Genomic DNA, 72,089 nt, shown 5'->3' with positions numbered 1-72,089 from the left:
ATTCATTTTTTGCTTATCTATATGCAGTTTACTGAATAGCTATGTACATTTTGGCTAAAGTTTTGCTTTTTTGTTGCTTGATTTTTGGCGAAGTTTTTTCCTTTGAAGAGAGGACAGTACAGTGTAGGGCTGGGGGACTTAGGGAGGTAGGTGGCCAGAGTGCTGAGTTTAATCTCTGCTCACCATGTATCATCTGTGTATCTTTGAACACAAATTAAACCATTCATTTCTCACTCTGAAAAGCAATGAGAATCATAAGACTCATGATGATCTCATGTTTTAGGGTGACTTGAATAAGATGATGGTCTTGATCCCTGTCTCCTGTACAATGTCACAAACTTCTGTCCATAGTTCATCAGGCACTCTGTCTATCAGATCTAGTCCCTTAAATCTATTTCTCAGTTCCATTGTATAACCATAAGGGATTTAATTTAGGTCATACCTGAATGGTCTAGTGGTTTTCCCTACTTTCTTCAATTTAAGTCTGAATTTGGCAATAAGGGGCTCATGATCAGAGCCAGTCAGGCCCAGTCTTGTTTCTGTTAACTGTATAGGGCTTCCCCCATTTTTGGCTGCAAAGAATATAATCAATCTGATTTCGATGTTGACCATCTGGTGATATCCATGTGTAGAGTCTTCTCTTGTGTTGTTGGAACAGGGTGTTTGCTATGACCAGTACATTCTCTTAGCAAAACTCTATTACCCTTTGCCCTGTTTCATTCTGCACTCCAAGGCCAAATTTGCCTGTTACTCCAGGTGTTTCCTGACTTCATACTTTTGCATTCCAGTCCCCTATAATGAAAAGGACTAACTAAAAGGGTGTTAGTTCTAAAAGGTCTTGAGGGTCTTCATAGAACCATTCAACTTCAGCTTCTTCAGCATTACTGGTTGGGGCATAGACTTGGGTTACTGTGATATTGAATGGTTTGCCTTGGAAACGAACAGATCATTCTGTCATTTTTGAGATTGCATCCAAGTACTGCTTTTCAGACTCTTGTTGACCATGATGGCTACTCCATTTCTTCTAAGGGATTCTTGCCCACAGTAGTAGATATCATGGTCATCTGAGTTAAATTCACCCAGTCCAGTCCATTTTAGTTCGCTGAATCCTAGAATGTCAATGTTCACTCTTGCCATCTCCTGTTTGACCACTTCCAATTTGCCTTGATTCATGGACCTAACATTCCAGGTTCCTTGCAATACTGCTCTTTACAGCATCGGACCTTGCTTCTATCACCAGTCACAGCCACAACTGGGTATTGTTTTTGCTTTGGTCCATCCCTTCATTCTGGAGTTATTTCTCCACTGATCTTCAGTAGCATGTTGGGCACCTACTGACCTGGGGTGTTCCTCTTTCAGTATCCTATCATTTTGCCTTTTCATACTGTTCATGGGGTTCTCCAGGCGAGAATACTGGTTTGCCATTCCCTTCTCCAGTGGACCACATTCTGTCAGACCTCTCCACCATGACCCATCCATCTTAGGTGGCCCCACAGGGTATGGTTTAGTTTCACTGAGTTATATAAGGCTGTGATCTGTGTGATCAGATTGGCTATTTCTCTGTGATTATGGTTTCAGTGTGTCTGCCCTCTGATGCCCTCTCACAACACCTGCCATCTTACTTGGACTTCTCTTACCTTGAACATGGAGTATCTCTTCACAGCTGCTCCTTGCCTTGGACAGAGGTATCTCCTCTTGGCCACCCCTCCTGACACTGAACATGGAGTAAATCCTCTGGGGCCCCTGCACCCATGCAGCCGTTGCTCCTTGGATGTGGGGTTCGTAACATTGTACAGGAGACAGGGATCAAGACCATCCCCATGGAAAAGTAATGCAAAAAAGTAAAATGGATGTCTGAGGAAGGCTTACAAATAGCTGTGAAAAGAAGAGAAGCAAAAAGCAAAGGAGAAAAGGAAAGATAGCCCCATTTGAATGCAGAGTTCCAAAAGAATAGCAAGGAGAGATAAGAAAGTCTTCCTTAGTGATCAGTGCAAAGAAAGAGAGGAAAACAACAGAATGGGAAAGACTAGCGATCTCTTCAAGAAAATAGAGACACCAAGAGAATATTTCATGCAAAGATGGGCTTGATAAAGGACAGAAATGGTATGGACCTAACAGAAGCAGAAGATATTAAGAAGAGGTGGCAAGAATACACAGAAGAACTATACAAAAAGATCTTCACAACCCAGATAATCACCATGGTGTGATCACTCACCTAGAGCCAGACATCCTGGAATGTGAAGTCAAGTGGGCCTTAGAAAGCATCACGAAAGCAAAGCTAATGGAAGTGATGGAATTCCAGTTGAGCTATCGCAAATCCTGAAAGATGATGCTGTGAAAGTGCTGCACTCAATATGTCAGCAAATTTGGAAACCTCAGCAGTGGTCGCAGGACTGGAAAAGATCAGTTTTCATTCCAATCACAAAGAAAGGCAATCCCAAAGAATGCTAAAACTACCACACAATTGCACTCATCTCATGCGCTAGTAAAGTAATGCTCAAATTTCTCCAAGCCAGGCTTCAGCAATACGTGAACCATGAACTTCCAGATGTTCAAGCTGGTTTTAGAAAAGGCAGAGGATCCAGAGATCAAATTGCCAACATCCTCTGGATCATGGAAAAAGCAAGAGAGTTCCAGAAAAACATCTATTTCTGCTTTATTGACTATGCCAAAGGCTTTGACTGTGTGGATCACAATAAACTGTGGAAAATTCTAAAAGAGATGGGAATACAGACCACCTGATCTGCCTCTTCAGAAACCTATATGCAGATCAGGAAGCAACAGTTAGAACTTGTAATGGAACAACAGACTGGTTCCAAATAGGAAAAGGAGTAAGTCAAGGCTGTATATTTTCACCCTGCTTATTTAACTTCTATGCAGAGTATATCATGAGAAACGCTGGGCTGGAAGAAGCACAAGCTGGAATCAAGATTGCAGGGAGAAATATCAATAACCTCAGATATGCAGATGACACCAGCCTTAAGGCAGGAAGTGAAGAGGAACTAAAAGCCTCTTGATGAAAGTGAAAGAGGAGAGCGAAAAAGTTGGGTTATTGCTATGTCACTTCAGTCGTGTCCGACTCTGTGCGACCCCACAAACGGCAGCCCACCAGGCTCCCCCTTCCCTGGGATTCTCCAAGCAAGAACACTGGAGTGGGCTGCCATTTCCTTCTCCAACGTATGAAAGTGAAAAGTGAAAGTGAAGTCGCTCAGTGCTGTCCGACTCTTGTCAACCCCATGGACTGCAGCCTACCAGGCTCCTCCGTCCATGGGATTTTCCAGGCAAGAGTACTGCAGTGGGGTGCCATTGCCTTCTCCTGGGTTAAAGCTCCACATTCAGAAAACTAAGCTCATGGCATCTGGTCCCAACACTTCATGGGAAATAGATGGGGAAACAGTGGAAACAGTGTCAGACTTTATTTTTTTGAGCTCCAAAATCACTGCAGATGGTGACTGCAGCCATGAAATTAAAAGATGCTTACTCCTTGGAAGGAAAGTTATGACCAACCTAGATAGCATATTGAAAAGCAGAGACATTACTTTGCCAATAACGGTCCAACTAGTCAAGGCTATGATTTTTCCAGTGGTCATGTATGGATGTGAGAGTTGGACTGTGAAGAAGGCTGAGCGCCAAAGAATTGATGCTTTTGAACTGTGGTGTTGGAGAAGACTCTTGAGAGTCCCTTGGACTGCAAGGAGATCCAACCAGTCCATTCTAAAGGAGATCAGTCTGGTGTTCTTTGGAAGGACTGATGCTGAAGCTGCAACTCCAATATTTTGGCCACCTCATGTGAAGAGTTGACTCATTGGAAAAGACCTTGATTGTCGGAGGGATTGGAGGCCGGAGGAGAAGGGGACGTTAGAGGATGAGATGGCTGGATGGCATCACCGACTTGATGAACATGAGTTTGGGTAAACTCAGGGAGTTGGTGATGGACAGGGAGGCCTGGCGTGCTGTGGTTCATGGTGTTGCAGAGTCAGACACAACTGAGCAACTGAACTGAACTCAACTGAATAAGATGATAATACACTTAGACCTGTGCCTCGCAACTAGTTCTTAAACCATGCAAACTGTTATATGAATACCTAGTAAATAGTCTTGATAAAACTTCATTTCAAATGACTACATATGTACTACTATGGTATATAATGGCATCATATGAATCCTCTATATAATGTTTAGGGATTTCCTTACATTTAATTTTGTCCCTTCAAATTTTTTTACGTAAGGGTATATGTTATGTGAGGTCAAATTCTTGAAGTGTAAATAATGGAATATAAGCAATGAAACTATGAAATTCTTATTTTAAAGAGCTGTTTATGAAAAAGTTAGAGACCTTTTACGTGCTGGCTAGCATTTTGTGAGAGTCTCTGCCTCACTGTACTCTTTCCCATGCTGTCTTATATAAACTCCCTTTTAAATTTATTAAGCACATAAACAAAAAGTAACAGGTGTTTTCACTTATAATATTTATTTTGTTTTATTCTAATGATTTTTCTGTAGCCCTATATAGACAAAGGTCCTAGAAAATTTGGCAGTTATTTATGTGGCAACATTTATTTTTAGTTTATTACATATGCAGTAGGATATGTTGGATAAAGTGTTACAACATTTACAAAATGTCATAGATTCATTTTTTCCTTTGTACTTTATAAGTGGTAGTACCCTTACAATTTCCATTTTTAATTCAGATAATATTGCCATAAATCTTTAGATTTGCTTAATAAACTTTAATCTCTCTGTTATTATTTAAATACATTATGGGTAGTGAAACTTTAAGTTAGTTGTTTTCTAATAACTGATTTTCCTGTTAGCATTCCTAATAACCTTTACTTATTTATGTTTATTATTATCATTTACAATTGCTTGACTATATATTTTCTTCTTGTAAGTATAGTGGTAGAGGGTGTCTCTAGTACTGGTCTAGTACTACCCATTCCTCAGAGCAAATCGTCTTAAAAGACGTCACTGTACCTATACCTCTGGTCCTTTTCTCCCGTTCATGATTCATGTCACTGTAATCAGGCTCCCCTCCACAGCCAACAGCACCTCCCCTCCCTACCGCATTGTAGTTGTGCATGTCGACAGTGACAGAGGTATATGTCTCATCTGTTCTGACAAAGAAATAATAGTTTATATATGTCATAAAATTGTAAAATGTGAATTTTAGAATCATTACCTGTGATTACCACTGAGCCTCAAAGGGCTTAGAGATTAAAACCTATATTCCATAGGAGATACAATAGATCTTTATAGTCCACATATCTCAGAAAAATTTAAATAATTGTAAATATTTCCAGAATTGCTAACTAGACAGGATTTAACTATCATTAAGGTTTTCAGTCTCCAGTCCTAAGTGTGTGTATGTGTGTGTGTCCCTGTATGACTTTCTGTCTTGAATTGCACCTTCTTCTTTACTTGCATAAATAATCCTCATTCCCCAAAACTCTTCTTTTTATCTTTAAATACTAATTAGGGAGACATGAAATTTAAAACTTGAGGCAATATGTGCTTCATTTTTAATTTAAAACCCCATCTTTTAATAGCTTAAAAATGCAAAATGAGAATAAAATTGTTCAGTCACTACAGAAAACAGATGGACAGTTTTTAATCAAATTAAACGCATACCTACCACACAACATAGTAAGTTTACTACAAGGGACTTACCCAAGTGAATAACAATTTATAGTCACTCAAAAACCTATACATGAATATTTATAATGGCTTTTTCCACTAACAACAATAATGAGAAACAACGCAAATATCCTTCAACTGGTGAAAGGATAAAGAAACTATGATACAGCCACACAACTGGATGTTACTCGGCAAAAAATGGGAACAGACTATTAATAGATGGCAGAATTTGAATGAATCTAAAACATATTATGCCAAGTGAAAGGAGCTACACTCAAAGTATCTGATACCATTCATATGACCTGAAGGGAAAAAATAGGAGCGGCTGTAAACAGATCAGAGAGTTCTCAAGGGTTTGGGTGAGCATGGGATGATTATCAAAATGCACCAGAGAATTTGCAGGGTTGAGGCAACTTTTATATCTTGGTTTTGGTGGTGGTTATATTCTGCTATGGGCTTCTCTGATGGCTCAGCAGGTAAAGAAACCACCTGCCCTGCAGAAGACTCAAGAGATGTGGGATTGACTCCTGTGTCACGATGACCCCTGCAGGAGCGCATGCCAACTCACTCGAGTATTCTTTGCTGGAGAATCCCATGGACAGAGGAGCCTGGTGAGGTACAGTCCAAAGGGTCTTTAAGAGTTGGACAAGACTGAGAGACTAACACTTTCACTTTCCGTTTCAACATATGCTATTATATACATTTGTCAGAAATTGCAGAACTGTATACAAAAAGAGGCAGATTTTATTGGGTGAAAATTTGTGCCTTAATAAAAATTTTAAAAGTAGGAAATAATTGAATAAAATTTTTAATATTCTGCTTGTACAGCCTTCTTTAAGTACCAATAGAAAAAAGTCCCATCATCTTGATTTCTTTCTGTGAATTAAAAATTTTTTATTTATATCCTATCTGCTTTGAAAAGGGATTTAATGTTCAGTCAGTTCAGTTCAGTCCAGTCACTCAGTCGTGTCTGACTCTTTGCGACCGCATGGACTGCAGCACACCAGGCTTCCCCGTTCATCACCAACTCCTGGAGCTTGCTCAAACTCGCATCCATTGAGTTGGTGATGTCATCCAACCATCTCATCCTCTGTCGTCCCCTTCTCCTCCCACCTTAAATCTTTCCCAGAATCAGGATCTTTTCCAATGAGTCAGTTCTTTGCATCAGGTGGCCAAAGTATTGGAGTTTCAGCTTCAGCATCAGTCCTTCCAATGAATATTCAGGACTGATTTCTTTAGGATGGACTGATTGGATATCCTTGCTTTCCAAGGGGCTCTCAAGAGTCTTCTCCAACAACACAGTTCAAAAGCATCAATTCTTCAGTTCTCAGCTTTCTTTATAGTCCAACTCTCACATCCATACATGATTACTGGTAAAACCACAGCTTTGACTAGATAGAGTTTTGTTGGCAAAGTAATGTCTCTGCTTTTTAATATGCTGTCTACATTGGTTATAACTTTTCTTCCAAGGAGTAAGCATCTTTTAATTTCATGGCTGCAGTCACCATCTGCAGTGATTTTGGAGCACCCCGAAATAAAGTCTGTCACTGTTTCCATTGTTTTCCCATCTATTTGTCATGAAGTGATGGGACTGGTTGTGTCCAACTCTTTGTGACCCCATGGACTATACAATCGATGGAATTCTCCAGGCCAGAATACTGGAGTGGGTAGCCTTTCCCTTCTCCAGGGAATCTTCCCAACCCAGGGATTGAACCCAGGTGTCCCACATTTCAGGGAAATTCTTCACCAGCTGAGCCACAAGGGAAGCCCAAGAATATTAGAGTGGGTTGCCTATCCCTTCTCCAGTGGATCTCCTCGACCCAGCAATTGAACCGAGGTTCCTGAGTTGCAGGCGGATTCTTTACCAACTGAACTATCAGGGAAGCCCTTACGATACAGTGGAAGTGATTATACAACACAACACTGGAGAGGTGGCTGAGAAAAGATACCCCATATCCAAAGGCAAAGGAGGAGCCCCAGCAAGATGGTAAGAGGGGCAAAAACACATTTAGAATCAAACCCCATACCTGCCAGAGATGCTCAGAGGGCTCAAACAAACCTTGCGCACACCAGGACCCAGAGATACCCCAGAGACTGAGCCAGAACTGTGTTGGAATGTCTCCTGTGGAGGTACACATCAGTTGTGGCCTGCCACAGGGGCAGGGGCTCTGGGTGCCACAGACCTGGGTATGACATAAGCACTCTTGGAGGAGGTCACCATTAAAACCAGCATAGAGGCACCAGAACTTACACAGGACTGGGGAAACAGACTTTTGGAGGGAACAAACAGAACCTTATGGGCACCAGGACCCAGGAGAAAGGAGCAGTGACCACACAAGAGACTGACCCAGACTTGCCCACGAGTGCCCAGGAGTCTCTAGTGGAGGCATGGGTCAGCAGTGGCCTGCTGCAGGGTTGGGGGCACTTAGTGTAGCAGGGCGTGATGGGACCTTTTGAAGGAGGTCACCATTATCTTCACTGCCTCCACCGCAGTTTGGCCCCAGGTAAATAACTGGGAGGGAAAACAACCTCACCCATCAATAGAAAATTGGATTAAAGATTTACTGAACCTGGCCCTGCCCATCAGAATAAGACCCAGTTTCCCCCTCAGAACAGTGGAGGAGCTACTACACATTTAAGGTCAGGAGGGGTGGCAGTGAGGAGATACCCCTTGTCCAAGGTAAGGAGCAGCGGCTGCGCTTTGCTGGAGCAGCCGTGAAGAGATACCACACATCGAAGGTAAGAGAAACCCAAGTAAGATGGTAGGTGTTGTGAGAGGGCATCAGAGGGCAGACACACTGAAACCATAATCACAGAAAACTAGTCAATCTAATCACAGGGACCACAGCCTTGTCTAACTCAATGAAACTAAGCCATACCCTATGGGGCCACCCAAGATGGGCGGGTCATGTTGGAGAGGTCTGACAGAATGTGGTCCACTGGAGAAGGGAATGGCAAACCACTTCAGTATTCTTGCCTTGAGAACCCCATGAACAGTATGAAAAGGCAAAATGATAGGATACTGAAAGAGGAACTCCCCAGGTCAGTAGGTGCCCAATATGCTACTGGAGATCAGTGGAGAAATAACTCCAGAAAGAATGAAGGGATGGAGCCAAAGCAAAAACAATACCCAGTTGTGGATGTGACTCGTGATGGAAGCAAGGTCCAATGCTATAAAGAGCAATATTGTAAGGAACCTGGAATGTTAGGTCCATGGATCAAGGCAAATTGAAAGTGGTCAAACAGGAGATGGCAAGGGTGAACATCGACATTCTAGGAATCAGGGAACTAAAAGGGACTGGACTGGGTGAATTTAACTCAAATGACCATGATATCTACTACCGTGGGCAGGAATCCCTCAGAAGAAATGGAGTAGCCATCACGGTCAACAAAAGAGTCCAAAAAGCAGTACTTGGTTGCAATATCAAAAACAACAGAATGATCTCTGTTCCTCTCCAAGGCAAACCAATCAATATCACAGTAATCCAAGTCTATGCCCCAACCAGTAACGCTGAAGAAGCTGAAGTTGAACGATTCTACGAAGACCTACAAGGCCTTCTAGAACTAACAACCCAAAAAGATGTCCTTTTCATTATAGTGGACTGGAATGTAAAAGTAGGAAGGTAAGAAATGCCTGGAGTAAGAGGCAAATTTGGCCTTGGAGTACAGAAAGAAGCAGGGCAAAGGCTAATAGAGTTTTGCCAGGAGGATACACGGGTCATAGCAAGCACTGTCTCCCAACAACACAAGAGAAGTCTCTACATGTGGACATCACCAGGTGGTCAAAAACAAAATCAGATTGATTATATTCTTTGCAGCCAAAGATGAAGAAGCTCTATCCAGTCAGCAAAAGCAAGACCAGGAGCTGGTGGTGGCTCCAATCATGAACTTCTTATTGCCATATTCAGACTTAAATTGAAGAAAGTAGGGAAAACTGCTAGACCATTCAGGTATGACCTAAATCAAATCCCTATGATTATACAATGGAAGTGGCAAATAGATTCAAGGGATTAGATCTGATAGACAGTGTCTGAGGAACTATGGATGGAGGCTCATAACATTGCACAGGAGGCAGGGATCAAGATCATCCCCCAAAAAAAGAAGTGCAAAAAGGTGAAATGGTTTCCTGTGGAGGACTTTACAAATAGCTGTGAAAAGAAGAAAAGAGAAAGGCCAAGGAGAAAAGGAAAGATATACCCATTTGAAGGCAGAGTTCCAAAGAATAGCAAGGAGAGATACGAAAGTCTTCCTCAGTGATAAATGCAAAGAAATAGAGCGAAACAATAGAATGGGAAAGACTAGAGATCTCTTCAAGGAAATCAGAGATACTGAAGGAGGAAACAGACAGAACAAGTTCCATCTTTAAAGCAGGCCTCCATCTTGAGCCGGACTGCGGAATTTGAGCTATATGCCCTGTATCTTTGGAAACGGCATACACTGGAAAATCAGAGCCCCAGATGGAAGAGCCCCAGGGCTGGTACTTAGACTTTCTGTCGCCTAAAAAAATACCCTAATTATCTGTGTAACTGAATAGAATCATAAATTCTATTATGCTTATTGGGGTATGACCACAGGCCTATTGATAATTGCCCACTGTTAACTACCTGGCTTAAGGTATACGAATCACAGGTTAACTTTGATTGTATCTTTCTTTTCTTTTGTTCCGACTAGTTTCAGAGAATGTGGGGAGGTGAGTTTGAGCACGTACACTTAGGGTACGTAAGGTTTTCACAAAAACTGGTCACGGTCCTTAGCTAAGAGGAGACTGCCTTGGGCCTGTCAGTGTAATAAACTGCACTCTGCTATCTGCATTGTCCTTCTAAGCGAGTTTGTTTCCCAGAACGCATAAATACAACAATACCAAGAGAACATTTCATGCAAACATGGGCACAATAAAGGACAGAAACGGTATGGACCTAACAGAAGCAGAAGATATTAAAAACAGGTGGCAAGAATACACAGAAGAAATATATATAAAAGTTCTTCATGACCCAGATAAGCACAATGGTGTGATCACTCACCTAGAGCCAGACATCCTAGAACACTAAGTCAAGTGGGCCTTAGGAAGCATCACTGCAAACAAAGCTAGAGGGGGTGATGGAATTCCAGTTGATCTGTTTCAAATCCTAAAAGATGATGCTGTGAAAATGCTGCACTCAATATACCAGCAAATGTGGAATACTCAGCAGTGGCCATAAGACTGGAAAAGGTCAGTTTTCAAAGGCAATGCCAAAGAATGCTCAAACTACTGCACAATTGCACTCATCTCACAAGCTAGCAAAGTAATGCTCAAAACTCTCCAAGCCAGGCTTCAACAGTACATGAACTCTGAATTTCCAGATGTTCAATCTGGTTTTAGAAAAGGCAGAGGAACCAGAGATCAAATTGCCAGCATCTGCTGGATCATCGAAAAAGCAAGGGAGTTCCAGAAAAGTATCTACTTCTGCTATATTGACTGTGCAAAAGCCTTTGACTGTGTGGATCACAAAAAACTGGAAAATTCTAAAAGAGATGGGAATACCAGACCACCTGACCTGCCTCCTGCGAAATCTGTATGCAGGTCAGGAAGCAACAGATAGAACTGGACATGGAACAACAGATTGGTTCCAAATTAGGAAAGGAGTAAGTCAAGGCTGTATATTGTCACCCTACTTATTTAACTACTATGCAGAGTACATCATTAGAAAGGCTGGGCTGGAGGAAGCACAAGCTGGAATCAAGATTGCCGGGAGAAATATCAATAACCTCGGATATGCAGATGACATCACCCTTATGGCAGAAAGTGAAGAGGAACTAAAGAGCCTCTTGATGAAAGTGGAAGAGGAGAGTGGGGAAGTTTGCTTAAAACTTAGCATTCAGAAAACTAAGACTGTGGCATCTGGTCCCATCACTTCATGGCAAATAGATGGGGAAACTGTGGAAACAGTGAGAGACTTTATTTCTTGTGCTCCACAATCACTGCAGATGGTGACTGCAGCCATAAAATTAAAAGATGCTTACTCCTTGGCAGAAAAGTTATGACCAACCTAGACAACATATTAAAAAGCAGAGTCATTACTTTGCCAGGAAACATCTGTCTAGTCAAATCTATGGTTTTTCCAGTAGTCATGTATGGATGTGAGAACTGGATTATAAAGAAAGCTGAGAACTGAATAATTGATGCTTTTGAACTGTGGTGTTGGAGAAGACTCTTGAGTCCCTTGGAAAGCAAGGAGATCCAATCAGTCCATCCTAAAGAAATCAGTCCTGAATATTCATTGGAAGGACTGATGCTAAAGCTGAAACTCCAATACTTTGGCCACCTGATGCAAAGAATTGACTCATTGAAAAGACCCTGATGCTGGGAAAGATTTAAGGTGGGAGGAGAAGGGGACGACACAGATGGGATGAGATGGTTGGATGGCATCATTGACTCAATGGACTTGAGTAAACTCCGGGGGAGTTGGTGATGGACAAGGATGTGTTGTAGCCACACGTTCTGGGAAACAAACTCATTCAGAAGGACAATGCAGATAGTGGAGTGCAGTTTATTACACTGGCGGGCCCAAGGCAGAGTCTCCTCTTAGCCAAGGACTCTGACCAGTTTTTGTGAAAACTTTATATACCCTAAGTGTACGTGCTCAAACCCACCTCCCCAAATTCCTTGAAACTAGTCTGGACAAGGTAAAAGAGAGATACAATCAACGTTAACCCATGATTCATGTGTCACAAGACTAGATAAACAGCGGATATTTATCAATAGGCCTGTGGTCATATCCCGGTAAACATAATGGAATTTACCATTTTGTTCTGTTACAGAGATAATTAGCATATTCTTTTAGGCAATGGAGAGTCCAAGTACAAGTCCTGAGGCTCTTTTATCTGGGAGTCTGGTTTTCCATTGGTATGCCATTTCTGTAGACACTGGGCACAAAGTTCAGATCCATTGGGAGGGTGACCATGCATGTAGCCTAATGTTCACAGCCTGGCCTAAGATGGAGTCCAGCTCTGTCTGTTTCCTCCTTCGCCTGTATCAATTTATATTCCCACCAACAGTGCAAGAGGGTTACTCTTTCTCCACATCCTCTCTAGCATTTATTGTTTGTAGATTTTTTTCATGATTACCATTCTGACTGGTGTGAGTTGATAACCTCATTGTAGTTTTGGTTTGCATTTCTCTCGTGATGTTGAGCATTTTTTCCCCCATGTATTTATTGGCCATCTGTGAGTCTTCTTTGGAGAAATGTCTGTTTAGGTCATCTGCCCACTTTTTGAGTGGGTTGTTTGTTTTTCTGATATTGAGCTGCCTGAACTGATCATCTGTTTTGGAGGTTAATCTTTTGTCAGGAGGCCAGGGGAGTGGAGAAGGGAAGCAAAATGCTACAGGTGCCCCAAAACCCACCTTGAATTTGTGGCAGAGGACTGATGACCATGAAAGTGACCTTTGCTCCCTGCTCAATTCAGTCACTAATTTGGAACTGCGCCATCAGTGCCTCCCTTAGGTGACAGAGAAACCCAGGGCCTCCAGGCTCATTTAATGAGAGAAGAGTGCAGGGATACAGGACCAGGAAGCAGGCCCAAAGGAATTTATTCCCACCCTGTGTCCTGGACCAACGTCTCTAAGGGAGGCCATTTCAGCTGAGAGGCTAAATCCGTCTGAACACAGGGGTAGAATAGAGTAGAGAAGCGGGGTCATGGGTGAGGAAACCAAGCAGCCTCTCCCAGGAGAGGCCTTAGCTTAGCATTGGCTCCAGAGACAGTGAGGTCAGTCATTGCAGTGTCTGCTTTGAGCAGCCATTCTGATTAATATCTACTTCCCAATGCTTTCATTTTTCTCCTATTCCCCAGCAAGAGTAAATGAAAGTCTGAGCATTGGTACCCATCAACCCAGTCAGACAAGTGGTCCAGAGCTAGACGGGCCTCTACTTGGGGAACTGCGTGACAGAAGCAACTTCTTATAATTCTCCACGGGCGTGAGAACAGGAAAGCTATCTTCTTGTTTCATAGAAACTATCCAAGGACTGTATTGATGTTCTTTCTGCATTTACTGCATTTCCAGAGAAGACCTCTGGAAGAACTAAAGGAACAGAATAAGCCTGACACATTCCTTGGTCAGATACCTCAGACTTCTAACTCAACTTAGCAAAAAACTAACTGAATATTGCTAGAAAGTGCATTTCCCCATTTCTTCTGGAACTTCCTTGACTCAGACTATCTCCAGGATAGACCGTGTGGTCAGGAAGCTGGCTTCCCACAGTAAGTGTATTGTCTCACTTTCAGGAAAGTGTGCAGCTTCTAGGAATGCTGAGTTGAGAAATGGAGCCCAGTGCACACATATGAACTTCAGCTACTCTGACTTCCACGCTCTATGGTGCTTTGGTCTGTACCCCATCCCAAACTCCTATATTCTTGGTCTTCTAAACATGAGGAGGAATCAGTGAATCTGACAGTCTGCTGTAAGATTCTAAGTTATATCCAAGACCAGGGTATCTGCTTCCTGGTGGAAGCTTTAGGACCTGTTTTTAAACTCCATAGACTTTGCAGACCTTTGATAAAAGTGTTGGCACCTACATTACAATAAATGCCTCCAAAGGAATATTTAAGAGTAGATGAAAGATCTGTGATATGCTGTAATACCTTTTATCATCAAAATTCTGTGGACCTTGTAGAGGTTGATAGAAATTAGTGAAATGTCAAAATATAGGACACAATAGAGGAAAGTGATTTTTAGAAATATGCTTCACTGTGTTCAAAACTGGATTTATCTACCCAGTTCCCATGCTAAGTGACACAGATTTCTGTCATTCTCAGGTGGCTGTCTCTCTATTTTCTCCCTGAAATTGGGTACAACACTCCAAGAGCCATTCCCAGATCAAGAGCTCTTCCTCTCATTCTATGTGGCCATTCAATCCAGTGTGGATACCCTAGCCTTGTCAAAGGGAGAATGGGGATCTGAGTTTAAGCAAAAGTGAGAAGGTAGGATTAATAACACAAGTTATATGGAGAAGTATATTGAGGTGTGTTATTAAAATCACATTTCTGTGCCTGTTTCAGAAAATCAATCAAAAAAGACTTATGCAGATCACTGACAGGGTATGTAAATTATTGATTAAACATTCTTCTTAAAACATAGGTACCAGAAAAAATCAGGAGCATGTATAGTAGAATATCTCTTTATTGTTGTGAAAGAGATGATTTGACTTTCTAGGGAGATACATGTTCACGTTTGATGCCCTGAATAATCCTCATGTAGTAATCTCTTAATGTTTAGCTCTTTAGTGATGTTTATTTTCCAATTAGATAAGTTCTTATACTAATGTTTGTTCTCCAATTAGATGGGTTCTTTGTTTATCAAGATACAATTTAAAAAGTCAGAAACAGAGATTAAGAGAAAAAATCAGCTACCAGTGGGAAAGGCATCATCTCACTGGATTCATGTTGGCCATCCTATGGGAACTCTGATGGTATAAAACTATGAGACCATCATAACAAAAATTCACCAAGGATCCATTTGTTTCCAGGCAACTAAAGAAACAACATAAGAATGGAGCTTTGGAACTCCACCCTGGGAAGTGGCTTCATATTGTTGGGGATTCTGAATGACAGTGGGTCTCCTGAGCTGCTCTGTGCCACAATCTCAGTCCTGTACACGCTGGCCCTCACCAGCAATGGTCTGCTGCTTCTGGTCATCACAATGGATGCCTGGCTCCACGTGCCCATGTACCTCCTGCTCAGGCAGCTCTCTCTCATGGACCTCCTCTTCACATCTGTTGTCACTCCCAAGGCCATTATGGATTTTCTGCTCAGTGAAAACACCATCTCCTTTGGGGGCTGTGCCTTTCAGGTGTTCCTAGTACTGACCCTGGGTGGTGCAGAGGACCTCCTACTGGCCTTCATGGCCTATGACAGGTATGTGGCCATTTGTCATCCTCTGAACTACATGGTCCTCATGAGGCCGAGGGTCTGCTGGCTAATGGTGGCCACATCCTGGATTTTGGCATCCCTTAGTGCCATTGTGTATACTGTGTACACCATGAACTATCCCTTTTGCAAAGCCCGTGAGATCAGCCACCTGCTCTGTGAGATTCCACCTCTGTTGAAGTTGGCCTGTGCAGATACTTCCAGATATGAACTCATGGTGTATGTGATGGGTGTGACCTTCTTGATTCCTCCTTTTGTTGCTATTCTTGCCTCCTACACACTAATCCTACTTACTGTGCTCCACATGCCCTCAAATGAAGGGAGGCAGAAAGCTCTGGTCACCTGCTCTTCCCACCTGACTGTGGTCGGGATGTTCTATGGAGCGGCCACATTCATGTATGTTCTGCCCAGTTCCCTCCACAACCCCAAGCAGGACAACATCATCTCTGCCTTCTACACGATTGTCACCCCAGCCCTGAACCCCCTCATCTACAGCCTGAGGAATAAAGAGGTTATGGGGGCCTTGAGAAGGGTCCTACAAAAATACATGCTGCGGACACACTCCTGACACAGTTACAAAATAGACATGGTAGGGGACTAAGTTTCAGTCAATATCATGTATCAGTGATCAATAGCAGTAGATTTAGTCTGAGCAAACTCCAATAGCCTCTTAAAATCAGAGGAAGACTTCTCTTGTTTGAACAAGATTCTTAGACTGTTGCAGGAATACGGATCCTCAGAAGATATACTGGACTTCTTGTCTGTTATGTAGCTGTTGTTCAAATAATTATTTGGAAAGAAGAATCCGTTTGTGTCTATGCATCTACTTCAGTTTCAAAGGACAGTTTTTGTTGAGATAATGGAAAAATCCAAATGGGAAAATTTAATAGTGACTTAATTTAAAATTAAAAGATAGAAACCAATAAAACTGAATGTAGAATTCCTCAATTTGAAATTAGGGTTAGAAATACAGCCATAGATACATCTATTGTTATATTGCTTGAATTTTTTAAATAGGTAGTTTATTATAGATACAGAAAATTTTCAAAACATCAAGACAATTGTGAAGTGAGTATAAGTATATCTCTGTGTCCACATGAAAGGAGGGATATATATATATATATATAATATATATATATAAATTCTCTCTATATATATATTATATATATATAATTTTATAGCTACCTTAAATATGCCTTATTTCTGTGATTTGATTTATCAGTGTGGGAATATTTTGGACAAACCTGGTAACTTCAGTCTATTCAGTTAAGAGGTGACAAAGTACTCCTGTTCACATCATTGGAATTATTTTTGCGGATAGGGCTTTGTAAAGATTCAGAAATATATTTTTTTACAGAACTATCTTAAATTACTTAATCTATTAAGATCAACCATAATGCAAAGGCAAAAGCTAATCTATGAAACTATAATCCAAGTTCATTATAAAAACAGAAAATTTAGAAAGAAGCAAAAATCACCTATAAAGTTTCAGTTCAATTCAGTCACTCAGTCATGTCTGACGCTTTGCGACCCCATGAACTACACCACACCAGGCCTCCCTGTCCATCACCAACTCCTGGAGTGTACTCAAACTCATGTCCATTAAGTCAGTGATGTCATCCAACCATCTCATCCTCTGTCATCCCCTTCTCCTCCTGCTGTCAATGTTTCCCAGCATCATGGGTCTTTTCAAATGAGTCAGTTCATCAGGTGGCTAAGGTATTGGAGCTTCAGCTTCAGCATCAGTCCTTCCAGTGAACATTCAGGACTGATTTCCTTTAGGATGGACTGGTTGGATCCCTTGAAGTCCAAGGGACTCTTAAGTTTGGCATTCACTTTTTTGGGTTATTCATACATGCAATTTACTGAATAGTTCTGTACATATTGGTTAAGGTCTTGCTTTATTGTCATTTAAAATTTGGTGAAGCTTCTTCCTTGTGAAGAGGGAACACTATAGTGTAGGGGTGGAGAGAAGAGGAGGAGGGAGGGAGGGGGTCAGAGTGCCGAGTGTAATATCTGCTGTCACTTTATCATCTGCGAACATTAAATTGAACCATTTGTGTCTCAGTTTGCTCATCTGAAAAGTGATGATAGTAATAGGATTTATGATAACCTCATGATGTTTTGCAGGGACTTGAATAAGATAATTACACACTTAGACCAGAGCCTGGCAAATAGTGCTTAATATATGCCAGCTGTTATATAAATAACTAGTAAATAGTCTTGATAAATGATCAATATACAAGACTATGTAGTATCATCATTTGAATCCTATATAATGTATTTAGGGATTTGCTTACACTAAATTTTGTTCCCCCAAATATTCTTACAATGAATGTATGATTTTATGGTAGATCAAATTTCTAGAAGGGAAATTACTGGATATAGGCAAAAAAAAAAATTTTAATTCTTGTTACAAAGAGCCAGAGCTGACTGCTTATGAGAAAGTTAGAAACTGTTTGCATACTGGCTAGCATTATGTGGGAGTGCCTGCCTCACTGTACTCTTTCTAGGGCTGTCTCATCATATGAACTCTTTGCTCATTTATTAAACATATCAATGAAAATGTAACAAATGTTTTCATTTATATTACTTCCTTGGTTTTATTTTAACTCTTTATTTTAGCTCTTTATAGACAAAGCTCCCCAACAATTTGACAGTTATTCATGTTCCAACATTTATTTTTAGTTTATTACCTAGATATGTAGTGGAATATGTTGGATAAAGGAGTGCTACAATATTTATGTCATTTCATATATTCATATTTTACTTTGTATTTTTAAGGCGATTGTGCCATTACAATTCCCATTTTTTGTTCAGACAAATTGCATATTTCTCTTAGATCTCTTTAATAATCTCACAAGTGACTTTAGCTTTAATTTCTCTGCAATTAATTTTTGTGGTACATTGTGGATGGTGAAACTTTAAGTTAATAAGTTTCTAAATAGCTGATTTGACTTTTAGCTTCCTTAATAACTCTCTCCTATCATGTATCTTCTCATTATTATTTACAATCCCTTGACTATAAACTGTCTTCTTAGAAGTAGAGCAGTAGGGAGTATTTCTGGGTATATTCTCTAGTTTCTGTGTTTTGTAAGGGGTATCCTTTCCCATATTTCCTCATATGTCTTAAAGTTTTATCATCTGTTTATTCCTCCTGATGAACTTTTGAGTCATCTGCTAAATGTCTAAAAAATCCTATTAGTATATTAATTGCAATTGTATGTAACTCATGCACTGATTTGGAAATAATGTCTTTTTGCAATACTCAGTCTTAAATTCCAGGGACATAGTATCCTATTGCCATACCCTAATAAATCTGTTATTCTTTTAAAAAATGCCCTGACTCTTAGCTTATGACTTTGCATCACTGAGAAAAGAGAAGGTGTCATATAGGACTCCCTCATCTTCCAATACCACATTTACCAGCCCATCTGCACATAGTGTTTTTTCTTTCAAAAGAGTCCATCATATTCTCTAGGTCCATCCACGTTGTTATATAAATGGTAGAATTGCTGGGGTTTTTCTTCTTTTTTAAATTTTTTTTAAATTTTACTTTACAATACTGTATGGGTTTTGCCATACATTGACAGAATTGCTGTTTTTATGACTAATATCCCATTGTCAAATAAAAAAGAGACCATCAGCGGCCAGATCCTCCATTAGTACTCTTCAGCCAGGCTCTCTCACTTTTCAAAGATATTGGTCTTGTAATTTCCTGCTTCCCTCTGTATCATCTCTCTCCTTACAAGAACATTTACTACAGGTTAGTCACATGCTCCAGTATCTCCCATCTTAAAGAAGCTCCCCCTTGCATTTCTCACAGCATTTCTCAGAGCAAATAGTCTTGAAAGACTTAACTGTACCTATAGCTTCTGATCCTTTTCTACCATTCATGATTCATGCCACCATAATCAGGCTGCCCTCACTCAATCCCTCAGCACTAGAGTAGTGCTTGTCAAACAATGACAGAGGTGTATGACTCATCTGTCTGACAAAGAAATGAGTTTATATATTTTATAAAATGTGAATTTTAATACCAAACTAACAATTACCAATGAGCCTAAAAGGGCATAGAGATTAACAGCTACATTCCATAGAAGATATAATAAATCTTTATAATCTACATATCTCAGAAAGACTTTAAACAAAGAGGAGCCTGGTGGGCTGCAGTCCATGGGGTGTCTAGGAGTTGGACACAACTGAGCAACTTCACTTTCACTTTTCACTTTCATGCATTGGAGAAGGAAATGGCAACCCACTTCCTTTCTTGCCTGGAGGATCCCAGGGACGGGGGAGCCAGATGGGCTGCTGTCTATGGGGTTGCAGAGTCGGACACGACTGAAGCGACTTAGCAGCAGCAGCAAGAATATTTCCAGTATTGCTAAATAGTCAGGATTTAACTCATTAATTTTCAGTTCCCAACTCTGTATGTGTGTGTATGTGTGTGTGTCCCCAAATGACTTTCTGTCTTGAATTGCACATCCCTGTTTACTTGCTTAAATGACCCTGCTCATTACCCCCAAACTCTTCTGTTTTCTTTAAATGCTAATACCAGGATGATTGCTTTACAATGTTGTGTTGATTTCTGCCGTATATCAGCATGAGTCAGCCATAGATTGCAGCCTTCCCCCTTGCCACCTGCCACCCCATCCCATCCCTCCATGTTGTCACAGAACACTGGACTGAACTCCCTGTCTCATACAGCAAATTCCCACTGGCTGTCTGTTTTACCTGTGGTTATGTATGTTTCAATACTACTCTCTCAACTCGTCCTACCCTCTCCTTCCCCCGCTGTGCTCTATGTCTATATCTCTATTACTGCCCTACAAATATGAATAGGTTCATCAGTACCATTTTTCTAGATACCATATATATGTGTTCACACACAACATTTGTTTTTCTCTTTCTGACTCTCTTCACTCTGTATAACAGGCTCTAGGTTCATCTGTCTCACTAGAACTGACTCAAATTCCTGTGTATGGCTAATATTTCATTGTATTAGTATATATGTAGTACCCCTTCTTTATCCATTCATCTGTCAATGGACATGTAGGTTGCTTCCATGTCCTGGCAGTTGTGAATAGTATTGCAATGAACAAAAATTTTGAACACTCCATGAATCTTTTGCCATCCTTACACAGGGGCCATACTAATCTTTTCTGTATTGTTCCAATTTCAGTATATGTGCTGCTAAAGTAAGCACTTTCTTCACTTTTAGCCAGAATTTAAAAACCCTATATTTTATCGCTTAACAGAATGAAAAATGAGAATAAAATTGGGAATGAAAATGGATTAGTCACAATGGAAAACAGTTCCTTATGAACTTAATGCACTTATCACACATAACTGAGCAAGCTTGCTACAAGGTACTTACCCAAGTGAATAGCAACTTATGTTTACTCAAAAACCTATATGTGAATATTTAGAATGACTTTTTCCACCAACAACGGAAACTGGAAACAACATGAACGGCCCTTAACTAGTGAATGGATAAACAAATTATGTACACCCACACAACTGAACACCGCTCAGCAAAAAATGGTAACAGACTACTAATAGCAGAATTTGGATGAATCTCAAACAAATTATGTTAAGTGAAAGGAGCTAGATTCAAAATATCTGAAACCATTCATATAACATGCAGGAAAACATGAAAATAGGAGCAACAGTAAACAGATCAGAGAGTTGGCAAGAGTTTGGGTGCGGTTGAGATATCAATACCAAAGGGCAACAGAGAATTTGGAGAGTCAATACAACTTCTCTATCTTGATTTGGTGGTGGTTATATACTATATCGGAGAAGGCAATGGCACCCCACTCCAGTACTCTTGCCTGGAAAATCCCATGGATGGAGGAGCCTGGTGGGCTGCAGTCCATGGGGGTCACGAAGAGTCAGACACGACCGAGAAACTTCCCTTTCACTTTTCACTTTCATGCACTGGAGAAGGAAATGGCAACCCACTACAGTCTGCCAGGAGAATCCCAGGGACAGGGGAGCCTGGTGGGCTGCCATCTATGGGGTCGCACAGAGTCGGACACAACTGAAGCGATTTAGCAGCAGCAGCAGCAGATACTATATATATTTGTCAAAACCTGCAAAATATGTACTAAAAATGGTGAACTTTCTTGTATGAAAGTTGTACCTTAATAAAAATGAAAAAAATGTGGGAAATAATAATTGGAGATAAATATATATGAGGCTTTTAATATTCTACTTCGACAGCTTTCTTTAAGTACTAATAGAAAAATTCCCCTGCCATTTTTTGATTTTTGTCAAGAATTTCAATTGTACTGTTTTGAAATACAAATATATTTATTATTGGTCAGTTAAAATTAGCAACACATATATTGAGTCAATTTCTGTGTTCACTATTGCTTCCTGTATTATAAACATTATAAAATTATTTTATTGGGGCATCTTTGGTGGTAAAGTCTTGTGCTTCTGTTTGTAGTTTGTTTTCACTCTCTAATGATACTTTATCTATGCATGGAGAGAACTCTATGTGGGGGCAGTTATGTTCCCTCATTGCTTTTGAAGGTGTTTCTTTCTTGTCTGATTACTGTCAGTGAAAACTCCACTATCTTCTGTCTGTATCTGTCTTTGTCAGTGGGAAATCTGTCATTTTTCTCTGAGAGCATTTAAAAGATTTTCATTAACACTAACATTCTCCAACTTCATTACTGTCTCTATTTCTTCTTGTTGTTCCTGCCCAGTATTCACAGATTTTCATACTTTCTCTTCAGATGTTACTGTGGCAGACAATAATAACACCAAACACACATACTTATGTAGAGGTTGCAACAGGTGGCCAGAGGTGGCTCAGACGGTAAAGAATGTGCCTGCAATGCAGGAGGCCTGGGTTTGAATCCTAGGTTGGGAAATCCCCTGGAGAAGGGAACAGCTACCTTCTCTAATATTCTGGCCTGGAGAATTCTGGCTTGGATTGCAATTCCCCCAGGCCTGGGTCACAGAGAGCTGGACACGACTGAGCGACTTTCACACAAAGGTCAATGAAGGGAAGACCTGGTAATTACAAACTTCACAGAGCATAGTCAGATTGATTTAAATAGTCCAGTCTAAGAGGATAATAAGAGAGGCCAGGGTTATGGAGGTAAAAAGCAACATTTCACAGATGCCTTAAAACCCACCTTAAATCTGAGGTAGAGGGCTGGCTGACCATGAAAGGGACCTTTGCTTCCTGCTCAGTTCTGTCAGTAATTTGGAAACAGGCCATCAGTGCCTCCCTTAGGTGACATAGAAACCCAGGGCCTCCAAGCTCATTTAGTGAGAGAAGAGTGCAGGGATACAGGATTAGGAAACAGGCCCAAAGGGATTCATTACCATCCTGTTTCTACGACCAGCTTTTCCAGGGGAGACCATTTCAGCTGAGAGGTTAGGCTACGTACCCCTAAACACAGGGGTAGAATGGAGGTGGTGGGGTCATGGGATGAGGAAACTGGGCAGCCTCCCCCAGGACAGGCCCTGGCTCGGTGTTGGCCCCAGGGACAGTGAGATCAGTCATTGCTGGGTCTCCTTTGAGCAGCCTTTCTAATATCTACTTCCTCCAGATACCCACTGCTCTCATTTTTTCTCCCAGACCCCAGCAAGAGCAGCATCAGTTCCCATGAACTTTGACAAATGCACCATAGCTAGATGAGCCTCTTACTTGAGGAGCTGTGTGACAGAAGCACACAGCTTCTGAATTAGAAGTTTCTCCTAATTCTCTACAGGCTTGAGAAGAGGTAAGCAATATTCTTGTTCCATAGAAACTTCCAAAGCCCAAGGACTCAGCTATCTGTCTGTAAGTGCCACATTTCCAGAGCACATCTGCAGAGGAACTGAAGGAAAAGGAGTCCTATACTTCTCTTGGTCAGACTCCTCAAACTTCTAACCCAACTTAGCAAAAATTTTACAAATTGAATACTGCTGGAAAGGTCTTATCTTCCTTCTCTTCATAAAAAGCTTATTTTACTTTATTTTATTTATTCACCTCTTTCGACTGCACTGTGCAGCATGTGGCATCCTGGTTCCCAGACCAGGGTTTGAACCCTTGCTCCCTGCAGCAGCAGCGCAGAGTCTTAACCACCGGACCACCAGGGAAGTCCCCTTCCTTCTCCTTTTCTACTGGATCTCCCTTGACCCTTAAACAATCCCCTGGGTAGTCTGTGTGGTCAAGCGGCTAGGTTTCTCAGCCACCTGAGGTAAGAATATTGTCTCACTTTCAGGGATGTGTGTAGCCTCTTAAAAGATGAAGCCCAGTGCAGACCTAACAACTTCAGCTTCTCTGCCTTCTAGGATCTCTGGTGCTTGGGCTCTGTACCTCATCCCAACTCCCTTTATTCTTGGCTTTCTAAACATGTAGAGGAACCAGTGAGGACTGATGGAAAATTCTATGCTACATCCCAGGCCAGGGTATCTGCTTCCTGGTGAAAGCATCAGGACCTGTCTTCAGATTCCATGTACTTTTTCTGTCTTCTGATAAATGTATTTACTCTTAGATTATAATAAATGCCTCCAAAAGAACTTTAAAAAGCACCTGATAGGTCTATCACATGCTCTAACACCTTTTTACTATTAAAATCCTGTAAACCCCGTAGGGACTAATAGAAACCAGTAAATGTCAAATCTGTGACACAGTAAAGGGAAATGACTTAGAGAAATATGTTTCACTTACAGATTCTTATGTTCAGAGTTGGATTTATCTGCCCAGTTCCTAAGATGCATGAGGCTGATTTCTGTCAACCTCAGATCCCTGTCTGTTTGATTTTCTCCCTGAGATTGGGTACCACACCCCAAGCACAGCTTCCAGAACAGGAACTTATCTTCCTCTTCTTTGTGGCTCCTCAGTGGTGTGTGGATACTCTGGCCCTGCAGGAGGGAGAATGGGGATCTGGATAAGATGCAAGAGAGAAAAGTTAGGATTATTGAGACTGATTACAGCATACAACACGAACTCTTTTGCTTCCAACATCTTTTACCCACTTCTGCCCAAAACAATCTGAATTTCTTGAGTAGGTCCTTATTTTTTATATTTCTCAGTAGTCTCAGGCTGACATTTTATCATAACCTGTTTAAAAAAAAAAACTCCTTTTTTTGCATTGATTCTAAAGTTTTAGCTCTAATAGTGACAGTACCTCAAACTCAACAATCTCTAGTCTCAGACAGTCTATAATCCCTTCCCTCTTAGGTTCATAGAGAGTGAAAGCCTGGTCCAGTGAACTAAGTTGGACATACTCTATCTCTTCTAACGAGGCTGTGACTACAGTTTTGAATGCTGTAAGCAAAGTGAACATAAGTTATTTGGGGAAGTATATTGAGGTGCTTTATTGAAATCACATTTCTGTACCTGTTTTAGTATTACATTTTCAAAATAGGCCTATGCAGAACAGACTGGGTATGTAAATCTTTTGATTAAAAATTATACTTAAAACCTAAGTACCAGAAAAATCAGAAGCATGGATGTCAGAATATTGCTTTATTGTTATGAGAGAGGTGATTTGATCTTTCTGGGGAGATACATATTTAGGGTTTAGATACTGAATAATATTCTCATCGAGTGACCTCTTACTGTTTAGCTATTACTGTGATGCTTATTCTCCCAACTAGATGTGTTCTTTTTAGCAAGATATAAAGAGTCACAAATTGAGAGATCAAGAGGAAAAATCAGTTACCATTGGCTTGGCCATCCTACAGGGCCTCTGATGTTACAAAACTATGGAGTCATCATAACAAAAATTCACCAAGAATCTACTTTGTTCTAGGCAACTAAAGAAACAACACAGAATGGAGCACTGGAACTCCACCCTGGGAAGTGGCTTCATATTGTTGGGGATTCTGAATAACAGTGGGTTTCCTGGGCTGCTTTGTGCCACAGTCTCAGTCCTGTACATGCTGGCCCTCACCAGCAATGGCCTGCTGCTCCTGGTTATCACAATGGATGCCTGGCTCCACGTGCCCATGTACCTCCTGCTCAGGCAGCTCTCTCTCATGGACCTCCTCTTCACGTCTGTTGTCACTCCCAAGGCCATTGTGGATTTTCTGCTCAGTGAAAACACCATCTCCTTTGGGGGCTGTGCCCTTCAGATGTTCCTGGCACTGACTGTAGGTGGTGCAGAGGACCTCCTACTGGCCTTCATGGCCTATGACAGGTATGTGGCCATTTGTCATCCTCTGAACTACATGGTCCTCATGAGGCCGAGGGTCTGCTGGCTCATGGTGGCCACACCCTGGGTCCTGGCTTCCTTGAATGCATTATGTCATACCCTGTATACCATGCACTTCCCTTTCTGCATGTCCCGGAAAATCAACCACCTACTGTGTGAGATTCCACCTCTATTGAAGTTGGCCTGTGAAGATGCCTCTAGATATGAACTCATGTTGTATGTGACTGGTGTGACCTTCCTGATTCCACCTCTTGTTGCTATTCTTGCCTCCTACACACTAATCCTACTTACTGTGCTCCACATGCCCTCAAATGAAGGGAGGCAGAAAGCCCTGGTCACCTGCTCTTCCCACCTGACTGTGGTCGGGATGTTCTATGGGGCGGCCACATTCATGTATGTTCTGCCCAGTTCCCTCCACAGCCCCAAGCAGGACAACATCATCTCTGTCTTCTACACGATTGTCACCCCAGCCCTGAACCCCCTCATCTACAGCCTGAGAAATAAAGAGGTTATGGGGGCCTTAAGAAGAGTCCTACGAAAATATATGCTATAAACACACTTCACCATCTTGGGAGAGCTTATAGCTTGACACCAAAATTCATTCCTCCTCAAAGTCAGAAGTTTTCTGCTAAAAATGAAATACTCATGGCAAAAGCACAATAGTGGAGAGTATATCTTTTAATAGAAAAATGAAGAATTTACCTTTACTTGTCAAATGCTGTTTTAAATTGTCTTTCTGTGAAGTAATTTATGAGATATGTATCAGACTGTATTTATGTAATTACTCACTTATTTATTTTTATTGAATTATAGTTGGTTTACAACATTGTATTGATTTTCTCTATATAGCAAAGTGACTCAGTTATACATATATTCATTCATATTATACATATATATTCATTTTTATATTATTTTCCATTATGGCTTATTTTAGGATATTGAATATAACTTCCTCTTCTATACAGTAAGACCTTGTTTATTCATTCTGTAAATGGTTTGATTTGCTAACCCCGAACTCCTAGTCTATCCCTTCTCCTCCTTCCCTCTTCCTTGGCAACCAGAAGTCTGTTGTCTATGTCTGTGAGTCTGTTTCTATTTTGTAAGCAGTTTCCTTGGTGTTATAGTTTGGATTCCGCAAATAGGTGATATCCTATGGTCTTCTTTCTCCTTCTGACTTATTTCACTTGGTATGATGATCTCTGTTTCCATCCATGTTCCTGTTGGGCGCTTGTGCTTGGCTGCTCAGTCATATCCAACTCTTTGGGACACTTTGGACTGTAGCCCCCCAGGCTCCTCTGTGGCATCTTTCAGGCAAGAACACAGAAGTGGGTCACCACCTACCTTCTCCAGGGGATCTTCCTGACCCAAGGATTGAACTCCTGTCTCCAAAAGTGAAAGTGTTAGTCACTCAGTCACATTCAACTCTTTGTGACCCCATGAACTGTGTAGTTCAACCAGGCTTCCCTCTCCATAGAATTCTCCAGGCAAGAATAATGGAGCGGTGCAGTTCAGTTCAGTTCTGTCTCTCAGTCGTGTCCGACTCTTTGCAACCCCATGAATCGCAGCACGCCAGGCCTCCCTGTCCATCACCAACTCCCGGAGTTCACTTAGACTCATGTCCATCAAGTCGGTGAAGCTGTCCAGCCATCTCATCCTCTGTCGTCCCCTTCTCCTCCTGCCCCCAATCCCTCCCAGCATCAGAGTCTTTTCCAGTGAATCAGCTCTTCGCATGAGGAGGCCAAAGTATTGGAGTTGCAGCTTCAGTATCAGTCCTTCCAAAGAACACCCAGGACTGATCTCCTTTAGAATGGACTGGTTGAATCTCCTTGCAGTCCAAGGGACTCTCAGGAGTATTCTCCAACACCACAGTTCAAAAGCATCAATTCTTCAGCACTCAGCCTTTTTCACAGTCCAACTCTCACATCCATACATGACCACTGGAAAACCATAGCCTTGACTAGACGGACCTTTGTTGGCAAAGTAATGTCTCTGCTTTTGAATATGCTCTCTAGGTTGGACATAACTCTCCTTCCAAGGAGTAAGCATCTTTTAATTTCATGGCTGCAATCACCATCTGCAGTGATTTTGGAGCCCTAAAAAATAAAGTCTGACACTGTTTCTACTGTTTCCCCATCTATTTCCCGTGAAGTGATGGGACTGGATGCCATGATCTTTGTTTTCTGAATGTTGAGGTTTAAGCCAACTTTTTCACTCTCCTCTTTCACTTTCATCAAGAGGCTTTTAGTTCCTCTTCACTTTCTGCCATAAGGGTGGTGTCACCTGCATATCGAAAGTTATTGATATTTCTCCTAGCAATCTTGATTCCAGCTTGTGCTTCTTCTAGCCCAGTGTTTCTCATGATGTACTCTGCATATACGTTAAATAAGCAGGGTGACAATATACAGCCTTGACGTACTCCTTTTCCTATTAGGAACCAGTCTGTTGTTCCATGTCCAATTCTAACTGTTGCTTCCTGACCTGCATATAAGTTTCTCAAGAGGCATCTCTTTCAGAATGTTCCACAGTTTATTGTGATCCACACAGTCAAAGGCTTTGGCATAGTCAATAAAGCAGAAATAGATATTTTTCTGGAACTCTCTTGCTTTTCCATGATCCAGAAGATGTTGGCAGTTTGATCTCTGGTTCCTCTGCCTTTCCTAAAACCAGCTTGAACATCTGGAAGTTCACAGTTCACGTATTGCTGAAGCCTGGCTTGGAGAATTTTGAGCATTACTTTACTAGCATGTGAGATGAGTGCAATTGTGTGGTAGTTTGAGCATTCTTTGGCATTGCCTTTCTTTTGGATTGAAATGAAAACTGACCTTTTCCAGTCCTGTGGCCACTGCTGAGTTTTCCAAATTTGCTGGCATATTGAGTGCAGCACTTTCACAGCATCATCTTTCAGGATTTGAAGTAGCTCAACTGGAATTCCATCACCTCCACTAGCTTTGTTCATAGCCATCCCCTACTCCAGGGGATCTTCCCCACCCAGGGAACAAACCCAGTCCCCTGCATTGCAGGCAGATTCTTTACCATCTGAGCCATCAGAGAAGCCCCCATCTTTCTATAATGACCCTTTCAAGAAGGTTAGTGGGTCTAAAATTTGTACAAAACTCAAGTTCCTTGTCCCTGCAATATGGTCTTTGCTTAGGTTTCCAAGTTGAATTTTCTTTTTGGGGCCCTTATATTGGTTCAGTATGGACTCCTGCAAGTCAGAGGTCCTGTCCCAAGTTTTCAAAAACTCCTCTCCCCATTTAACATTGTAGTTAATTGGAAAAACAAAGAGTAAATTTTAAGTACAATATGATCAAATAACAAATGCTGGAGAGGGTGTAGAGAAAAGAGAACCCTCTGACACTGTTGGTGGGAATGTAGTTAGTGTAGCCACCATAGAAAACAGTATAGTGGTTCTTAAAAAAAAATTGAGTTACCATATGTTCCATCAATCCCACTCCTGGGCGCCTATCTGGACAAAACTACAAGTCAAAAATATATATGCTCCCCTATGTTCGTATCAGCACTACACACAATAGCCAAGACATGGAAGTGACCTAAATGCCCATTAACAGATGAACAGATGAAGGTATGGCACATATATACAATGGAATACTACTCAGATATAAAAAGAATGAATTAATTCATTAGTTCTTAATTAAGTCCATGGGGTCACAAAGAGTCAGATATGACTGAGTAACTAAGCACAGCACATGATAATTATAATTAATTATTAATATTAAATCAAGTATATAATTAAATCAATAAATATATATTAATTGTATTCAATATAATATAATTATTTAATTATATTATTTATATCATCTGGTCTCATCACTTCATGGGAAATAGATGGGGAAACAGTGGAAACAGTGTCAGACTTTATTTTGGGGGGTCCAAAATCACTGCAGATGGTGACTGCAGCCATGAAATTAAAAGATGCTTATTCCTTGGAAGGAAAGCTATGACCAACCTAGATAGCATATTCAAAAGCAGAGACATTACTTTGCCAACAAAGGTCCGTCTAGTCAAGGCTATGGTTTTCCAGTGGTCATGTATGGATGTAAGAGTTAGACTGTGAAGAAAGCTGAGCGCCAAAGAATTAATGCTTGTGAACCGTGGTTTTGGAGAAGACTCTTGAGAGTCCCTTGGACTGCAAGGAGATCCATTCAGTCCATCTGAAGGAGATCAGCCCTGGGATTTCTTTGGAAGGAATGATGCTAAGGCTGAAACTCCAGTACTTTGACCACCTCATGCGAAGAGTTGACTCACTGGAAAAGACTCTGATGCTGGGAGGGATTGGGGGCAGGAGGAGAACGGGACTACAGAGGATGAGATGGCTGGATGGCGTCACTGACTCGATGGCCGTGAGTCTGAATGAACTCCGGGAGTTGGTGATGGACAGGGAGGCCTGGCGTGCTGCGATTCATGGGGTCGCAAAGAGTCGGACACGACTGAGTGACTGAACGGAACTGAACTGATATCATAATTAAATATTGTAATTATACTTAATTATTAATTCATTCTTTTTATGTCTGTGTAGTAGTCCATTATATACCTATATCATATCTTCATCCATTCATCTGTTAATGGGCATTTAATTTATTTCCACATCTTGGCTATTGTGAATAGTGCTTGTATGAACAAAGGGGTGCATATATCTTTTTGACTTGTAATTTTGTCCAGATAGATGCCCAAGAGTGGGCTTGCTGGATCATATGGTAATTCAATTTTTCTCTTTTGAGGGAATCTCTATACTGTTTTCTATAGTGGCTACACTTACATTCCCCAAACATTGTAAGAGCATTCTCTTTTCTCCACACCCTCTTCATCATTTGTTATTTGATCACATTGTATTTAAAACTCACTCTTTGTTTTCCCAATTAATTACAGTGTTAAATGGGGAAGGAGGTTTTGCAAACTTCAGACATGACCTCTGACTTGGAGGAGTCCATATTGAACCAATATAAAGTCCCAAAAGAGAAAGTTTCAACTGGGAAGCCTAAGCAAGGACCATACAGCTGATGAGATGTAGTTATCAGGGGCAGGGACTTGAGGTTTGTACAAATTTTAGACCAACTGACCTTCTTACAAGGGTTTCCCAGGTGGCTCAGTGGTAAAGAATTCGCCTGCCAGTGCAGGAGATGCAGGAGACATAGGTTCGATCCCTGGGTCGGGAAGATACCCTGGAGGAGGAAACGGCGTGCTTGGAAAATTCCATGAACAAAGGAACCTGCTGGGCTATGATCTGGAGGCCAGGCAGGGCGGGGAGGGGGGTCACAAAAAGTTGAACACGACTGAGGGACTGAGCATGCACACATGCCCTTAAAAGATCATGCCAGCAGCCTAGTTTAATGCCCACGCTAGTGGTGGTTTGGATGTATTTGCATCATGTTCACTCCTCCTTTTTCCAAACATCAGCCATCATGGAAACTCCCCAGTCTGGACACTCCAACAGGTGTTTTTTATTTGTTTATCTTTTCTTGTTTTGCTTTTGACATGGAGACTTTTTAATGCTGCCTAAAATTCCAAAAATACTGAAATGAGTAAAAGAAAAACAAGGCATCAGCAAAGGCTGTAAGTAAACAGCTATGTTTATGATTTCACAATAAAAGTAAAGTCACTCAGTCGTATCTGACTCTTTGCGACCCCGTGGACTGTAGCCTACCAAGCTCCTCCATCCATAGGATTCTCCAGGCAAGAATACTGGAGTGGGTTGCCATTTCCTTAAACAAGCACACAAACAAGACTAGTTTTCCATTATCTCAAGGCTATATTGAAATATCCTTACACTTGCAAAAGGTATGTTTGACGTGTGAGTCTACAGATATGTATTTATGCTGAAAAGGACTCACATGCACATACAAACTCATGCTTATTCTCTAGTAGCTTAAATATGCTGTGGGGCTACCACTTATAATACAACAAATGATAGACATTGTTTTCTCTTTTTGCTTATTGACTCCAGTAAATCCTGTTGGTTTCATCTATACAATACATTCCAGGTGTGGGCACTTGTTGCAGTCTCTCTTCAAAGCATTTTTGTCCAGTCACCATATTCTGTTGCCTATTGTTCCACAGTAGCCATTTCTTATTTCCGTTCTTGTCCCTCTATAATCTGCTTTCTCCCTTTCTCCCTCCTTAGACTATTTATGATGGTTTAAGACTGACCATCATAAACATGTCAGAGCATTTCACTTTTCAAGGAGGATACACATGATCTTGCTCTGCCTACCGGTCAGTCCATATTTGAGACTGCGCTCTCTTACATTCACTTTAACTCCTTTGACCTTCTTGTTGTCCATTACACAGTTCAAAATTATTTCTGCTTTAGAGCCAGTTAGTAGCTATTCTCCTAGCCTGTGATGTTTTTCTGTCAAATCTGCTTATCTTACTACTTCTTGTCATTCACATCTCATCTTAAAAATCTTAACTTTTCAAAAAGGTTACTGATTGAAGTGGCATGCACCCAAACCGAAAGGCATTATCACACACTGCGTTTTAATTTTTTCATTGTATTTATCATTATGTAAAACTTTCTTACACCTTGGTTTACCTGCTCACTCTCTGTTTCCACTTTCCAAAATGAATATTCCATGAGAGCATGGACTCTGCTATGTGTGTGTCATAGCTTCTTCTCCATAAAAATTGAGGTATGTATAGAGAATAGTCTCTACAATAGCAATGTGTATGCATGTAAGGGCATGTACATATCTTCACTGATGAAATAGAGGAATATGCTATGTTCGTACATACAAAGATTACTATTTTATTTAAGTACAGTATATTAGTTTTTTGCTAAATAACCTATAAATTCAAATTTATAACTATCAAAACTTTAATGTCATTTAAAAAAGTGAATTTGGACAAGCTAAGAAGTAGAAAATTGTAGAACAGATGATATATAAGAGATATGTCCTACCAACTAAAACTACAGTAATTGAAATAGAACAAAGTGTAGTAGTTGATAAATAGGCAATATTCATATTGAAATTTAGTATATTATATGGTATATTTGATATTAATGGGAAAAGATGAGTAACCATGATACTAGAAAAAAATGGCTAAATATTTAGGAAAATAGTACCATATTAATTCATAATAAATAAATATATATATATTCTCCTAAAATAAACTCCAGATTTTTTAAAGATCTAATGGTTAAAACACAGTCTAATGTCAGGCTGCCCACCCCAGATTCATGTCCCTCTTGTTTCTGTGCATATGTGGGACCATGTGATTGAACTTCAACCAATGGAATATGATGTGTGCTTCTTCTAAGGCACAAAACCTACCAATGAAAAACCTTTTAATCTTCATTTTTCTGGATATGACATGCAAGATAACCATGGAAGCTGCAAATAGCAGAACTTCTGTCAACCTAGGCCTACACATCTTCCACTCCATCCCTCAACTAGGATTTGTGTCAGTGAAAAACAAGCTTCTGCTTGTTAAACCACTGAGATTTGAGATTTATCTGTTAGAACAGGGAATAGTAAACACACCTGGGGAAGTTTTATGGGAACACATTCATTTTTGTATTGTCTATGACTTGTTGTCCCACAGCAATAGTAGTTATGAGACAGTATGGCCTGCAAAGCCTAAATATATTTAGTTTCTACCCCTTTACAGAAAGTTTGCTGACTACTATGCTAAAGCAAATAGTATTATTTTACATAAAGGAAAACTGTAAGCAGATAAGGTAGGGGATCACTGTATAAAGAGAACCAGGCATGGCTTTCTTGACATAGGAAGAAGCCATTTTTCACCTAAACCACTTTGTGCTCTAAGTTTGGCCATATTGCTAGCCCTTGAGCAGGTCTCAGTAATGAATGATCTTAAGGGAGCAAAAGAATACAGAAAAGGCAAGAAAAACAAGAAATCCTTCCTTCTCTTGACTTTGCCTTAGCTGTGTCTTTTGACTTAATACCCACCAAAAGGTGAATCCAGATTTGAGGTATCAAAACTAGAACTTGAACTGGAAGATGACATAGAATATTTTTGTTATATTAAGGGTGAGAAAAGCTCTCTTAGTCAAAAGAAAATGATTCTAGCCTTTTACCACTCCCCCATCACACCTTTATCTGGTTGACTCTTTCATCCTTCAGTTTTCAACTTAAAAGTTGCCTCCTCACAAATTGATTCTGTATGATTTCCAGTCAATTATTCTGCTGTAATAATCTTTGTCAAGGTCAGTAATGACCAAATCGACAAATTATAGGCTTTTATCAATAATACATAAAACTCTGAGTCATTTGAGAAATCTTTCCTGGATGGTCACTCCTTTCACCACATCTGACGCTCCATCTGTTTCTCTGGTTCTTGCTGCCTCAGACTTGATTGGCTATACTTCCACCTTGAAATGTTGGTAACTGCAAGGTTCTGTCTTGGATTCTTTCCCACTATCTTTCTTGAACATCACATCTCAACCACGATTGCACTTCAGAATTACCTTGGGATACTGTTACAAAACATCTGTATTGCCTCCATTTTTGCCACCCCTGTGATCTATAATAGGACCAAGAATTTGCATTTTAATATAACTCCTTCAAGATTGCAATGCATAAGCTTGGTTTTCTGATTAAAACCTCTGGCATGTATCCTGAGATATGTCAAATTTCACTTGCAATTATTTACAGTAAACTTGAAGATTTATTTCTCCAGCCCATATCTCTCTTTTAAACTCTAGCTTTATCCATTCATTTGAAAATGATATTTCTTGAGCAATAACAATGGCTGGATAGTTTACTATAAGTGGTAATATAGAGATCAACAAAGCAGTCACAGTTTTTACCGCTGTGGAATTTGCAGCCTAATGGATGAATCAGATACTAAGCAAATAATTACACAATTTGCTTCTACAAAAGCCATTCCATTACCTAAAATGCAGTGTACAATTTTTAGTGTGCTTAAGAATCACTTGGGGCTCGTTACAAAAGGAGATCCCTAAGATCAACTTCCCTACTCCACTGTGTATTGAACAATATTTTCAAAAAATGACTTAGGAATCATTTTAAGTCATAGTATATAAAACTATGGTCTACATTATAGATGCCTTACCAAGGCATAAAGTAGTGCCACAGTTCTCATTTTCTTAACTTCATCCTCATTATCTATTACTGTCTTATAAATTACCCATATTCAGCATTTTCAGAATTACATGCTGGGCAAATTCTTCAGTACAAAAAAAGAGTATTTCTCAATCTAGACTCTGTCTTACTTTCATCTTTATCGCTCATTTTCTTAACATATACATACTCTTAGAAAAATTCTGCCATTTGCTGTTCCTTAAATATTCTCCCTTTAAAATTTTAGATATTGTTAAAATTAGAATTTTAAGCTATGCTGGAAATATAACACCATCAAGACTTTACATTTTTTACATCTATAGCCTCATCTTCCAGAAATACACCTGAAATATATGCTGTATTCAAAATATATTTGATGAATGCATGCAAGTATGAAGAAAATGAATCCATTTGCCAGAAATACATTCTTGTATTTGTGATAGTTTTGTTTGTTTCTTTGTTTTTTTTGATGTACAGTTATCTACTTGTTTTGATTTCCTTATTAGCTTGTATGGACTTGAAGAGCAGTGACTGTTTATTCATCAGCCTTTCATTTCCTTCCTTCCTTTCTTTTCTCTTTCCCTTTCTTCCTATATTTTTCTCCCTTCTTTTCCTTTCTATGTTACTTTCCTGTGTCTATCAAGGTTCCTTGCTTTGATTAGGCAATATGCTGAACTTATTTGAGAAGACATGTGAGAAAATAGGAGAAGAAAACAGAAGTGTAGGAATGGAATGAAAATGGGAAAAAATTTATAATAAAGTCACTTTTCTCCACATCCCTAAAATTGTCATCAAAATCAGAGATTCCCACTTTCAAAAAAACTATTTTGCAATCACCCTCCTGAGAGCCCCTTTGACATCCTTGTTCCTCAGACTATAAATGATGGGGTTCAGCATGGGTGTCACTGCTGAATAGAAAACAGAGATCACTTTATCTCTTTCATTCATTATCTTGGAGTTCGGTCTCATGTAGGCAAATATTGCCGAGCCATAGAAGAGGACAACAACAGTGAGATGGGAGCCACAGGTAGAGAAAGCCTTGAGCCGTCCCTCCCCAGATTGCATCTGGATCACAGTGGAGATGATATTCCAGTAGGAGACCAGGATCAGGGAGACAGGAGCTAGGAGGATGGCCACACCCATTGCAAAGATGGCCATTTCTGTCCTGTAGGTGTCTGCAGAAGCCAGCTTCAGGAGGGCAGGAGGTTCACAAAAAAAATGGTTAATGATATTGTTCCCTCGGTAGGGCAGACACAACGTGAATGTGGTGTCCACCAGAGACACAAATGCTCCACTGGCCCAGGATCCTATCGCCAGCTGGGCACATACCCAATGTGTCATGATGGTGGTGTAGCGTAGGGGCTTGCAGACAGCTACATACCGGTCATAGGACATCACCGCCAGCAGTGCACACTCAGTGCACCCAACCAGAAGTAAAACAGCTATCTGTGTTGAGCATCCAGCAAAGGAAATGGTTTTCCTTTTTACCAGGAAGTGGACTAGCACCTGGGGAACTGTAGTAGTAGAAAAACAAAGATCAGCAAAGGACAAGTTTCTAAGGAAAAAGTACATGGGTGTATGGAGCCTGGAATCTATGTGAATGAGCACAACAATAAGCAGATTTCCCAGCACAGTCAGCAGGTAGATGATCAGAAAAAGGAAGAAGAGCAGGACTTGCGTGTGTGGATCCTGTGAAAGGCCCAGGAAGACAAATTCAGTCACATATGTTTGGTTTCCTTCTCCCATGAATATTTAATATTCTTTATAGGTCAGCACCAAGAAAAAAAAGCAGACACATATCGATCAGTTAAAAACTATATGAGTAACAAGTATTTTATCAATCAATATACAAAACTGGGCCATTGACTTCCAACTCTTATCTGCTTCCATAGGTTACAAGAAAGAGTTCTCTTTTTGCTTGGTAGTTCTGACAATTGAAATCCATTTCTGATTTTCTCTGCCCTTGAATCTTTCAGTAGAACTAGAGAGCCAGCAATCATCTTGAATATACTATGTGACCAAGCCTCGGCTGGGCTACACATAGTTCTGAGAAGATTTTAAGAGCTGCTCACAGTGCATCCTTTCTTGTACACAAATTTGGGAAACAAACATACTCCAGTTGCTTTAAACCAGTTAGATTTTTATGCTGCAAACTGACAACATTTGTGAAGGCAAATTTTTGTCTTTATATTTACAAAGTAATCCTAAACAAGTGCTCTGAAGCCAGGAAAGGGAAGTTAAAGGAAGATATTGTTGTTTGTAATCCCGGCCCTTAAACAAATTCATCTGTCATTTGTTCTCAACGTGAAGAAGACGCTGAGGTGCATCAGTAAAAATAGCTGCCTCTTTGGTCATTGTACTCTGTGGTGTCCTTTAAATATGCCCTATTCTGTCCTCAACACTCTTTTCTCTCTCTTTGCACAAAGCCTTTTGGCAAGAATAACACTAATTATCATGTGTCAGGCACTCTCTTGGGACTAGTCATTATTGTTTCTTTATCCTTTAATTTTAAATCTTAATTCCATGAGTTAATTATTATTATCCCCCAAATACAGATGATGAAACAAGGACTCAGAAATTTTCAAACTGGCTCATCTAAGCCTTTGTCATCCTTTCTATATCCTGCAATTATGTTCCTTTCTTACTGAAAAACTGGTTGTAGAGAAGGTTAAGGTTTAGCCCAGTTCTCTCCACTCCTTGAAGATAAATCCACAGACTTTCTCCATTTTAAGGGTTTTAGAGCTCATCCACTATGGCAGAGCTATTTATCAATTCAGTTAAGTTACTAAGTAGTGTCTGACTATTTGTGACCCCATGGACTGCAGCACACCAGGCCTCCCTGCCAGTCACCAACTCCCAGAGTTAACTCAAACTCGTATTTATAGGCACACAAATAACAGGCATATTTGAACATATTTTAAAGCATTTTGAGGTGCCATGCCTAAAGGACAACAGAGAGAATTCAAGGAAAATTATTGAGAAAACTGATAAAGATTATTTGCAGATCTCTAATTGTACATCTTTAAAAAATGCAAAGGGATCCAAAGCAAACTTAGTAAGCTGAGTAAGTGAAAAATAAGTAGAAATTTTAGTTAAAAAAAGAATCCCTTCACAGTTGCTAAACTTAACAGTGCGCAGTTAAGAAACATTCAAAGACTTATGTGAAGAAAACCATGAAATATTATATTTGAATAAGTGAATAAGCAGATTAATTTTATGCATCAATTCAGTCAGTCGCTAAGTTGTGTCCGACTTACTTGGAACATAATCTTGTAAAGATGTTCATTTCATCGAAATTCATCCATAAATTCGTTGAAATTCCAACCAAATTCACAGAAGATTTTTGTAATGGAATTTAATAAACTTATTTTTAATTTCTTCTAGATTCATAATTTTATAGTAGAAAATGAGATGTGGAAAAGAAAAATGAGGGAGTAGAAGAAACATACCCAACCAGACATAAAATATATAATAAAATTTTCCTTCCTTACTGATATTGTATATACTGAACTGGCATAAAGCATTTGACAAATAAACATGTTATAGAACAGAAACATTTTCTGTATGTATGAAAATTTTATATTTGACAAATGTGGCATCTGAAGTGTATCACTTCTAAAAGATATAGAACAATTGGATATTCACTTTAGAATATAACATACGTATGTTTATATAAACATATTTATATATACATATAATGTAAGTATCAGTTCAGTTCAGTCGCTCAGTCGTATCCAACTCTTTGTGACACCATGAATCACAGCACGCCAGGCCTCCCTGTCCATCACCAACTCCCAGAGTTCACCCAAACTCATGTGCATCAAGTCAGTGATGCCATCCAGTCATCTCATCCTCTGTCATCCCCTTCTCCTCCTGCCCCCAATCCCTCCCAGCATCAGGGTCTTTTCCAGTGAGGCAACTCTTCACATGAGGTGGCCAAAGTACTGGAGCTTCAGCTTTAGCATCAGTTCTTCCAATGAACACCCAGGACTGGTCGTATAAGCAATAATAAATCCCAATTGAATAATCTAATTTTAAAAAACACTTTAATTTTCTATGTAATTAGATAATCTACCTATTTTTTGATTTATCTATCGGTCTATTCAATCTTCGGGGAAGTAAAATCTTTCCTAAACAAGCACACACACACATACATGCAAAGAGACAGAAATCATAAAGAAAAATGCCCACAAAACTGGCAATTGAAGAATATCAGAATGCCACTTTAAACAAAATTTAAAATAAATAAATCTGAGAAAATATTTGCAAACACTTTAACAGAATTTTAAAATTATCCTTAATATATAAAGGACTTACTAAATCAATTATATATAACTGTATAACATAAATACATACATAGGCAAATTGTCAGACTTTGTATGTGATGCATCATTTTAATATTTTAAATCGAGTGTGAATGGGTGTGTGTGTCTGTGTATACATGTATATTTGTGGTATATGTGTGTTTCCACAGTCATTTCTCCTATAGTGAGAGTCAACTGCTCATGGGCTGCATGAGCTGCTGCCATTTGTCAGGAGACAGCATAACTCACTGATTGGCAGTTGGGGCTCTATAGCTAAACTACAGGGTTTAAATCCTAATTTTTCTGGTTGATGTGTTGACCAATAGCAAATTTCTTGGCTTTTCTGTGCCTTGCTTTCCTCATCTGCAAATGGTGAGATTAATAATACATATCTTATAGTGCTTATGTAAACATTAAATAACATACAAAGCATTTAAAGAAATTAAGACAGTAAGCAAAGCTAGCCCATAATATTATATGATATCCCATTACAGTAATGGGATTGTAATCTAGAAGTAACTGAAAGATTAGGAAAATTAAGGACAAAGCATAGTAACACATGGCTGCTAGGTCTGAGTGAGGAAAATGCTTCTTCTCCCTGTTTTTACAGTTTTCCTTCTTTTTCCCTTTGTTCATCCTTTGGAACTGGATCTGTGTTGCTAGCAGAATTCAATGTTAAGGCCAGATATGATAGGGGATGATGAGAGGCTTCTAGGTAGCCAGGACATGGAAACAACCTAGATGTCCATCAGCAGATGAATGGATAAGAAAGCTGTGGTACATATACACAATGGAGTATTACTCAGCCGTTAAAAAGAATTCATTTGAATCAGTTCTGATGAGATGGATGAAACTGGAGCCGATTATACAGAGTGAAGTCAGCCAGAAAGAAAAACACCAATACAGTATACTAACACATATATATGGAATTTAGGAAGATGGCAATGACGACCCTGTATGCAAGACAGGGAAAGAGACACAGATGTGTATAACGGACTTTTGGACTCAGAGGGAGAGGGAGAGGGTGGGATGATTTGGGAGAATGACATTCTAACATGTATACTATCATGTGAATTGAATCGCCAGTCTATGTCTGACGCAGGATGCAGCATGCTTGGGGCTGGTGCATGGGGATGACCCAGAAAGTTGTTATGGGGAGGGAGGTGGGAGGGGGGTTCATGTTTGGGAATGCATGTAAGAATTAAAGATTTTAAAATTTAAAAAATAAAAAACTAAAATTAAAAAAAAATAAAATAAAAAAATAAAAAACACACACACACACACACAAAAAAAAAAGAATGAAGGGCAAAGACAAACTTAATAGTTTGATTTAGTCATGTTTTTCTCTCTTTTTGAAAGTCTTACTATGGAAATTTCCAAACATATATGAAAGTGAAGAGAATAGTAAATAAAATGTCAAATACCTAGTAATAGGATTCAAACGCATTAATCAGTTTTGATAATTTAAACATCAAATTTATTAGAGTTTGACATAATAAAATATACTTATAGCTATTCAAAAGCTCCTTTATTACTGAAAGTCTAAAAAAGAAATCATTGTCATATAAGTCTAACATCAGAACCTAGCTTTTTCTCAAAAGTCAAGCATAAAAAGTAAAAACAACCGTATTTAAGGATTCTTACAAAGTCTATCGTGCTATAGAAGAATAGTTTGTATACATGATTTGTAGATCAATAGAAATTATTCTGTTAACAGTGATTATCCCCAGAAAGCAGAATTCTTGAGGGAGCAGGGCAAGTGACTGAGATCACACTTTTACCTGTTAAGCCAATCTGTATTGTTTCACTTGTACAATGTAGCCTGCATTTTTTAAGTAAAAAAGAAGATTTAAATTATTTAAAATGAAAAACTTGAATGAATCACAATGATAATACAGTGCAAGCAATACAAATTGTAACAATGAAAATAATATTAGAATAATGTAAAAACTGAAAGATATATCACTGGATCAGAATAAAAATAGAACTTTCAAAGGCTGCGCAAGAATTGTGTAAATGCTTCTGGTAAGTCAGTAAAGCACATATTATTCAGCAAATCATGCTGGAATAATTGACCACAGGCATACTTTTTTTACTGCACTTCACTTTACTGTGCTTTGCAGATATTGCTTTTTTTTTAAATAAATTGAAGATTTGTGGCAATTCTGAGTTGAGCAAGTCAATTTGCACAATTTTTTCCCGAAAGCATTTTTGCACTTAGTGTATCTATATTATGTTTTGGTAATTCTCACAATATTTCAAACCCTCCACCAGCAAAAAGATTATAACTTGCTAAAGACTCAGATAATGGTTAGCATTTTTAGCAATAAAGTATTATTAAATTAAGGCATGTACATTGTTTTTTAGACATAATGTCATTGCACACTTAATAGTCTTTAGTATATTTAGTGTAAATATAACTTTTATTATATGTGCTAGGAAGCCAAAAATCTCACATGACTCACTTTATTGTAATACTCACTTTATTGCAGTGGTCTGCAACTGAACCTATAGTATCTCTGAGGTATGCCTAGAGTTGACAAACAAATGAAATGTGTCCACTTCATTCATTACAAAGAAACCATTCCAGAAGGGTGAAGGATATTTGTCTGTTCATTACACATGGATACACACATAGAAATAACCTTAAACATTTAAAAATAAGGTAATTATCCATTGATCTCATGTAGTAGAATACCTTTCTGAGCATTACAACAAAAGTGCAAACTATAAAAAAAACCCAACTTATTTTACTTCAATTTTAATCTCTACACATTCATTCAAACAGCACAATAGCAAGAAAATACATAACCTGAGTTTAAAACGAAAGAACTGAATAGATATTTCTCAAAAGAAGGCATACAAATGGCCAACAGGGATATGAAAAGAGGTTCAATATCACTAATAATCAGGGAAATGCAAATAAAAACGCAATGACAAATAATCTCACACCTATTAGGAGAACTACTATTAAAAAGACAAAAAATAACACATTTTGACAGAAGGAGGAGAGGGGCCACTTACACTGTTGGTAGGAAGCTATTTGAAAAACAGTATGGAATTTCCCCTCAAAATTAAAAATAGAACTACCAAGTGATCCAGTGGTCCCACTTCTGGATATATGATCAAATGAAGTGAAATTTGTCTCTCAGGGAGACATCTGCACTCCCAAGTTGATTACAGCATTATTCACAATAGCCAAGATTATGGAAAGAACCTAAGAATCTGTTCATGGGTGATTGGATAAAGAAATTGTGATACAGACCCCCACACACATATGCAATGGAATATTATTCAGTCTTAAAGGGGAAGGAAATTTTGCTGTCTGTGACAACTTGGATGAACCTGATGGACATTATGCTAATTGAAATAAACCAGAGAGAAAAAGACAAGTACTTTATGATCTAATTTATATGCAGCATCTGAAAAATTGATCTCATAGAAGCAGAGAGTAGAATGGTGGTTACCAGGGACTGGCAAGTAGGGAAAATGGGAAAATGTTGATAAAAGGGTAAAAGTTTCAATCAGGCAGGATGAATAAGTTCTGAAGATCTGGCATATAGCACCAGTGACTACAGTTAATAATGTATTATACACTTACTTGCTGAGACTAGATTTTAATTTTTCTCCCCTCAAAAAGTAACTGTGAAGAGACAGATATATTAATTAACTTGATTTTGGTAATCATTTCACAATGTATACATCACACATCAACACCTCACATTGTGTACCTTAAATATATGCAATTTTTATTTGTCAATTAAACCTCAGTAAAGCTGGGGAAAATCTTTTAATACATTCATAAAACAAAAACTGAAAGTAAACAACAACATGGAAAAATTAACTTTAGCAAATGTAGGAGATCAAGGATTAATATCCTTGATATTAAATTTATAATTAGTATAAAAAGTCTAATAATAATCAGAAAATAAATTATAAATATTATAGGGAAAAGGTATATACATGAATTGACATTCATAATTAGTAAATTTCAATCTCAATACAAGAAAAGACAAATTAAAATTAGATGTCTTTTCTGACCATCACATTGGCATGAATTTTTAAAATTTGTAGTATTCAATGATAATGAAGTTCTTGTTTTTTGGGAAACAAAAATATTAAAACCTGGATGATGGGTAATTTGTCAACATATAGAAAATGCATTAAAATGAGCAGTATACTTTGATAAAGTAAATTCAGACTTACTATTTTGTCATGAATAAATATAATAATATTTTGTCAAAAAACAATATGGGTAAAATAAATCTGTGAGGATTTTATTACAATTTTATAACTAGAACACTTTAAAAGAAGAAATCTCAAAAAATCAAATATAGAACATCCAAATGATGGAATACTATGCAGCCCCTGAAAAACTGTAAAATTATTTAATATCAAAAGTTTGCAAAATATTTAAGATGAAGTGTGAATTATAAAAATATTTTATATTTTAAAATATTCTCATTTAAAAATTTGCCTAGCCAAGGTGTTCATGTGTGTGTCTTTCTGGGTGATGGGATTATGAACATTTTTTCTTTCCATTTTTATGTGATTTTATATCTTTAATAAAAACAAATTATTTTGTATGCAGAAAATCAGTAATCTTTCACTCAATCCTTTGTTATCTGGTGCCTGCTTGCCTCTTCACTCTCATCTCTTGCTTCTTCCTATCCTCTGACTTTATATTCTGGACCAGTATAAATATTGTTTCTTCAAGTGGCTTTTCATTGAGAAGTCCTGCATTAAACTCTTGATAGTCATTATCCCATTCCTTCTTTAGAATGACCTTACTCTTTGGTAATATCATCCAATCATTTTTCATAAATAGTGATCCTTAAGATAGTTGAGTAACTTTTAAATTTTAACTACCTTAACTTTTTCCTCTAGGGAAAAAAAAGAGAAGCAGCATAACCTTCCTTCATCATACTATTCCTTGTTGTTATCTGACTTCTATTCCTAAATTCATCAGTTACTCATTACCCATTACTTCTACTTTTTTATCATATGGTTGACTCTTCAATTTCAGTCTCTCTTTAAAATTTTATGATTGTGTTGAAATCAAAGATACTCTTTTGTCCATTCAATGACGTTCTTCTCATCCCATATCATTTTCAATGTCTAAGGAATTTGGCATAATTTAACCATAAATATTTCTTAAAATCTCTCACTTTTGCTATCGTAGGACAAGTTCAGTGTGATAAAGGACAAGATACCAAGATCTGTGTATGTCAGCACACACAAATGAACAGACCCACGTAGCCTTGTGTGGCCATTCAGGGACCTCCAAACACAACAAGATCCTGCTAGGACAGGAAGCTCAGGTTCCATCCTGGTCTTCCTTCCTCCCAGTGTTCAAACCTAAGTGGTTAAAAGGAAGGAGGAAGCAGTCTCTGAGAGGAGAGCACTGAGAGAGCAATCGGCAGGGGAGAATCTGGCAAATTAGCTTTTGATGCAAAAAGAGAGGCAGTGGGTATCCACAGCCTTGCAGTCACTCTAGTATCCCTGGTTAACAGCTTAATCCTCCTTGGAGTTGTGGAAAAGGATTCATGAGGCCTTTGTTCAGGAGAAGCAGCAAAAGATGAGCAAGTATTCTCTCTAGAAACCAGGTTGAAAAGAGAGGAACAGGAGAGTGAAAGGCAAAGCCCAATTCCAAAGAATAGACTTGAGATTTCAAAGTCCTTAAGAGAATCAATGCTCCATAGTTACCCTACCCACTCTCACCTGGATGATGGGTCCTTGAGACAAACACAAGACAGTGGGATCAGTGATGAAGAGATAAGTTAATGAATGAAGAAAGCCATGGTTTCTTCAGTCTGCTAATCCATGTCCCAACAATCAACCTCCACTGCAGTTTACAAAGTATTCTGAAGGTTTGGACATTACCTGAGCTTTATGTCTTACTCTATATCAAGCCAAGGTGTGCCTTCTTGTTAAAATTCCAAACTTCTCTGGAGGATTTTCCTTGAATGAAGTTTTTAGACCTAACATCCTAAGAGCTACTGTAAATAGGGCATTCCCTGGAACAACCTGCACTTTTACTATTTTTATATTTTTTAAACTTTCTACAATGACAGATACCCTGGGGCATTTTTTATGGTAATCACAAACAGAAATACCTGAATCTTACCTGATGTGAATTTCTTCACTACTGTTTTTCAGATCAGTCCGAGGAACTCTGAGGTCTCCAAGTTCTGTCGAAATTTTTAAAATAGTTTTCAATAATGATGGTATCACTCATATAAAATAGAGCTGACATATGTGTATGCTGCATTATCTTGGTGATACCTCCCAAGTTAAAAGTGCCAGGAGATTTCAGAATCCCTGTCTGCAACTATACTAAGAATGCTTTAATTATTTTCCACTAATGGGGGAAAAAAACTAGAGGTACAAGATGCAATTTAAGATGTCATGACTGTTTAAATGAAAGCTTTATTATAACTACTCAAATACAGAAGACTGTTTGAGAACTAAACATATGATACAGGACTGTATAAACAAGTCCAAAGGAGAATTCTCAATTTTCCAACCGAACTCCCTCTGTTTTGAATCCTCTTCATCATACACAGTTTTGCTCAAAGCCTCAGCAGAGATATTGCATTCTTTTTTTTTAATCTCTATTTCTTATCTACTCCTAAGTCCTACAATCTCTTCTACCTCTCCATTGCTACAAGTCTAGAGAAGACCATCATTTCTCTCCTGGGTTACCATAGCAAAGCTCAGTCTTACCGATTGCTTTTCTTGCTTCTATCCTTGTCCACTTGCAATCCAGTCTCTAAATATTGCTCAAAGGGACTTTTAAAAAGCATATTGGGGTGGCTTTCTATTGAACATAAAATCAACCACTTTTTTCAGGACTTCCAAGGTTGTAAAGAATTGAATTGTGTCACCCTAAAAGATGACTGAACACTATGAAAAGGCAAAATGATAGAATACTGAAAGAGGAACTCCCCAGGTCAGTAGGTGCCCAATATGCTACTGGAGATCAGTGGAGAAATAACTCCAGAAAGAATGAAGGGATGGAGCCAGAGCAAAAACAATACCCAGTTGTGCATGTGGCTGGTGATAGAAGCAAGGTCCAATGCTGTTAAGAGCAATATTACATGGAACCTGGAATGTCAGGTCCATGAATCAAGGCAAATTGAAAGTGGTCAAACAAGAGATGGCAAGAGCGAACATCAACATTCTAGGAATCAGTGAACTAAAATGGACTGGAATGGGTGAATTTAACTCAGATGACCATTATATCTACTACTGTGGGCAGGAATCCCTCAGAAGAAATGGAGTAGCCATCATGGTCAACAAAACAGTCCAAAATGCAGTATTTGGATGCAATCTCAAAAACAACAGAATGATCTCTGTTCGTTTCCAAGGCAAACCATTCAATATCACAGTAATCCAAGTCTATGCCCCAACTAGTAACACTGAAGAAGCTGAATTTGAATGGTTCTATGAAGACCTACAAGACCTTTTAGAACTAACACCCAAAAAAGATGTCCTTTTCATTATAGGGGACTAGAATGCAAAAGTAGGAAGTCAAGAAACACCTGGAGTAATAGGCAAATTTGGCCTTGGAATACAGAATGAAGCAGGGCAAAGACTAATAGAGTTTTGTCAAGAAAATGCACTGGTCATAGCAAACACCGTCTTCCAACAACGCGAGAGAAGACTCTACACATGGACATCACCAGATGGTCAACACCAAAATCAGATTGATTATATTCTCTGCAGCAAAAGATGGAGACGCTCTATACAGTCAACAAAAACAAGTCCAGGAGCTGACTGTGGCTCAGATCATGAACTCCTTATTACCAAATTCAGACTCAAATTGAAAAAAGTAGGGAAAACCACTAGACCATTCAGGTATGACCTAAATCAAATCCCTTGTGATTATACAGTGGAAGTGAGAAATAAATTTAAGGGCCTAGATCTGATAGATAGAGTGCCTGATAAACTATGGACTGAGGTTTGTGACATTGTACAGGAGACAGGGATCAAGACCATCCCCATGGAAAAGAAATGCAAAAAGGCAAAATGACCGTATGGGGAGGCCTTACAAATAGCTGTGAAAAGAAAAGAAATGAAAAGCAAAGGAGAAAAGGAAAGATATAAGCATCTGAATGCAGACTTCCATAGAATAGCAAGAAGAGATAAGAAAACCTTCCTCAGCGATCAATGCAAAGAAATAGAGGAAAACAACAGAATGGGAAAGACTAGAGATCTCTTCAAGAAAATTAGAGATACCAAGGAAACATTTCATGCAAAGATGGGCTCGATAAAGGACAGAAATGGTATGGACCTAACAGAAGCAGAAGATATTAAGAACAGGGGGCAAGAATACACAGAAGAACTGTACAAAAAAGATTTTCAATACCAAGATAATCACAATGGTGTGATTACTCACCTGGAGCCAGACATCCTGGAATATGAAGTCAAGTGGGCCTTAGAAAGCATCACTAAGAACAAAGCTAGTTCAGGTGATGGAATTCTGGAGGAGCTATTTCAAATCCTGAAAGATGACACTGTGAAAGTGCTGCACTAAATATGCCAGCAAATGGGAAAACTCAGCAGTGGCCACAGGACTGGAAAAGGTCAGTTTTCATTGAATCCCAAAGAAAGGCAATGCCAAAGAATGCTCAAACTACCGCACAATTTCACTCATCTCACATGCTAGTAAAGTAATGCTCAAAATTCTCCAATCCAGGCTTCAGCAAAACGTGAACCGTGAACTTCCAGAGGTTCAAGCTGATTTTAAAAAAGGCAGAGGAACCAGAGATCAAATTGCCAACATCCACTGGATCATGGAAACAGCAAGAGAGTTCCAGAAAAACATCTATTTCTACTTTATTGACTATGCCAAAGCCTTTGACTGTATGGATCACAATAAACTGTGGAAAATTCTTCAAGAGATGGGAATACCAGACCACCTGACCTGCCTCTTGACAAACCTATATGCAGGTCAGGAAGCAACAGTTAGAACTGGACATGGAACAACAGACTGGTTCCAAATAGGAAAAGGAGTACGTCAAAGCTGTATATTGTCACCCTGCTTATTTAACTTCTATGCAGAGTACATCACTGAGTGTGAACTGAACTGAACTGAAAAGATGTCTACTTGAAATCTCAGAATGTGACTCTTTTGGAACAAATTCTTTGCAGAAGTAATTATGGGATATCTCAAGATGAGATCATCCTGAGCTCAGTTCAGTTCAGTTCAGTTCAGTCGCTCAGTCGTGTCCAACTCTTTGCAACCCCATAAATTGCAGCACGCCAGGCCTCCCTGTCCATCCAACTCTGAGAGTTCCCCCAAATTCATGTGCATCGAGTCAATGATGCCATCTAGCCATCTCATCCTCTGTCGTCCCCTTCTCCTTCTGCCCGCAATCCCTCCCAGCATCAGAGTCTTTTCCAATGAGTCAACTCTTCGCATAAGGTGTCCAAAGTACTGGAATTTCAGCTTTAGCATCATTCCTTCCAAAGAACACCCAGGACTGATCTCCTTCAGAATGGACTGGTTGGATCTCCTTGCAGTCCAAGGGACTCTCAAGATTCTTCTCCAACATCACAGTTCAAAAGCATCAATTCTTCAGCACTCAGACCCTAATCCCAGTGAAGGATACCTTTTTAAGAAAAGAGGAAGACAAAGAAAATGAAGGAACAAGGCATTTTGAATACAAAGGCACAGATTGGATTTATGGTTCCACAAGCCAAGGAAGTCTCCTCCACTAGAGCCTTCTGAGAGGGCATAATCTGCAGATATCTTTGACTTCAGACTTCTGGCTTCCAGAACTATGAATTTCTATTCATAGAACTCTGATCTAAGTCACAGAGTTTGTGGAAATTTGTTATGGCAGCCCTAAGAAGGCTGCCTACCAAAGACCCTACCAATCTGTCCTCTGCTTGTGTCTATGACCTCATTCATCGCACTCCCCCTGTCACTCATCAGCCTCCAAACATTCTGATCTGTTTCTGTCATTGCAAAGAAACTCATTCCAATCCAAGACTCTATATTTTCCCCAAACCCTCCTCTCTAAATCCCTTCTTGGTTGGTTCTTTCTTCTCAACCTTCTGGTCACAGCACAAATGTTGATTTCTACAAAATATAAGATCTCTTTTAATGAAATATCACCTTCTCAGAAAGGTCTTTCTTGACCACCTGCTTAAAACTGCAACCTACCTTTCCTTGCTTTTATTTTCTCAAAGCACTTATTACCATCAGACATATTATGTGTTTTATTGTTTATTCACTTTTATCACCCTCTTCTAAAATGTAAATTCAGCAAGGATAGGAATTTTAAACTGTTCATTCTTATATATTCGGCACCTAGAAGAGTTCTCAATAAATATTTAGTTAATAAATCAATTAGATATTCATTGTATAAATAAGCTCAAACTGTGCTATTGAAAGCAATATTGTATGGGTTGACTTAATACAAAAATAACCGTCATACAACCTGTAGCATAATGAAAGGAAATTTATTTCTTTTAAAACTTGGAAAACTATTTGCTCTAGAAAACATGAGTAGTTCCCAGATTGTGACTTCAGGAGCTTGTTCGTTTCTCACATGCTCTAATTCATCTATCTTCGGCTGCACAGTCATCAATAGTCTGGCATCTAGTCAGAGGTGGGTGTTTTCTTTTAAAAATGTGCTTAAGTATCTGTATTTTCTTATTCCGTTTGAGTTTTCTATAACTCAGAGTGACCCACGGCCACTTTTGCAAGAATCACTCCAATTATGTGCTACAGCTTCCCTTTTCCTAAATGGAAAGAAAAGAGCAAGTGATGGACTGAGCTTACAAATGGTCGTGAGGCAGCAGCGTGTTTAACTAGTTGCTGTTGTTTATAACTTAGTTTCTCAAATAATCTTTGGAGCAGGATTTTGTTTCCTTGTATAGGTGCATACTGGTTCACATAATCTGAAAACAATATACATCTATGCACATGGTGAATCTAGTATTGCACAGATTTATTCTCCCATGTAGGATCATTCTACACGATGCATTCAATTCAGCAAGGACCTTGTCACATATAATGAACAGCACTGGGTGCTCATAAAAGGCCATGGACGTGGAAGCTGGAATTGCCAGAAGTCAGTGTGGCAAATTTGACTTTCATGAGGGCTTCTCACTATTCCTGGCTTATGCCATCCTTCACCCACAATCACCTTGCAGATGCCTAAAGAGAAGGTCATGAAGTGAGAGCAGAATTCCAAGTGGAAATTGTTCAGTAAAAGATAAGTGCTTCCATAATCTTCTCACTTTGTGAAAGGATGATCTGGCTATGGTTAGCAGCACTCATCTTCATATGACAAGAATCCCTACATACGGCTCCATAGCAGGTAGGTGGGGGTGAGTCAGGAGGTACATGTAAGTTTGGAAATGGAGGAAAAAGGAATGGAATGAGTTTGCGTCATGGGACCTCTGCCAAGAGAAATGGACAACCATGAGGGCAAATGGGCAGCATTGAGATGGTCCCCAACTATGTTTCATAGCTCACAAGCCCTGAAACAGGCCATGGATGTGAACTGGGATTTCTCACACTTACCAATGAAGCATTAAGAAATTTCACTTAAAACTTGCAGTTAGATCTTTGCTGTTGTTCACTCAGTCATGTCCGACTTTTTGTAACTCCATGGACCACAGCACACCAGTCTTTCCTGTCCTTTACCATCTCTGGGAGTTTGCTCAAACTCCTGATTTTTAGAGTTCAGGGCAGGGGAGAAGAGGACGGTGGATTTTCTTCTAAGGGAGGGGCAGTGTGCCAGGCTGGAAGTTGATTAGAAGCTACAGGTCTGTCAGTGATGCTGCTTCTGCTCTTACAGAGGGTTATAGCAGAGTTAGAAAAGACCAAAGGCATCCTTTCATCCTCAGAGCAATCTTCACCTTCTAGGATTGCTTGTCATATGTCAGTGATTCTCTTCCACTTTCCAAAAAAGAGGACTGATGGGTGTTGGCAAGTCAAACCTGCAGAAGAGGGGAGAGCATGTCTGAGGCGGAGCAACTGTGGTATATTGGTGTCACAGGTAAAGGACCTGAGAGTTCTGATGTAGGCAATGTTCCTCTCCATTCTAGTTCCCTTAGCCAGCAACGATGCTTGGAGAGAAACTGTGCGTGATATACAGAAGATGTATCATATTTACTGGAATCTGAGGTCCCACACATTATCGTCTGAGCCAACAACGCCACCATGTGCAGCTGAATTGGCTATAGGAGTGTTTTGAGACTGCAGGAAATGAAACAAATAAAAAACCAAGAGTCCAGTATCAGAATTTCAGGGTTAAAAAAGTCATTAATATCTTCTCACTAGAACTTTTAGAGTCTAGCATAGGACTCCAAGATGTGTAGAAGACTGTATTTGATGTTAGCATTGGAGGAGACTGACAACCAGCAGTGAAGTTTAGAATCAAAAGGTAATATCACTGGGTGAATATGGATTGCTGCTGCTGCTGATGCTAAGTCGCTTCAGTCGTATCCGACTCTGTGCGACCCCATAGAAGGCAGCCCACCAGGCTCCGCTGTCCCTGGGATTCTCCAGGCAAGAACACTGGAGTGGGTTGCCATTTCCTTCTCCAATGCATGACAATGAAAAGTGAAAGTGAAGTCGCCCAGTCATGTCTGACCCTCAGCGACCCCATGGACTGCAGCCCTCCAGGCTCCGCCATCCATGGGATTTTCCAGGCAAGAGTGTCGGAGTGGGGTGCCATTGCCTTCTCTGGAATATGGATTAGTACAGTGTAAATAAAGATCCTATTCAATATTTTTAAGTATTCATATAACATAATGTATAATCAAGATAATATTATATTATGCAATATAAAAGCAAAGATCTATTTTACTTGCCTCATAATAATAATAATAATAATCTATTATGAGGCAAGTAATCTATAAATACAAAGAATAATCTAGATCAAGATGCAATAGACAAACTTGAAACATTCTAGATGTACAAGGGCACCTGTATATGCCTTACTGATGTATCAGCCTAGAGACACTCAGAGAGAAAGCTGTTACAGATGTTGAATCATTTTAACATGTCTTCATCCCCATGATGGCATGTCAATACAGAGATCACTGGCTCTAAGGGACTCTATCTTCCAAATACTTTTCTAAATGCCTGCTTAACATCTTTGTTCCTTAGGCTATAAATGAATGGGTTCATCATAGATGTTATGACTGAATAGAACACTGAGATCACCTTATCCCCCTCATTCATTTTCTTGGAATTTGGAAGCATATAGGTAAATATTGTTGATCCATAGAAGAAGACAACAACAATGAAATGGGAACCACAAGTAGAAAAGACCTTGAGTCTCCTCTCCCCTGCCCATATCTGAATCACAGTGGAGATAATATTCCAGTAAGAGAAAAGGATAAGGGAGAGAGGACCGAGGAGAATTATCACACCCATGGCAAAGATGACCATCTCAGCTTTGTAGGTTTCTTCTGAAGCCAACTTCAAGAGTGCAGGAGGTTCACAAAAATAATGATTAATTATGTTCTGGCCGTGGTATGAGAGATATAAAGTAAATGTTGTATCTACTAGAGACACAAGTGCTCCACTAGTCCAAGATCCTATGGACAGCTGAACACAAATCCTCTGGGTCATGAGGGTGGAGTAGTGAAGCGGCTTGCAGACAGCCACATAGCGGTCGTAGGACATCACTGCTAGCAGGGAGCTTTCTGTACACCCTGCTACTAGGAAAAAAATCATCTGAATAGAGCACCCAGACTTGGAAATGGTCTTTCTTGTTACCAGCAAATGGAATAGCATCTGGGGGACAATTGTTGTCGAGAAAAGGAGATCACTAAACGACAGGTTTTTAAGGAAGAAATACATTGGTGTATGCAGTTGAGAGTCAATATGAATTAACAGTATGATGAGCAGATTCCCAAATACAGTCAGCAGGTAGATGATGAGAAATATCACAAATAGCACAATCTGGGTCTGTTGATCTGCAGAAAGGCCCAGCAAGATGAATTCAGTCAGATAGGTTTGGTTTTTTGTACCCATGGATGTTTATTCCTGTCTACACAATAAGCATCAATAGAGCTCTAAAAACCTGACTACATTTGAGCATCAGATCCTGAAAATAAAGATCTTACTGGAATAAAAAATGTATTTGATTTTAAAAAATTCTTATAAATATTTGACATGAATGTCTAAAAATTTCCACCACAATATTTCTACTGAAGCTGTCTAAAAAGAACACTAACATATTATGTGTATATGAAAAATTATAAAGTTTTCTGCATTTAGTAGAGAACCCAGGTTTTTATTTTTTGTAGTTTACTGTTTAGTCAGCAGACGTTCACTTTTATTTCATTAAGAAGCAGAACAAATAATTAATTTTTCCTTTGTGATTCCAAGAGATGCCTTATCATCCTTCCAAGTAGAAAGTAAATTTTATGAGACCATTTTATATGATTTTATAATCCACAGTCCTGATCATGTCCTAAATTCTTCACTGGATCTGAGAAACAAGGTTTAATGGAAGTGCTCAAGAGTAAGGCATGATCAGACTTCTGCATGAGAGAGGCAGGACAGTGGAGACCAGTTCAGACTGAGGCAGCACCACACACTTGGGAAATAGGGAGGGCCTTTTGTGGTGACTCAGTGCAGCCACAACAGCTGCCTACAGAGTTGCAGTGTCTTATCTGGCATAACCATGTTTGCGCTCCTTCATGCTGCAGATGTATCAGAAATCCCATCAGTCGGAGAGGTGCATCAGGCACTGGTTCAATGCTCTGCAGCCAGGCAAGAAACACTAGGCAAAGTCTATAGCTTTACCTCAGGAACAAGCAAGGAATAACCTGCTGAATCCAAGCTCCTGGGGAAAGAGTTTAGAAAGACTTAGGGAAGGTAGCAGGGTCATGGGCAAATGTCTAGGAATCAGGGCTGGAGTCTGATATTCCAGGGAAAGGCTGAAGTACTAGTCCCAGAAGTGCCCTTTACAATGAAGGAGATGTCAGGGAAGAAAGTCAGCTACCTGGCAGGGACTTCTTGGGATGGGGCGGGGGGTGGGGGTGGGTAAACTTGAAGACTGCCAGCATACAAGGGTTTGTTTTCAAAGATAAAACCACACATCTAACTGGCAATATAGGACAAATGTGGCCTGATCAGTTGTGACTGGACCACCTGCTCATGACCTGCTAAGTAGGACTCAAAGACCACATGGTTACAGTGAGGTCTCTATTCATAAATATCCAGATGGAAATGCAATGGATCCAGCCTGAACCAACTGTATAATATATTGGCCTTGAGGGACCAGGAAGGCAGAGTCAGGAAATAATTTGAGGAATTGCTAAAACAAAATGAGGAATATCTTTTCCACTGATACAATGGAAAGGGAATACACAGAGAATCATTGATAAACTGCCACCTCAGTAGCCAAAATAATCCACTACTGATTTCATTTCCCAGTGATTTCTGATAAGCACATTTTTTTCACTGCTTCATCATTGTAAGTTTACTTGTAACAAACTGTGCATATTTCATGTGTAAAATTTGATGAGTTTTGATATATGTATATAACTACATGTTTTTTTTTAAGTTCTCATTAATTTATACATAATTATTTGTTTACAAGCCTGTCTCCCAGGCTAGGTTTTATGTTTCTTCAGTGTAAAAATCCAATCTCAATCCATATAACTGCATCACCCAGTATATAGCAAATTTTTAGGAAATGTTTACTGACTGAATTAGTATATGAGTGACTGAATACATGCAGAAACGAATAGATTCCTCTCATACTCACAGGCACTGTCACAAACCTGCACTCAAACACTCCTAAGCTAATAATCCTTTTAAAAGCATAGTATGAAATTTGGAAGACACAGGTGATGCAGGTCCAGCTTCACGGTATCTTTGGGATGGGGAGATCCTGTGACCACGAAGAGGGAGTGACACTAGGTGTGACCACCTGGTATAAGAGAGAGGCGTCAGTGGTAGCTGTTCCTCTTCTGGTAGAAATAGGAACAGACCCTCAATACACATCCTGTTCTCTTTTTCATTCTTACCCATGAGAGCAGATGTGCAATGTGGCAGCAGCCTGAATACTAGGTACTGGAGCAGGAAGTGTGCACACACCTCACACTAGCACTCCTGTGATTGGACTCTGCCCACCTCCCAGATGATGCCTAGTACGTTACAAGAAGCTCTGTCTTGTGTCCTACGTATTTTCCTATGAGTTCAGTGGGAATCACCCAGAGAGTGTGGAAAAGGTGAAACAGGAAGAGAACACCTATGTAGCAGGGATGAAAGGTAAGAACACAGGAAGATTCTTATAGTTGAAAAGGGGTATCGAGTTTGAGAGACAATAGGTCTTTTGATTTCTTGTGCCTTTTAGCACACAAACTGACCACCTCGGTAAGTGCCTAGTAGCAAGATTTCTAAGAGTGAGAATTCATGAGAAGAAAGATAAAGAAAAATCTCTTCTCCTAAATAGACTGTGGATTGTAAAAAATAAAGACATAGCCCTTCTCCCAGGATAAACCTTGGTTCTGCAGAGAGTTGATGCCTTCAGCATCTTCCTCCTTACCTGGAGACCAAGGATGAGTTTGTTCTAGAGATGGGGAACTGTAGGTAAGTGGACATGCAGTGAGTCCAACAGAGTGAGATCCAGATATCCAAGCTGCACATCCAGAGTTTGGTTTTGTATGACAGTGATTCTCAGTCTTCTTTCCTAACAGCTGGGTATGAAATGGACATTTCTGTGGATTCTATTTCAATCTCTGACTGTTTTCTTGGGTGCATTTTACACTACTTTTTAAGCACCAACACTGAATTGAGTCTTTCTCTGAGAGGATCATAAAAGATGAGGTCCTGAGAGATGATGCCAGCAGGAGGTCCCCAGGGTATCACTGAGCATAGCTCCTTCTAGTATCTCTACACAATGAGATACCATGGGATCTTTTGTAGATTTTTCTTTCTTCTGTTTATAATCATAGAGTTCTGTGAATATCCTCTAATTCCCAGACATTTTCTAATTAAAGAAAAAAAATCTATAGGCTCTGGATATGAGAAAGAATCAAGTCTTTCTTCCTGGGAGCAGAAGCAATATGTAAAATATATGCCTGTTGGCATTTGTCCATCCTTTAATTTAAATCCTTAGAAAAATGGAAATATGCATCCTTTCCCATATTTCTCATTTTAGCTGCTTTTAAAATTATTGTTAATCTGAGGATATTATGGCTACATTTTACAAAAGCTTAACTCATCTTAGAAAATAACAGGTTTGAGATACTTTGTGTAAAAATCAAATGTTTGAACTATATGCTAAAGACAGATCCATATTTTTCTGAAACATGCTACATTTAAACTACTCAATGCTTTATTTACTCATTGATATTTAGTTCTTTTTAATAAAAGAAAAATACTGTAGTCATTTATTATCTTTGCTACTAAATTTTCCCATCCATCTTTCTTTCCCTTTTATTCTGGCAGTAGGAAAATTATTTATTTATTGCTCAGAGGTAATTTTTTAAATTTATTAGTCAAGTTATATTTCTCATTGTAATTTTTTTGTTGAATATAAAGAAACTGCATTCTTTATATTATAGATATGTGATTAAATTTTTCTTACCTTTCTTTCTTGTTTTTACCTCTTTTTTCAATCAAATCATTATGTATTCTGGTTTATGAAATCTCCTTGTGATTTCATATATCCTTACAACTATCCAGAGAAATGGGACTAATTTACTCTCAAATTATCTCCACTACATCTTTGTTGCTTTTTCTTTATTCAAATCTGTTTGTCACATTATATTTTCAGTTTGTGAGTATATTGTAAAGAAAATTTTATCTTTCTTTTTTAAGTTAATTTTTAAATTGAGGAATAATTAAAATAATTATTTTAATAAATAATATTGTGTTAGTTTCAAATGTACAGCAGAGTGATTTTTTGCAGAATATATTCTTTTATAGGCTATTATAAGATATTTGGTATAATTCTCTGTGTTATACAGTAAATACTTGTTGCTTACCTATTTTATGTATAGTAGCTTATATCTGTTAATCCCATACTCCTAATTTGTCCTCCATACCCCATTTTCCTGTTTGGTAACTGTAATTTGTTTTCTATGTCTATGAGTCTGTTTCTGTTTTCCACAAAGATTCATCTAGATTATTTTTTAGATTTCTCATGTAACTGATGTCATATAGTATTTATCTTTCTCTGTCTGAAATATTAATCAGCCATAAAAATATTGCCATTTGCATCAACATGGATGACACTAGAAAATATAATGCTTAGTAAGATAAGTTACACACATATATAATACAATTTGAAAATATTTCACCCATTGTGTTGTAGGTTTCCCTATTATTTTTCTGATGGTTTCCTTTGCTGTGGAGAGGAATTTTAGTTTGATGTAGCCCTACTTGTTTATTTTGCTTTTGTTGTCTATGTCTTTGGTCTGAGATCCGAAAGATAATTGCCAAGACCAGTGTTAAGGAATTTCACCCTATGTTTTCTTCTAGGAATGGGAACATATTTAATCAATTTCAACTTTATAATTGTTGGAGTAGAATATTAGCTATTGGAATATCTTATCCTTAGGGCTAATGGGTGAAGAAAAGTCTTATGATGGCAATTATAGGAACAATCAAAGTCCAGGGACTTTTGATCAGGATTTATTTCTCACACAAGTTATTTATATTTCATCTGGGAGTAAAAACTCTTGTTGTGTAAATCTTGGGGTACACACATACACACACTCATGGGCACACATATCTGATTGTGTACTTACTGATTGATTTATTTCTTCTTTTGATATGTGCCAGGAGCCAGCCAGCGTGAGGAATCCCACCTGTGACAAGGTCATGCAGCAGAGATCTGATGGGCAAGGTCGAGTCAGATCTCAGGTTTTCCCCCTGGTATTTCCTGAGCATGTACCCCCAAAATAAGAATATGCCTGCCTTATTGTATTGTACTTTTTCACTCTTCTGACACACTCTGGAAAAAGTCAACTCAGGGCTTTAGTCTTCTGCATTTGAAAGGGTGTTTCAATCCAAAAACCCCTCTGATGGCTTTCTAGCCTGCCTGCAGGACTCGTACAGGCAGGACTCGTACAGCTGCGCATGTGATTGTTTGAGGCCTCCCAACCCAGGAGGCAGAGGAAGCTTAAAACATCCTAGGAATGTAGGGGCTTCTGAGGACTCAAAATCATTAGAATAGGACTGATTAAAGGTTTCATTTGTTGAGCCAATACTTGCTGCCAAATTTTCATATCTTTTATATGTAGATATAGTTGGTATATAGAAAAACAGGTAGTAGACCTGGTATTAGCAACATTAGATCTTTGAGTTAAGTACTTTCTTTGTTATAATCCACTGCACCTTTGTTCTACAGGAATGTAACTTTATTTAGTACTTTGAGGGTGATGCAGAGTAAAGAAAAAATACTTCTAGGGAAAAGGAGTTTTCTGGTTGATGGACAATTATCCAGGAAGAGAGCCATAAAAATGTTAGCAGGCCTCTTGGCCAGAAGATAATGTAAACCACCTGGTATGCAAAAAGAAAGCTTTGCCTCAATGAGGGTCAGGACTGCTGCCCCTGCATAACTCTGCATATTCCATTATTTCTTTATGTACAACTTGGGGTATAGAAGCTGATTTTGAAAAATAGTTTTTGGAGTCTTGCACCGATGCTGGGCTTCCCCATGTCGTTCTTTTCTCCCCTTTTTCGGCTGAATTCCCATCTGGAGCGGGGAGGCTCACCACGTCTACTTACTTGCCCCAGTTGCTAAGATCCACGCAAAAGGGAGCCTAAGGTGGGGCACCCTTCGATATTCAAGTGGGTGCCGGTGGCCTAACGTAGATGGTGCAAACCTCTTGTCTTGAGGTTTTATTGGTTTTCCCCGTAAACCGTTATTCAGCATCCTTTTCTCTGCCTAAATTTCCTACTATACTATTTCTTCCTAATCTAATCTTATATCTCTAAATAAATAAGTTTTTCCTCACCAACACCATCCCCACTTCGAATCACCCTGGATCCACCGGGGCTGGACCACGGCAGATATGTTTCTCCTGTTTGTTATTTTTTGATAATATATCAAACACATATTTTGATATGTTTCTCCTGTTCCTGGAGAAGGGAATGGCTACCTACTCCAGTATTCTGGCCTGGAGAATTCCATGGACTGTATAGTCCATAGGGTTGCAAAGAGTCAGACACGATTGAGCGACTTTCACTTTCTTTCCTGTTAGCTATGTGCTGTGTGCTGTGCTTAGTCACTCAGTCGTGTCCGACTCTTTGTGACCCCATGGACTATAGCCAGCCAGGTTCCTCTGTCCATGGTGATTCTCCAGGCAAGAATACTGGAGTGGATTGCCATGCTCTCTTCCAGGGAATCTTCCCAACCCAGGGATCTAACCCAGGTCTCCCGCATTGCAGGCAGATTCTTTACCGTCTGAGCCAACAGGGAAGCCAAAGAATACTGGAGTGGGTAGCCTATTCCTTCTCCAGGGGAACCTCCCAACCCAAGAACTGAAGCGGTCTCCTGCAATGCAGGCAGATTCTTTACCAGCTCAGCTACCAGGGAGGCCCTCTGTTAGCTATAGATCTTCAAAAATATGTCACAATTCTATAGCGATGTGTATGGACTTTTTTCATTCACAGTTATTTCATTGATGCTACTTTGTTTTTACTTTTGTACAATCAACAATATTACATTTTTACAATGATGTCAAAGGGTAATTGAACAATACAGCTCACTGACTATTTCTCTGTTAAAGGCAGCTGAAAATTAGGGCAATATTCACTCATTTAGCACTGAATAAAGATAATTTGTCCAGCAGAAACAAAAGAGAGACCATTTCTAGTTAGAAAATTTAATAGTTGTATAATATGGAAAACCATCAACGCTTTCTAAAAATCAGTCATTTTATCTGTGAAATGTGGATAGTATTTTTCCTGCTTTAATCTTTATAGTCCTAAAGGCTAAAAGTAACTAATATTTATATACCCAATAATAACTTTTAAAAAGCAGACTGTACAGAAGTTGCAATGAGGAATAGAGAAATATATATATATATAAGGAGAAGATTTTGATAAACCTTTCCCAATTCAAGACAGAGCAAATGGACAAAAAATAGCAAAAATAAAAAAGCTAAATATACAGTCAATTAAAAAGTACAAATATGTATCAAACTGCAAACTATCATAATAAAAATTATATCTCTTCCCAGTGTACATGGAACATTCACAAATATTGTTACAAACATAATCTCAATAAATTTCAAAGAAATAGTTACTATGCAAGCAGCATGTATATAACATTAGCTGTAGGGAATGGGAGTGAGAAGTTTGGAGAGGGCAAAAACACCAGCTAGACTTCTTGGGATAGATATTACTTCATAGGTTGATTTTTTAATCAGGCAAATATTTTATATAATTTAAAATAAAATAAAATAATTTAAAATAAATTCATAAAAATTGAGAGAAAAATGTAATAAACAGACCTAGCTATGTATCCAGATTGTGATGTGTGTGTGGTGAGACAAAACAGCTGAGGGCTGTGTTGTTGCCATCAGGACCTGGAACATTTGGTGAGAGGCAAAAAGATGAGACTAGGGAAGAGAAGCCAAGGCGTCGGTGGTATTGCTAATGCTAGATGGTGAATACGTAAGAATGTTATATGTACATATATAGAACTAGTTTATTCATATATATACATGCTGTGCTGTGCTTAGTTGCTTAGTCACGTCTGACTCTGTGACCCATGGACTTTAGCCTGTCAGACTCCTCTGTCCATGGGGATTCTCCAGGCAAGAATACTGGAGTGGGTTGCCATGCTCCTCCAGGGAACCCAAGTCTCCCACACTGCAGGCGAATTCTTTACTGTCTGAGCCACCAGAGAAATCCAAGAATACTGGAGTGGGTAACCTATCCCTGCTCCAGGGAATCTTCCCAACCCAGGGTCTCCTGCCTTACAGGAGGATTCTTTACCAGTTGAGTTACCAGGAAAGCCCTTATACATACATATGTATGTATATATTACTCGTGGATACATTATGCATTAAAATAAGGGTATATTATCTAGCTCCTGGTATTACGAAGACCAGTTAGTAATCTGCTATAGTAAAAGTCCAGGGCAGAGATAATGGTAATTGGGACCAAAGTGGAATATTTGAGTGTTGAAAACTGGGATGTTTTTAGGGAAAGAAAAATACCACAGAACTTGCTGATAGATTGGATCTTTGCTAAATCTTGTCCAAAGGAAATATTAGTCCTTTTTTTTTTTTTTCCCATGGAAAGGTATCTTTTTTTAAAATTTGTTTCCTTATGTAATTAGCTTCAAGCATTATAGAGTAGCTAAAAGTTTCCAGGCAAGGTAGATGGAACAGAGGGGTTCGTTTTAAATTCAGAATTTAAGAAATCTTCAAAGGGTCTGAGGCAGAAAGGAGTTAATAAAGGAAAAACAAGGTCACTGGGCAAAGTGTAAGTGGTGATGATGCAGATATTGGTAAGACTGCTTCCATTTCAGATGTTGATTTTGACCATTAATTCCTATTCAGGAGTACCAATCAGGGCTGAGGCTTTAAAGGAGTCTGTTCCCAGCAGGGAGCTCTTGAATTTAGATGCTCATTACCAAGTGTGCTGGCTGCTTTCACACATGACCTTTAAGGCATCGATAATTTATAATGTGATTTATTTGTAAATAATGTGAAAAGAAAGTACTTGACTGTCTTAATACAACATGAGTAGTTTGAGGAGTCGATGCAGAAACCAAGGCATAGGTCACTGATAAGAATTTTTTTTTTTTTCCATTGGCTAGGACTCTGATATAAACCTGGGAAGTTCTGCCCACAGTAAAGTATCTAGTATTATATGACTACAAATGCTCACTAATAAGAAGGTAAGAACTGAGAAATTCTGTCAATAGCAACAACTAAAATTCAACATTTGTATCTTCATTTTTCCTCTCTAATTTTTACTTCTGCTTTAAATTGAGCTGTCCAAAAAATCTGGCTAAACTTCTCTGTGATTAGGTGTAGGATTGTCATAGGGTAAGAAAAGAAAAAATACTGAAATAAAATGTAAGGTCACTCTGTCAGAACAGAAAAAGAATTTCAAGCATATCCTGGGATATTGATCAGAGAAATGAATGCTTCTTAACTATCAAAATACAGAGCTGATGGAGACAAAATTGTGTCTCTAAGACCAAATGAGGACTTAGATCTAATGTGGCAAATTTTCAGAATTTTCATAATGTAGAAGAACCACATAAAACCTCCAATTAAAATAAATAAATTTATATTTTAAAAAAAAAAACCAACAGCGGATATGAAGCACCATCTAGGAGTTATAGGGCTTCAATATGACACTGGCAGCCACCATCCTGGATAAGAGAAAACCTCCCTAATACTCTCCTGAAGGCCCCCATTACCTCCTTGTTTCTCAGACTATAGATGAGAGGGTTCAGTGCTGGAGTAATGATAATGTAAAATACAGAGAGGATGTTGTCCTGTTGGGGACTGTGGTGGGAGCTGGGCTGGACATACATAAACATGGCAGCTCCATAGTACATTCCCACCACAGTCAGGTGAGAAGAACATGTGAAGAGGGCTTTCTGCCTTCCCTCTCCTGAGGACATGTGGAGGACAGCAACTAGGACAAACGTATAGGAGGCAAGGATGGCAGCAAGGGAAGGCATGAGAAAGACGGACCCTGACACATACACCATGAACTCATATCTGGAGGTATCTGCACAGGCCAATTTCAGCAAGGGTGGGATCTCACAGAGGAGGTGCCTGATTTGCCGGGTCATGCAGAAAGGAAAATGCATGGTATATGAAGTGTGTATCACAGAATTCAGGAATGCCAGGGTCCAAGGGGTGGCCACCATGAGCCAGCAGATCCTGGGCCTCATGAGGACCATGTAGTTCAAAGGATGACAAATGGCCACATACCTGTCATAGGCCATGAAGGCCAGTAAGAGGCCCTCTGCACCACCCAGGGTCAGTACTAGGAACATCTGAAGGGCACAGCCCTCAAAGGAGATGGCATTCTCTCCACGCAGATAATCCACAAGTGTTTTAGGAATAACTGCAGATGTAAGCATCAAATCCATGAGAGAAAGCTGGCTGAGCAGGAGGTACATGGGCACATGGAGCCGGACATCCATTGTGATGACCAGAAGCAGCAGACCATTGCTGGTGAGGGCCAGCATGTACAGGACTGAGATTGTGGCACAGAGCAGCTCAGGAGACCCACTGTCAGTCAGAATCCCCACCAAGATGAAACCACTTTCCACGGTGGAGTTATAGAGCTCCATTCTGTGTGTGTGTGTGTGTGTTTTTTGTTGTTGTTGTTATCTGAAATTATGAAAAATCAGATAAGGTAGTTCTGATGTGGTCACTGGGGACTCCTTGCCTTTACAATGTTACAGCCCTTGATTGAAAGAAATTAGTTGCTCAGTTTATCCTAACATGTATTAGTCTTTCATTCATAAATTAAATCAAGTATGTACTGATAACATATTGTTAAAATAGCACATTTCTTTCCCATTTCTGATGTTTCCTTCAATATTAGGCAAGTCCCATTTGGGCAGTAATTCTGTATTTGCTCTGCTTCACCATCCCACTTCCTTCTCTTGAGAAACAGGAGCAACTTAACCAATGGGAAACATTAAAGGGAAAATCTAGGCATATAGACATACAGAGTGCACTAAGTCACTTCAGTTGTGTCCAACTCTGCGACCCCATGGACTGTGGCCCGCCAGGCTCCTCTGTCCAAGGGATTCTTTAAGTAAGAATACTGGAATGGGTTGCTGTGCCCTCCTCCAGGGGATCTTCCCGACCCAGTGATTGAACCCACGTCTCTTTATGTCTCCTGCACTGGCAGGTAGATTTTTTACCACTAACGCCACCTGGGAAGCCCAGACATATGGTATCCAGATTCTTTTTCCTTCCTTTCTCTTCAGGAGATGCATCTTCGAGAAGGCCTAACATATATTTCCCTCTCTCCCATCCAGGTTGTGAAACAATTGAGACAGGAGATATTTGTGCAGCCAAAACATCACCCTATTTTTCATAAAGCAGAAATTATGGGATGTAATTTCTGTGTTAGTGGATAATGGGACTTCCTAAACCAACCTCAAAATGAACATAATTACCTTTGCAGTCCCAAGCAAAGCAGGACCAGGTCAGTACTTCCCACTGAAGAAGGACTGGTGGAATAGGAGAACAAGAGATACATTGTATCTTCTAAGAAAAAAAGAGAATTTTATTCCGGCTCATTCTCCAATTAGATTAACTTCCTCCCTGAAATTTGAGAAGAAAGGAGAGAGTAGAGACTAAGGATTAGCGTTCAGCCCAGTTCAGTTGCTCAGTCATGTCCGACTCTTTGCAACCCCGTGAATCGCAGAACTCCAGGCCTCCCTGTCCATCACCAACTCCCTGAGTCTACCCAAACCCATGTTGCTGCTGCTGCTGCTGCTAAGTCGCTTCAGTTGTGTCCGACTCTGTGCGACCCCATAGATGGCAGCCCACCAGGTTCCCTCGTCCCTGGGATTCTCCAGGCAAGAACACTGGAGTGGGTTGCCATTTCCTTCTCCAATGAGTGAAAGTGAAACGTGAAAGTGAAGTCGTTAAGTTGTGTCCGACTCTTAGCAACCCCATGGACTGCAGCCTACCAGGCTCCTCCATCCATGGGATTTTCCAGGCAAGAGTACTGGAGTGGGGTGCCAATGCCTTCCCCATGTTACCTTGATGTAAAAGAAAATTTTGGAAGAGAGAAAGAACCATTCCCTCTCGTGCCTATTATGTGCCAGGCACTGTGCTAGCTCCCATTCGCACAGGGAAGTACGTAGTATATAAAATGCCAGACCACATTCAGTTACACTCATGAGGAGCATTGAACGGTAGGTGGAGAATTCCCTGGCTGTCCACTGGTTGGGGCTCCCCGCTCTCACGGCTCAGAGCCTGGGTTCAATCTTTGGTCAGGTAACTAAGTTCCCACAAGCTGCATGACATAGCCAATAAATAAATAAAATAGATGTAAATATAAATTGTGAAAAGCGTCCTAAAGCAAAAAAAAATGAACAGTGATTCTCATGTAGATTGGTAGTTAAAGAAAGCCTTCTGAGTCTGTGAATTTGAAGCTTAATTTTGACAGACAAACATAAATTACCCAATTGAGGAGGGATGAAGAGCTCCCTGAGCAATGGATATATAATATGCAGAATATTTGAAATAGGAAAGAGCTTGTAATTTCTAAGAAGCTGAAGTAAGATTGGTGAGGACGGTACTGACTGAGAGACACGTGGAGTGGTAAACATGTTCCAAGTTATGTTTGGCCTTTCAGGGAATATGGACTACTGTTGTTGTTATTTGTTAACTAAGTCCTGTCTGTCTCTTTTGCGACCCCATGGACTGCAGCCTGCCAGGCTCCTCTGTCTGTGGGATTTCCTAGGCAAGAATACTGAGGTGGGTTGCTATTTCCTTCTCCAGGAGATCTTTCTGACCCACAGATCGAACCCACCTCTCCTGCATTGCAGACTGATTCTTTACCACTGAGTCTCCATGGAATCCCATATAGACTATAGTTGAGAGCTGGGTTTTTTTTTTCTCTTTTTAAACGTTTTCTTTGGTATTGGGGTATAGCCAATTAACAAAATTGTGATAGTTTCAGGCAAACAATGAAGGAATTCCGCCATATATAAACATGTTTACACGCCTGTCCCAAACTCCCTAAACTATCCTTTCCCCTCATCCTTCTTCTGGCAACCATAAGCTCATTCTCTAAGTCCGTGAGTCTGTTTCTGTTTTGTAAGTTCATTTGTATCATTTCTTTTTAGATTCCACATATAAGGGGTATCTTTAATCTGTATACACAAGAGTGACTCATACTTTTAAAAGATAACTCTGATAGTCCCATGGAGGAGTACAAGTAGAAGATGGACAAGAACAGACCCAGGGAGATATGTGCAGAGGTGATTGTGGTCATCTAGGTAAGATGGACCAGGGACATGGCAAAGATATGATAGAGTCAAGATTCATGTTGGAAGTCGAATCAACAACAATTGGTGACTGATATGATTCTTGAGATGGAATTCAGTCATGAGGGGCTAATTTGGTAGGTGATAAATAGAAGAATTGAGTATGTTTAAGGGACTAGAAATTTTCATGAGAATGGAGAATCTATTTTTCTCAGAGTGAGTAGGTGAATAGAATGGATAGGACTTTATGTGAAAGCTTGGGATTCAAGGACTGTTTTCTCTTGCAAGGTGCATAGTTTGCTGATTCTTCATCAGCAAAATCAGTGTCCTTCTTACCACCACCAATTTAGCACTCACTCTCTTTTTGTTGATATTTTGTGATAATGATTTATACCTAATACTTTGACTTGTCTAAGACATTGTGAATAAAACACAAGGCAAGGTCAAACTCCTTGGCTTGAGTTATATCTTTCCTACTGATCACATGATCTCATTTTAACATGTAGCTGTCACATTTTTCTCGCTTGTAAAGTAGGAGTGATCTTAGCTCTATGCAACTGTTTCAGTGGTCTCATGATTTTTTTATTTTCATAACTATTTTACATGTCATATTTTAACATATTTTTATAGCTATAGTTACAGAGTTCAGTTCAGTTCAGTCACTCAGTCATGTCCGACTCTTTGCAACCCCATGGACTGCATTACACCAGGCCTCCCTGTCTATCACCAACTCCCAGAGTTTACCCAAACTCATGTCCATTGAGTCACTAATGCCATCCAACCATTTCATCCTCTGTCTTCTCCTTCTCCTCCTGTCCCCAATCCCTCCCAGCATCAGAGTCTTTTCAAATGAGTCAGCTCTTCACATGAGGTGGCCAAAATATTGGAGTTTCAGCTTCAACATCAGTCCTTCCAATGAACACCCAGGGCTGATCTCCTTCAGAATGGACTGGTTGGATCTCCTTGCAGTCCAAGGGACTCTCAAGAGTCTTCTCCATCACCACAGTTCAAAAGCATCAATTCTTCGGTGCTCAGCCTTCTTCACAGTCTAACTCTCACATCCATACATGACTACTGGAAAACCATAGCCTTGACTAGGTGGACCTTTGTCAGCAAAGTAATGTCTCTGCTTTTGAATATGCTATCTAGGTTGGTCATAACTTTCCTTCCAAGGAGTAAGCGTCTTTTAATTTCATGGCTGTAATCACCGTCTTTTCTGAATGTTGATAGATTCTCAATAAATTTAAAGTATGAGCAGTATACAGAAACCAGTTTACAGAGATTTTTGTTCAATTACTCTCTCTTTTTTTTTAATTGGTGGTAAAAAACAAACAACATGTGATCTACTCTTTTAAAGTTTTAAGTGTACAGTACAGTCAACTATAAGCACAATGTTGTATAGTATATCTCCTGAACTTTTCCATTTTGCATGACTGAAACTTTCTACTCACTGAACAGCAGCTTTCCATTTCCACATCCCAGCAGCCCCGGAAGCCACCATTCTTTCTGCTACAATTTGACTACTTTAGATGACATAATTGGAATCATGTAGTATTTAGACTTCTGTGGTTGACTTCACTTAACACAGTGTATTCCAGTTTCTTACATGTTGTAGCACAGGATCAGATTTCCTTCTCTTTATAGTTGAATAAAATTCCATTATATTTATATCACATTTTCTTTAACCATTCATCTGTCAGTGGACATTTAAGTTGTTCCCCTCTTTTGGCTATAAACATACTTTATCAGTTGCCCTCAAAATCAGTTCATCATCTGGCCAGCTGACCTCCCCTGCCTCATTCCTGCCTGTGGTTCCTAGCCTCTCCACCCTCCTCCATCCCTGTCCAGACCCCAAGTCCCTCCATGTTGATCCAGCTGAAATTCTCCAGGAAATTGTGTTTCCTCTTGCCTGTAGGATTTTGCTCTTGCAGCTCCTTCTTCCTAGAAAGCGCCATTTCTTTCCCCTTTCCCATTCCACATGCTCTAATTCTTTTTCTCAGTTAAAACTTCCTGGTACTTCAGAACATCTCTGTTACTACCTCCCAGAAGTTTGTCTTGCTTCTCTCAGAGTAAGTAGCTTCACTGACTATTGCAGTCAAATATTTCAACGCTAATCTTTAAATGTAAGGATTATGTCTTATTCACAGTGATTGTTCAGTATATGGCACAGCTCCTTAATTAGAGAATATCCTTGATGATTATTTGGTGAATAAATGAGACCAACATTAATGACATGTCCAAGACCTAGGGAACAAATAACATTTCCTAACCATCCACATTTCCTAACTAGAGTCCTGCTCCCATTTCCTGATCATTCATTTATAGAAACTTCATAATACCCCCCAAACAGAGATAAAATCCTTACCTCTGATAGACAGGAGATACTGCTGGTAGATTTCACCATTGGCTGTGTATCTTGTTTGGAGGGTGAAGAAGTGCAAATAGAAATTGGTGAGTAAATAAAGTAGATTTTGTACCAGTGCATGAAGGGGACCAGCTGTGAGGAGGTATGTGGGATCAGTGGGTCAGGGTGTTCCCATCCATCTGGCTTTGCAGGGCCTCTCTGGGATGGGCCACCTGGTCTTTGAATGACCTACACTTCAGAGAGAAGGGTCTCATAGGAACCTGAAACAGCCTGTCCCCTCTCTTATGTGAAGGGTTAAGACAAGCTGTGTCTCTAGCCCGGTCACCTTGTGAAGGAATTTTCCTAGCCATAAAGCAATTGTCTAACTAAGGTGAATGCTTAACTTTTAAAAACAGTTTCACTCCTACTTGGCTCTGGAGGAAAAGCTGAATAAAGGAAAACCAGTGCAGATGATCCAGGAAGAGGACCCAAAGGAAGGCCTGCAATGCCTGGCCTCACTTTCTCAGGGGCCACAGCGAGACAGGGCCCTGTCCTTCGGGGTGGCTCTTCTGCCTCCCTATGTGATGGCAATGACTTTATCCCTCTACTCAGAAGCTTTGTTTAAAAGGAACTTTCTCCCCAGCTGAATTGATCCCTTCCTGGAAGTGCTGGGAGACAGGAATTTTAATAAATCTCCTGGGTGTGATTCCTGACCTCTTAACTCTTCTTTCATCTCTCAGTAAATGAGTTCTGCACCCCAGTAAAGGAAACATGGAAGGGGGGCTATTTATAATCCCTGAGTTCATACCTAATGACCAGGCCTTGGGCTAGTACTGTGCATCTGTGCCAAATTCACAGGGATTTGAGAAGACCCAGTGAGGTCTCAGGAGAACTGTGAAAGCAGGGCTCTATCTCAGTCTTTCCTCTGGAGGTAATTGTTGCAGTGAGCACAAGCGAGTATCTCAGAGCAAATTAAGACTAAAGCATACAATGTATCCTGCTTTGTTTTCCTTCCATAGTTCCTTTTTTTTTTTTCTCATTCAGTATGTAACCTTAACTTTGCATGCTTTGTTTTCTTCCATTATTCTGTCTTTTTTTCTCATTCAATATGAATTAACTTCAACTATGCACTGAACACAACATTATATAGCAATAATATAGAAAAAAATAACCCACCATCCTTTCTTGGGGATGTTACCTTCTAGGTGGTGGAGAACAAGAAATAAAATATCATAAGTGTCACATTGTATGTTAGGAGTTTTCAGGTGCTTTGGAGCTGAAAAAGGTAAGAGGAACAGAGAATGTGGAAAGAAATTGTTAACTTTAAATAGAAGGGTTAGAGCAGATCTTACTGAGAAAATGTCCTTTGAGCAAAAATGTGAAGATCACTTTAGAGAGAAGAGCCACTGAAAAGGTTCTGAGGTCAAGCTGAGGTAGGCAAACAAGGAGACCAATGGAGCTGGACTGGAGTGAGCAAGCTGGGTTGGATGGAGTAGGAGGCGAGGTCATAGAGTAATCAGAGTAAGCATGTAGAAGCACTGTGAAGGTTTCGACTTTTGTTCTAAGTGAATCAGGGAACTATTGGGGGTCTTTGAATAGGAAACTGAAATAATTTGAATTTTGTTTAAGAGGAATTGTCACTTTGTTAAAGACTTTGCTTTGTTACTCTGTTAAAGACTTTACAGGGACCAGAAAGGAAGCAGGCAGACTGGTTAGGAACCTGTTGCAATGACCCAGAAAGGAGCCAATGACTTGGGCCAGAGGGGTGGCAGTGGAAGAGTTGTTAAGTGATATAATCCTGGATATATTCAGAGGAAGGATGTGTGTATCTTTAAATGTCAGTATTGTCAGTTTGCTGCTACTCAGTTAAGTCAGGTGATTAGAACTTAGTGCTGATGGCCTCTATTTTAGTCCATTAAATATTTTCTCTGATGCTGAGCTTCTTTATGAATTCATCAAATGTTATTTAATTTCTACTTTGTACCAGCTATGGTACCAGGTTCAGTGACCCCATTATTGAAAGTATGTAGTTTCTGCCCTCCTTATATGGTTGTGGGGAAGATATTGAAAACTGTAGTCAAAGCTCACATGTTAATACGGAAGATCCTAGACAGTCTAGTTTGTGAAGGAGGTGGATTTCTGTAGATTCCACAATAGCACACCACCAAGCTCTTCCTAGAAACACACACACACACATTAGTGGTCTGTATTAACATGCTTTAGTCATCTTCTTAAGGCAAAGTGGGATCTATAAGTCATCATTCCATATTCCCTTCTGTTTCCTGGGCAGATTATTAGAGGGCAGGGAATTCATGATTATCTCCAAGAGGAGAGCACTTCTTGTTCAAAGAGTAGATGTTTGCTGAGTCAGAATACCTACAGATGTTGCCTCAATGACTCTCAAGTGTGAGGAAAAGGGTAGAAATGTTATTCTCCTTATATGGCCCTAAAACCAAACCCAGAGTATCAGTATGTTAGTAGCTCAATTATAATGCAAATTGTATTCCTAAATTTCCAGGATGTCTTCTGTTAAAGTGAGGGATTGTTTAGGGAGGAATGGGAACCTGACTATTGGACTAGGGACAAATAGATTCCCAGGACTCTGAGGACACTGTTCTGATAATTTTTTGACCAATAATTAGCTGTTTCATGAAAGTTTGGCCCTTATTTGCCTTAGAAACATATAATAAACACCCCTGAGGTTGTTGCCATTAAGACACTGCAGATTCTCCTCAGGGACCACTCTCATCTTCCCTCTTTGCTTCCAAACATGTAAGTAGACTCATATTCCAGCAAACTCAAAGGGTAAGAGTTGTTATATATATCAAAGGAGAAGCATGATTTTTCCAAAGTATACAGACAGAAATCTGGGAGATAAGTGTGGGGATGGAGCTCATGGGTATGGAATTATGGTGGGAGGAAAAAAGTTGGATAAGGCTAAACTTATTGATATGGCCCACTAAGTAGAGACCTTGGATTCAGCATTTCAGCTCAAGAGGTTAGAAAGTGCTCTACAGATTGTTTAGTTGGCTGGCTAAAACATGAGTGCAAGGGTAGGTCTACCACAGTAAATAGAATTTAAGGTGTAAGATTTACGTTTATATACTGTAGAGTAAGTTGTCCAAAGGCTTTGGGAGATAAACTGTTGGAATGGGTTTATCAAATAAGGCCTGCTCAACCACTCTGGGAGAATACATCTTTCACTATGACTATGAGAAAAACAAATTTATGAGAGAAGATCCAGCATCGATTAAGGGCCCTGTGGTTGCTCTTCTGTGTAGGTCAGAAATTATAGTGGGAGCTGCTACCACTGAACTGGGATCTCTAAATGCAATGGGATAATGGAATCTCATGTGGCATGGCCATCATCATATCTTAATCATCAAAGATAAGTTGAATGTGGCTGTTGCAATGGGTGGCAGAGTGAAAGCAGTAAGCATAGCAGTCTGACTCACAGAGACTGATGGTTAGTAGATGATGGTGTTCTTAGAAAATAACTTCTTGGTGTCAAATCCTTTGTTCTTGAGGTTAAGTCATGGTCAGCTAATGACATTCTTATAAATGTCCACCAAACAAATGTCATTTTCTGATCTGACAAGAAAGGCAAGGTGCCAAGGCACAACTCTCCCCTGCCAGGTCCTGGTCTTGGCTAAGAGAAGATAGATCTCAGCTGGTAGCTTCCTCACGACCAGGTCCCCAGGCCCTGCCCAGCTGTCATCACTGAGGGAACCAGGCACCCAGGA

General features: G+C 39.5%; 5 protein-coding genes and 1 non-coding gene across 6 annotated transcripts; 2 read left to right on the top strand and 4 right to left on the bottom strand.

Annotated features, from left to right (window-relative positions):
- The first annotated feature begins 15,157 nt into the window (after positions 1–15,157).
- On the top strand, positions 15,158–16,102 carry LOC101115307 (olfactory receptor 2AG1-like). Its single transcript, XM_012095882.2, has one exon. It carries the CDS (start codon positions 15,158–15,160, stop codon positions 16,100–16,102), a length of 945 nt encoding a protein of 314 aa, XP_011951272.1.
- Positions 16,103–20,634: 4,532 nt separating this feature from the next.
- LOC114118610 (U6 spliceosomal RNA) lies at positions 20,635–20,740 on the bottom strand. The gene has a single exon (XR_003591849.1). It is a non-coding gene; the product is annotated as a U6 spliceosomal RNA (small nuclear RNA).
- Positions 20,741–25,320: 4,580 nt separating this feature from the next.
- On the top strand, positions 25,321–26,253 carry LOC101115061 (olfactory receptor 2AG1-like). Its single transcript, XM_004016200.1, has one exon. The coding sequence runs from the start codon at positions 25,321–25,323 to the stop codon at positions 26,251–26,253; it is 933 nt and encodes a 310-aa protein (XP_004016249.1).
- A 9,331-nt stretch (positions 26,254–35,584) lies between these two features.
- On the bottom strand, positions 35,585–36,550 carry LOC101114807 (olfactory receptor 2D3-like). Its single transcript, XM_004016199.3, has one exon. It carries the CDS (start codon positions 36,506–36,508, stop codon positions 35,585–35,587), a length of 924 nt encoding a protein of 307 aa, XP_004016248.1. The 5' UTR covers positions 36,509–36,550.
- Positions 36,551–52,150: 15,600 nt separating this feature from the next.
- On the bottom strand, positions 52,151–53,074 carry LOC101114553 (olfactory receptor 2D3-like). Its single transcript, XM_004016198.1, has one exon. It carries the CDS (start codon positions 53,072–53,074, stop codon positions 52,151–52,153), a length of 924 nt encoding a protein of 307 aa, XP_004016247.1.
- Positions 53,075–62,366: 9,292 nt separating this feature from the next.
- LOC101108857 (olfactory receptor 2AG1-like) lies at positions 62,367–63,338 on the bottom strand. Its single transcript, XM_004016615.1, has one exon. It carries the CDS (start codon positions 63,336–63,338, stop codon positions 62,367–62,369), a length of 972 nt encoding a protein of 323 aa, XP_004016664.1.
- Positions 63,339–72,089: the final 8,751 nt, after the last annotated feature.

The sequence above is a fragment of the Ovis aries genome, chromosome 15 (assembly GCF_016772045.2).
Source record: "Ovis aries strain OAR_USU_Benz2616 breed Rambouillet chromosome 15, ARS-UI_Ramb_v3.0, whole genome shotgun sequence".
In the NCBI taxonomy this organism is placed as follows: Eukaryota; Metazoa; Chordata; class Mammalia; order Artiodactyla; family Bovidae; genus Ovis; species Ovis aries.
The sequence above is the reverse complement of the archived record's forward strand: the minus strand, read 5'-3'. Positions and strand labels throughout refer to the sequence as shown.

Coding starts and splice junctions, on each gene's coding strand:
- LOC101114553 (XM_004016198.1), bottom strand. CDS start 53,074: ATGGGTACAAAAAACCAAACCTATCTGACTGAATTCATCTTGCTGGGC.
- LOC101108857 (XM_004016615.1), bottom strand. CDS start 63,338: ATGGAGCTCTATAACTCCACCGTGGAAAGTGGTTTCATCTTGGTGGGG.
- LOC101115307 (XM_012095882.2), top strand. CDS start 15,158: ATGGAGCTTTGGAACTCCACCCTGGGAAGTGGCTTCATATTGTTGGGG.
- LOC101114807 (XM_004016199.3), bottom strand. CDS start 36,508: ATGGGAGAAGGAAACCAAACATATGTGACTGAATTTGTCTTCCTGGGC.
- LOC101115061 (XM_004016200.1), top strand. CDS start 25,321: ATGGAGCACTGGAACTCCACCCTGGGAAGTGGCTTCATATTGTTGGGG.